The 67488-nt window shown below is 43.6% G+C and overlaps 3 protein-coding genes across 5 annotated transcripts in view; all 3 read right to left on the bottom strand.

Moving 5' to 3' along the window:
• FAXC (failed axon connections homolog) lies at nucleotides 10615–35057 on the bottom strand. 2 transcript variants are annotated; one of them, XR_002436998.1, is made up of 7 exons: nucleotides 34738–35057; nucleotides 33827–33962; nucleotides 30199–30395; nucleotides 23979–24196; nucleotides 20796–20912; nucleotides 18792–19157; nucleotides 10615–12175 (listed from the first exon to the last, which is right to left on the bottom strand). XR_002436998.1 is itself a non-coding variant. In XM_021392134.1 (6 exons), the coding sequence occupies exons 1-6, from the start codon at nucleotides 35010–35012 to the stop codon at nucleotides 18874–18876; spliced, it is 1227 nt and encodes a 408-aa protein (XP_021247809.1). In that variant the 5' UTR covers nucleotides 35013–35057; the 3' UTR covers nucleotides 17069–18873. The 2 variants fall into 2 exon arrangements, 1 of the variants encoding a protein (XP_021247809.1); XM_021392134.1 differs by lacking the exon at nucleotides 10615–12175 and having other exon boundaries at nucleotides 17069–19157.
• On the bottom strand, nucleotides 41942–47248 carry COQ3 (coenzyme Q3, methyltransferase). 2 transcript variants are annotated; one of them, XM_021389664.1, is made up of 7 exons: nucleotides 47100–47248; nucleotides 46673–46760; nucleotides 46306–46458; nucleotides 46060–46159; nucleotides 44711–44953; nucleotides 43516–43675; nucleotides 41942–42243 (listed from the first exon to the last, which is right to left on the bottom strand). In XM_021389664.1, exons 1-7 carry the CDS (start codon nucleotides 47206–47208, stop codon nucleotides 42047–42049), a joined length of 1050 nt encoding a protein of 349 aa, XP_021245339.1. In that variant the 5' UTR covers nucleotides 47209–47248; the 3' UTR covers nucleotides 41942–42046. The 2 variants fall into 2 exon arrangements, with proteins under 2 accessions (XP_021245339.1, XP_021245340.1); XM_021389665.1 differs by lacking the exon at nucleotides 47100–47248 and adding an exon at nucleotides 46913–47077 and having other exon boundaries at nucleotides 46276–46458.
• Nucleotides 50874–67488, bottom strand: part of PNISR (PNN interacting serine and arginine rich protein) — a 24650-nt gene continuing 8035 nt past the window's right edge. Inside the window, exons 2-12 of the mRNA XM_021389663.1 lie at nucleotides 64646–64755; nucleotides 63197–63382; nucleotides 61168–61391; nucleotides 59292–59478; nucleotides 58817–59007; nucleotides 58219–58356; nucleotides 57069–57168; nucleotides 56322–56375; nucleotides 54899–55069; nucleotides 51469–52567; nucleotides 50874–51224 (exon numbers count right to left, since the gene is read on the bottom strand). Of these exons, the coding sequence (XP_021245338.1) occupies nucleotides 51194–51224; nucleotides 51469–52567; nucleotides 54899–55069; nucleotides 56322–56375; nucleotides 57069–57168; nucleotides 58219–58356; nucleotides 58817–59007; nucleotides 59292–59478; nucleotides 61168–61391; nucleotides 63197–63382; nucleotides 64646–64724 (2460 nt within the window). The 5' untranslated portion in view covers nucleotides 64725–64755 and the 3' untranslated portion in view covers nucleotides 50874–51193. The remainder of the gene's footprint in view (nucleotides 51225–51468; nucleotides 52568–54898; nucleotides 55070–56321; nucleotides 56376–57068; nucleotides 57169–58218; nucleotides 58357–58816; nucleotides 59008–59291; nucleotides 59479–61167; nucleotides 61392–63196; nucleotides 63383–64645; nucleotides 64756–67488) is intronic.

Raw genomic sequence — 67488 nt, 5'->3', positions numbered from 1 at the left:
GAAGGAAGGAAGGAAGGAAGGAAGGAAGGAAGGAAGGAAGGAAGGAAGGAAGGAAGGAAGGAAGGAAGGAAAGGAAGAAATGTATTCTTTTTAATAGATAAGTCACAAGGTATCATCTGACAATGTGCAATATTCAGCAGCTGAAACAACTAGAATGGCTACTGACCCCATGCTACATGGGTTTTACAGGTTGGTGGTGGTTCACCATGATGGACAGCTAAGCACCACACCATTCTCTCACACCCCTTCCTCAAAGGAAGAAGAGGAGAAAATACAATGGAAAAGAGCTGAGATAAGGACAGAAAATAGCTTATCAGTTACTGTCACAAGCAAAATAGATTCAACGTAGGGAGATTAATATAATTTATTGGCTATTACTAACAGCCTAGAGCAATGGAGAGCTAAAAGCAAACTAAAACCAACTTCCTATCATCCACCCTCTTCCAACTCCTCCCCCAAGCAGCAGAGAACAGGGAAAGGGGGCTGTGGTCATTCCACAATGCTCTGTCTCTGCAGCTCTTCCACAGTCACTCTCTGCCCCTGCTCCACATGTGTCCCTCCCACAGAATGCCATCCTTCCCAAACTGATTCCACATGGGCTTCCCACAGGTTGCAGCTCTCCAAGCTCTGCTCCAAAAGAGCTCCATACCACGGGGTCCATCTGCTCTCTCAGAGCGTACCCAGTGCCGCTCACGGCTCAGCTCTGGCAGCAGCAGGTCCCTTTGGAGCAGCTGGAGCTGGCTCTGCTCGGACATGGGCAGCGCTGGGCTCTGCTCACAAAGCCCACCCTGCAGCCCGCCACTACCAAAAACTTGCTGCATGAATCCAGTACAAAGTTGCTCAATCAAGTATCTCTGCAGATATGGTGTCTGAAATCCTTCCTGTCATGTTACAAAATTCATTTAGAACCTACTTTATCGGGAGATGTTTCCACCACAACCTTATTGCTCTGAATATTGAGGAAACCAATCCGAAAAAGGAACAGGAATTTAATAAATGTTTTCCCTGCCATCCCCAGAAATCAGTTATTGGTGGCTGTGTGTATGTTTGCTCACGTGCACCAGGTATGAGCCTGGAGGCTCAGTTTGATATTGGTAAATGGTGAAAGAAATGCAAGTATGAAGAAATCCTGCTTCTGTGAGTGTACATGCAATTATGCATGTACTGTAATCCAAGCCTACAGCTAAAAGAAATGTGCAGCAACCCAAGGCCAGCAACAGATCTGGGAGTCTCTTACAAAATAAGCCAGACGTGTAAACCTGTGTAAAATGGCACAGAGATAAATCACATACATACCTACACTGTAAGTCCAACCCATTCACAGTGGGCATGTGGAGCCTGATCTAGCAAGCACCAGGCTGGCAGATAGAGATTTCCATGAGGCCTTCACTGGGTCCTCATCTGCCCTTCACAGCTAAGGGTCAAGTTCCTGTTGCTTTTTCAGTGCCACCTGAGTGTCCCCTCCTGTCAGTCTGGACCCACTGAATCTTATGTCAGGAGCTGGTGACCAGCCAACCTGGCAGCTGAAATCATGGGTCAGTACCCTACTGCTCTGCATCTGGCCACTGTATTGGAATACTACCTGTCTCTGTTACAGAGTCAAAACTACTTCAGCACAAGTCCCAGAGCTCCCCCTTTGCCAGCTACTACAGGGTATTCTATAAGCAGCCCATGGAGTTTGTACTTGGGAGCAATGTGAGTTTTGCCTCTGCTGTGACATTCTCTCTTTTGCAGTGCCTCAGCACAAAGAATGCATCAACACAAAGACTGTCTTCTCTACTGCAGAATCAAAGAACGCCAAAGTGCTTGAGAGATGATACTGCTTAAATGCAAACAGAGACTCTCACCCCAGTATCAAAGTATGACAAATTCAGCTCCTTCACAACTGTTCAGAGGTAGGATAGCTTCGTCCCCACTTTGTGACAGGGAAACCAAGGCATGGCAAGTGTGGATGACTGACACAAGGTCATACAAGTCAGTAGGAGTTCTGGGAATAAAGCCCAGAAGCTTCTGGCATACTAAGACACAGGCATATATTTCATAGCGCCTTGGCACACCGTGGGTGCTCTCCTCTCCTCCCTGTACTCAGCGTGCCACAGAAACAGTCTTTGTTCTCTCTAACTTGCTCCAAATATTTCAAACATCACTTCTGCTGTGAACTGTAAAACCCGTATTTGGTCTCTAAGGACTATTTGTCCGTCCAGTATACGGCTGTTTTTGCTCACTGCTAGACTGGTCTTCCTCTGATCTTGAGTATTTGCCAACTTCTCTGTGTCTGATCAGGATACAGGGTCAGCTGGAGAGCTCGTCCTGATCTTGCAGTTGTTGTCTTTGTCCGTCACAGAGACAGACCCTCTGGGCACAAACAGTGACCATGAAGAGAACTATCTTCATTTCTTTGTACCAGTAATATCTAATTCTGATTGTAATTACAGCTTTAACTCAGCGCTAGCTGAAGCTGGATTTGAACAAATATCACAGTGGCAAAAAGCTACACTGCCCATTAGCAAATCTACAAGCCACAGGAGGGCCTGGAGCTGTGGTTTTATTAAGCTGTTTGTTGACAGAAAGCTGTGCTGAATGCGAGCTCCTTAAATCAAGAAGGAAGAATTCCGAGTGCATCTAGGACAATTGGCAGGCCCCGCAGATAACTATTCAACTGTTTGTGGGCTCTCTATTAGTTTTTAGCTTGGGAAGAAATGCTGACCTTGAAAGTTGTGTAAACACAGAAGTTGTACAAACACAGTTCCCCCCACTCCCCTCTTGCCCTGCGTGCGGTACAAGGGATGGTATCGCAAACTCTCCACACGCTGACGATAAGCTGAACTAACAAGAATATGAAGAAAATGTGCCAAACCCGCAGAGGGAAATGAAAATCAAATCCCCTTTCTCGCATCAGCGTCAAATTTTTATTTCTTGACAAGATAGGAGCTCGGTGGAAGGGAAACGAAACGATTAAAAAAACAGATAAAAGCAGAAACGCATATTCAGGTCATTTACTGCCCTCCAGTGGCTGCGGGAGAAGCACCCGCAAAGCTTTGGCTTCGAGGAAGGGCCCCCTCCACCACACGAGTGGGTTGTCGTTGCGGTGCCTTCCCCCACTTCGTGCTCGGCTGTAGGCTGGAAGATCATTTCTAACTTAAATAATGGCAAGTAATCTAAACGAATAGAATGCATATCGAGCGTATAATTTAAGATCTGTGGGAAAATATGGTGTGTTCCTCCTTCTCTACCATTTTTAGTGCCTACTTGTAGAAAAAAAAATCAATGTAAACCCTTGATATAATGGTATTATTCTCTGAGATTAACCCTCTATACTTCTTGAGTCTCTGAAAAATTACTGGATTATGCACAGCTAGGATTACAAAGTCTGATTCATTTTCCCATGCCATTGCCAAAGGGGTAGGATTGGAACTGCTGAGCGCATTGGAAGCGTCATTTTGCGGGGTTTGATCCAACAGCATTTTTGGCACACAGTGTATTTGTTGTCAACACATATAAGGTTGAGGTATAAGATGTTCATCTCCAGACTGCAAGTGTGTTCAGCAGCTGCATCCAGGCACCGCAAAAGGAAGGCAAGGTGGTCAGGAACCGGAAACCAGAGAAACTAAGAGGCACATTTGTCACCAGGAGGGAATCTGGGAATACCCAAGCTTGCCAGCAATACCGAGCTGCTACTGGATATCCATCAAGTCAGGGGCAGCAGGGGGATGTGGGGTAATGAATTAGGAAACAGGGGGGACTCTCCCTGCAGCTGACAGCAAACAGTCATCAGTGAGGATCCTGCAAAAGGAGAAGAAAAAGGCATGGATAATAGAGTCATGCATGTCTTCCTGACAGCAAGATTGGATGGGACATCTCGTATCTCTCATCTCATATCACAAGGGCTGCACCAAAAGTAATGCCTCCTACTTTATTATGTTGGTCCACATCATCAGAGGCAGGTGTTGGTGGTGGTGTAGCAGTAGAGGCTGAACCTTCCCACCAATATTCCATTACAATCTGTTGCTGTGTGACAGATGGCAGCAGATGAGCAGCCTGACACAATGGCGTGTGACACGGAAGTGCATATGAAGCAAAAGTGTGTCACTGAATTCCTCCACAAATAAAAAGTTGCACCCATTGACATTCATTAATGCTTGCTGAATGTTTCTGGAGACCAAACCGTGGATGTGATCACAGTGAGGTGGTGGGTGGTGCGTTTCAGCAGTGGTGACAGCAACATGAAAGACAGGTCATGTTCTGAATGGCCATGCAGCTATTGTACCAAGAGCTGAAGAGCATCTCAATCAGCTCATCTATGCAGACTGGGAGATTAGGAGCAGGGAGATGTGTACAGAGCTGAACGTGGGCATCAGTGTGATGCAAATGATGGTGGGAATGTTGGAATATTGCAACACTGGAAAGTTTGTACCATATGGGCTCCACGTCTGCTCACACAGGAGCAGAAAGAACACCGTGTACAAGTTTGTCAGGACCTACTGAACCAATACAAGGCTGAAGGTGACTCTTTCCTGAATTGCATCATTACCAGTCACAAGATGTGGTGTCACCACTACAAGCCAGAGTCAACACAGCAGACCATGGAATGGCAACATCTGAATTCCCTATTACTCAGCAGGTAATGTGATGCACGCCATCTTTGGGATAGGAAAGGGCTAATCCTTCTGGATTTCCTGGAACCTGAAGAAACTATCTCTGACTGCTAGCTACTTTGTGATGCTGACTATACTGAAGGCTCAAACTTCCAGAGTCAAAACAGAGAAGACTATCTTTCTCTAGCAACATGATAATGCCAGGCCCCACACCAGTCTGAAGACCATGGAGCACATTGCCAGTCTGAACTAGACTGTCGTACTACACTGTAGTCTGGATTTGGCACCTTCTGTCTTCCATGTGTTTGGACCACTGAATGATGAACTGTGTGGGCAACATTTTCCTAGAAACAATGCATTCATAGCAGCTGTGAAACAGGGGCTCACCCTCACTGATGCAGATTTTTACGAGTGCATAGTTATTGGAGGATGACTATGTTGAAAAACAGTGTTGTGTAGCTGAGAATTTGTTCTGTCAAATAGTGTCTTTGTATCTGTTGTGGTTTCCATGGAAATAAATAGGAGGCATTACTTTCAGAGCAACCTGTATAAAATCAACAGCAGTGCCACACAGGCATCCTCTTAAAGAAAGATGTCAGGATCCTTTTTGCAGCTTCTTCCAACCTCTTCAGAGCCCCTTTCAGCTTTCCCAGGGAGAGAAAGCAGGAACATTTATGGCTGAAATGTTCATTGCTGGAGCCCCCCTACCAAGGTGCAGCCTATAGGACCAGGAAGGGAGCAGCCGCTGCTGCTGGAGGCTGAGCTGCAAAAGCAGAAGGCAGGCAAATGAGGTACAAACCCCACTTCAGTCCTTCAAGAAGAAGTTTTGCTAAATCAATAATCTGTTTCTGCTCCTTTGTATATGGCTGCTAAGAGATGATGTGATTGTACGGCTGAAAGCCAGTGGCAGGACTCACCTGGCTTCCACGTTAACTGGCTGGCTGTACCCTGTTTCAGATGGAGAGGTTAGAGGAGTTGAAGGAACAGCACTTTAAATCATGAGAATCGTTCTCTCATTTAAAGTTTTGCATAAACAAAAAATAATTACATTTTGGTACGTATGGGCAGAATGCTGACTACAGCAGGGCAGGTGGGGGGCATCCAGGTGGCTGACATCTCTGGTGTCAGTCAATCACTCATATCTGTTTCATTTCATTCATGCGTCGAACAGAGAAAATATTTACTTAACTAACAAAGTCTCGTTTGCTTATGTTTGCAGTGGCCTTATGACATGAGCTACCCTCAGTGTCAGTACGGCAGCAAATAGGATTAGATTACAGTTAAAAATGGCACTTCTGTTTGGCGGAGATTACACACAGAGTGAGAATGAAAAACCAGCTAAACCAGGACTTTGGTGCGCCTTCCTTCATTCTAGGCACTGTTATACCAGATCAAAATCAGGGTGATTGATGCCCATGTTGTCATTTTAACCCTGGTGCAGAACTTTGGTGATATGCAATTAATAACTGGCCCTGGCACCTTCCAGCAAGGAATCAGATCAGAGACACGATGCGAGGCTGGCCTTTGAGCCAGAGCAATCCCAATGAAATATTTTCCTGAAAATATTTTCATTGTGAAGCATTCTTCTATTTTGAATCTGTATGGAAATAGGAAAGTTAGTTCAGATGTACAAGCAGAAATGCTGAATTTCAAGATAATCTGTTAGAAACCATCCCAAAGCCTTCAAAGATGCCAACAAACCTAGGAGTCTGCTTTCAGACTGGTAAAAGCTTAACACAAAATCTACATAGCCTGTTGGCTGGCATCAGCCTCTGCAAGAGAATGACCCAACCGTCACCACAACAGTGCAGTCTGTTTCCTACAGACTGAGCAGGAGCCCACACACCTCAACCACCAGATCCCTGTCACTGAATGTCATGGTGTTAAACGTGGAGGAGACAGCCCTCTTTGGACCTCATCTATCTCACTGCCCGAAATAAAACAGAGAAAACGTAAATCTGAGGGGCTGTTTGTAGGACTAGAGAGACTGAGATTTCACTTGTGCCAGAGGCTCCGGCAGTGGCAGGTATCTGAGGTCATTCCCAAAGGACAGTGGGGGACCAGGCCTCATCTCCAACCAAAACTCATCCCTGCCCTGCCTCCATAGAGGCAGGTGGGAGCACTGTTAAGAAACATCATCCATTGCTCCTGGTGAGGAAATTTTTTCCCAGCACCTGTAAGGATGGGACCTGCTGATAGTGGCCAGCCAAATGCAGAGCTGCACGCACTGGGAGCACACTGAGACAATGCGGATGTGCCTGCTCTGCCCATGGAAGAGGAAAAGAAATGCATGAAATACTGCTATCCATTTCCAAAGGTACTTAGGGACAGACCTCCTCTCCTGGAAAGGCTCCAAGTCCTGCATCTCTGAAGGTGAGTTCTGGTAAGCAGCGTTAAATCACCCTCATTACACAGAAAGGAAAGCTCATTACTAGGCGGAATTGTAAAACTTCACCTAACAACCATTAGGTCTGAGTTTGCAAAATGATTGCTTGTCTTCTTCATCCTCCTCCTATCGTTAGTGTCTTTTTTACCCATTTGTTTAAGTGTTTGCTCTTTCCTCCCCACCAGCCATGGCTATTTGCCAACGTGTATCATATATATGGTCCTTTCCGACATTTTCCTAGTGCTGTCAGGCTCAGGTGATGCTTGTTCCCAAAGCTCTCTGAAATCTAAGGATTAGAAAATATACAATAGTAGAGAAGGCAAATCATTACACAGTACTTGATTTTTGTCCAACTTGTTAGCTAGCTCCAAAAACATGGAGAGATTAGTTAGCAGTCATACTACTCACTCTCTTTTGTCATATCTTTAGGCTCATTGTAAAAGTATGAGCATGTTCACAGCTTTCAATGAAAGACTGAAGGCTTCTTTAATGACTTGTCTAAGGGATTTTGTCTTGTGAACCATTTCATGAAGCAGGCTCTAAAAAGAATGCTCTTCTCTCTGATTCCCTGAGTAGGTTCCAGAGTTGTGCAAGAGCTATCTAAATTGTGTCTCAACTGTAGTCGCTTTTTCCCCTTTGGTTAAGATTTGCTTTTGGCCTCATAGAAAACAAATGAATTAACAATAGTTAAAGCAGCAAGAAAGTCCCCATACCATCCTCACACTTTAACAACCCGCGGTAATCTTTGGGTTTTTAGTAGCTCATTAAGGGCTGCAGTGAAATCCAGGCACTTCCCAACTCACTTTTGCTGTTACTTATACATTAAAGTAAATATAATCATCTGAGTTATTGTAATGGGAATAACAAGGACTTCGTTTACAGAGAATGGCATTGACTTTCAGAAGATAGCTTGGAGAATATTCACTGCTCAGATCACACTAAGCCTGCGAACACAGAATAGATGCACTCCCACCTTTAAAATCCGCAACAGCATTTTACAGCTGAAATATTACAGCAGAATTTTCCAGAGTTGTGAGGGGAAACGCAATGGCTGTTCACAACTCGCACAGCAACTCCGTAGATAGGAGGCACAAACTTCACACTCTGATTTTACAGGAACAAAAGATGCACACGTTTGGGAGCCAACTGCTTTCATGGCGATGCTTTCTTCATCAGAAACTCTTTGCATTTTCCCATTCCAAATTGTTGTGTGACAATGAATCACTGATGCTCTATAGCTACAGGACCAAAAATAGACTTGGGAGCCATGAGGTTGCCGTGAGGGAGCCTTTCCTGCTCTCGGCCCCAAGCCCCCACGCACCTTGCTCCTCCTCCAAGAACTTCTGATCCCTTCGGGAGCAGCCTCGTCTCCCTGCCCCGCTGGCTGCTCCTGCAGGAGGGTATTCACACTTTGGGAGGTGTCAGAAGTGGCGGTGACAAGAGCCGTGTTAGCATGCAGTGGAGATTGCCCGCTGAATAATTATAGATTTCTTTGTCACAGTGAATCACGTTATGTGAAATTGTGGCAATTTCTGAATGCAGAGATGTAGCTGGCATGTTGGTCTAGATCCTACCCTTCAACAAAACAAAGCTTCTTGTCAGATAATAACCATGCTTCAGGGAGATCCCAAATGAATGCTGCTGTCAGAACGATGGCAAAGTGCGGCCCAGTCTTCAAGTCTCCATGCCCAGGCAGGGAAGGTTAAGCATCTTTCCCTGTTGTCTCCAAGGGCAGCACACTCAGCTGCAGCAGGCTTTCCACGAAGGACCAAAAAGGGCATCTGTTGGGTGTCAGCCCACAACTCCTCTTTCCAAATCTTATTATTCTGTGTCGCATTTCTCTTTTAAATAATTTTCTTTATGTTTTGACAAACAAAGCTGTAGTACACACCCTCATCTTCCATCCTATAGCAATCAGCACTTCTCCAAGGCCATCTAAACCACATAAAGTTTGTCTGCTAAGAGTGCCTTGGATGCCAGTTACCTGCTTATATCTTCCCTTTCTTTGAGCCCATCCAGTGGCTCTTCCTGGATCATATTGCAGTTTATTGCAGTTAGTTTCAAGGCTTTTAACAACTCTTTCTAGTCTTTTCCATTACAGCATCTGGACAGGGATGTTGTGAAAATAAGCTTGTTAATATTTTTGAAGCATCCAGAAATCACAGTGATGACTGCCACAAAAAAGTTGATGAGGAAATTAATCATTCTATTTCCATTGTCGGGCTTGAATATTGTGCAGTATATAAGGCTTGGGAGTCACACTTCAAATGAAATAACCAACATCTCATCATTAATTCACTAGGCTCTACCTCATGCATCAGATGAGGCAGAGGTCTTAAGGAAAAAATAGTAAGAGATAGAAAGAACTGAAACCTACAACACAGTGCTTATGCAAAGAGGTGACATTAAAACTACACGGCAATTTAACCCTGGTATTTCCTAACTGTCAAATGCTCAACATTGCACCCTAAAGTTTTGTTGAATTTCTCACGTCTACAATGGTACATCACTCAGAAAAAGTATCCAAATAGAGGTGATGGCTAGGGTCTCAGGCTATGACACATGTTTTAGGGTGGGATTGAGGCTGAGGCGTTACTTTCAATGTCTGGCTGTAGGGTACAATCGTGAGCTAAACGTTTGGCTGCTGTTATCAGCCCCAGAGTTTTTGGCTCTGCAGTCCCCAGCAGGAGGGGCTGAGCCCAGCTGAGAGCAGGTGCTCACTCCTGCCCAGTCAAGGAGCTGCGATGACCACTTGCATGGATCTCCGTGAGTGGCAGTAATGCATACACCTAGAGTTGCCTAGCAGTTCCTTAATACAAATGTATATGGCTAAACTGAGAGCCAAATATTGGGAACAGCAGTCACTTGACTGTTCTCTTTTCACACTCGGTGTACCACCTTTTTCTTGGATTGTAAAGCTCACTGCACACAGTCAAAGCCTCTCCCAGAGCTCGTGAGCTTCTGCATGGGCCCACGCCAGTCGGATAATCTGAGTCTTAACATGATATAAACATTGAATTTTATTGACAACACTACCAACACTCACTATTTTCTTCTGAAGTGGTTATCCAGGGTGGGATCCAGTCACCTAAACTCAGGCATTCAGCTACTGTTTGTGATGCACTAAAACAGACATCTGGCCTCCTGGTGCCACTCCTGGTTGCAGGCCGCCCTTGGGCCCTGCACATATACCCCAGCTCTCCCTGGGCATCTCAGGATGTACAGGACACCAACACCTTGGGCAAGTGAACCCAACCTCACAGAGACATCTGGATGAAGACAGCACAGAGACATCTGATCAGCTGGGTTTAATTAACAGCCTCACTGAAAAAGAAGGAATATTCCCACTCAGGATCTGGCTGGCAACAGAACAACTGCTTGAGGAACTTCAGTAGGGAGCTCCCCTTAACAGTGGAGCATTTTCATCCTGGGGCACCCTGAGCTCATCGACCTCCACCTCCTCACATCATGAACTCAAGGGTCTTCACCCATTCAGAAGCGCACTCTGGAGGCAGGATCAGCCTTACCACCACTTACTATGATGTAACGAGTGCAGCTGCAGAAAGCAGCTGAACGTGCAGTCACAGCCCAGAACAAGCAGAGGTAAAACACATTAGCTTAAATCTCTTTTATTTTATTTACGTGAGCATCTTCAGCTGACGATCACAATGGGTCAGTAACTGTTAAATGGTCGGTGCACGGGAACTCTCAAAACTGCTTTACCACAATCCTTTTCCTATTCAACTATTCAAGAGAACAACATCCAAGGAATGAACATCCAAAATATATAATTTAATGTTTTTGGGATTCAGACACAGAGACTGTGAGTTTTTCAACAATACGGGAGCTCACTGGAACTGAGAACTCATCTGGGAAGGGCAGTTTGTATAACCAGCTATTCTGAGCTTGCACTATTGCATGATTCAAATCCTCTATTTCAACCTCTGTTATGTGTTTCTTCACCTTAGTGTTTCTCAAATGCACTGACATTTCTAGTCTTTGTGGAGAAGTCAATGAACACCCACTTTAGAGGCCATCAAACTGTAATGCAACAGGAGCTAAAATACCTATTCAGAACAGTAGGGTTTGGACTGACTTGCAATTTTTTTAAATGTTCAGGTCAGGGAAGTGCATTTGCCTGTCCTCTCCCTCAGTCTCAAAACTGAAAGTCGGGTAAATAGCCCATAAATCCCACCTGAACATACATGTATATGCCTGCAACACTGACGTCATCAGTCAGAAAGCAGGATTTGATGTGAATTTGATGACGTGAGCGCACCTGTAAACACCTTCTGGCACCTTCACCACCACCACTCCATCCCCACACTGTGCTCAGGGCCACAAGCTCAGTCTGGCTAAGGACTTACAAATGCTAAATTTTTTCCAAAATATTATTGTACAATGAAACTAGCCAGCACAGAGCTTTGGGCAGTGATCTTAAAATACACGCACTCCTCTGACATTCTCAGGATTATTCATATTCACGCTGGTAGCATTAGCCCAGAGTAAAGAGAAAGGAGAAGAGACTTCTCCTCACACCCAAGGTTAAGTGCAGTCCTTCCTCCTGAGCTTGACCTGGAAATATTCCCGCATTGCCAAGGGGAGAGAGGAACAGTGACAGTAACAGACCCACATCACAGCAGTGGCTAAGGCATTTGCTTGAGGAGATGTGGGTTTAACTCACCGGTCATTACAGCTTCACACGCTTTCCCACTTAGTCACAGTTAGTGAGCAGGCCTGTGGAAAGCAGAAACATTCATAAAAAGGACGTGAACCAGAAAGGTATTTTAGATCCATTACTTGTAATTTACACACCAATGACATATGGCATAAAGACAAAATATACAGATTTTCATATATACATACAGGAATCAACACAGTACACAATTCGAAGTTATGTTACAATTAAGTGTACAATTTTAAATATGGCTTTGTAAACTAGTAGTAATAACAGTGCTAAAATAACGTATGTCTTGTGAGTTCATCGACAAACAACATAATGCAGCTACAGCATTAAAGTCCTCATTTAGCAGTGTGTTACTTCACTTTGTTAGGAAAACCTTGTACACCGTACAGAGCTGGATACATCTCTCCTCCATACCCACCTCCACATGCTTTATTCTTGGCAGATTTTGCACCCTGACGGTTAAAACTTTGGGGCCTGCATTCTTCAAGTATTCTCAAAAATAAAACCCTGTACAATCAAGAAAAGACCACTCTTAAGAACAAATTAAAAAGTAAGGGAAGAGCATACACAAACATTGTGCCCAGTGACAATATCATCACAACCAGTGAAGCTTATAAAGCTTTTTTTTTTTCTTAAGAGTTAAAAAACAACAAGTGTCACACCTTGTTTGCCTTACTCTAGTGAACAGCCCCAGTAAGGTAAATTTCTACATGAGGATAACCAGACAGGATTGAGAGAAGTGGCAAATTCTGGGTCACTTGGAAGCTCAGTTGGAAACCTCTGGCCCTTCTGAAGCCAATGGCACTTCTGCCAGTGACTTGAAAGGGGAAAGATCTTGCTGTTCTGCAGAAGTTGAATGCCTTTTGGAAGCAGATGCTCTATTTCTGCTTGAGTTTGTTGAGCTGAATGTGGAAATCGGTAAGATGAAATTCTAGGGTCCTTTTAATGTATGAGTCACACTCAATGCCTGTAACAATCTCTGGCCTCAAAATCTGCCAGCTGGGCAAACAGGACGCAGTACTCACAGCTCAGCACCACAGTGACTCACTGAATGTTTTCATGATTAAGATTCCCATACTGCACACAGACATCCCATTTCTTTCCAAACACCTCAGGGACCTGTGAAAATCTCTGCTGAGAAGTTCTTCATGTTAGCACGTACAGGGAAGGCGTGCAAGAGAAGCTCTTCACAATGACCATCAGAGAGCAATGCCCAAAATTGCTGAGACAGAGCTCATCTATGCTGCAACACTTTCCTCTGCTAAGGCGAAGCTGTAAAGATTGGGGTCACTAGCCTGAAAATCCACAGCCCCATCCTACCCTCACACAGGAGGCCCACACAGTACGGGGGGGGTAGAGGTCTCCCCTTAACAGGGCACCAGTGGGTCATGATGGCCCACACACCCCACGGGGTACCATCAGAAGGAAGCTGCAGCCACCGCACTACTGCCCTGTAAAAGAGCCAGACCCAAAGGGATCCTTGTCTTTTTCACGAGGACATGGAACACAGCATGGGTACAGGACGACAACACAGCAGCAGCCTTACTTGAGCAGCAGCTTTAAGGGAGCCCCTCCACTATCTCCTCAGAGGTAATAAGAAGCTGAAGCATAGCGCAGTACACATGGATACGGCCACACTAACATGCTGCCGAGAACCACTGCGGTCACTCAAGGGTACCTCTAGTCCTCCTTGTCCACAGATCAGACAGCGCAGCTTGAATGTTCCTCCAGATCTCAGCCACTGACAGGTATGGGCATGACTCACCCCTACACTACATATATCCATTTCCATATACCAGCTACAGGGCTGTCCAGCATAACTCTGCATTTAAAGAGCACAATTTGCTTTATTTTGATTGATTATAGGCCCGATATATAATTTTGCAGTATGGTGATGATGGGGTTAGACTAAGTAGCTACTTGTCAGGAAACAGATTCAAACATCTAAGGACAAGACCCACTTGAATTCATCCCCTGCCACAGAAATTTCGCTTGGTGAGCTGCCCTGCATAAATCTGCACATAACACACTTTTCCAGAAGGCAATATTTTGTACGGCTCAGTATCTGACAGATACAACCCTTTCAATGAAAACAGTATGAAGCTGTCATGATTACTTGAGCAGACATCACTGACAAAAGGAAATTTGTGCCGGAACTACTGCTGCAGAAATATTTCAGGCGATATTTTTTCAAAGAGAATACAGATCTGGAGGGACATTGCCAAGGTTTTAAAGATCAAAATGTGTGACTTGCAGTGTTGTAATTGGATGGGAACAGTCCTCCAGATCTGAAACATCAGGTTTGGTTTGGTTCTTAAATCAAGCGCCACATTTGTACAATTTCTGTATGACCTATACAGCCCAGCATCTATCTCCCCACTTGGTAACAGTGAGCTCTGCTGACAGAGCCAGCAATGCTGACACTGACACACAAATCCATCCTGACACGACAAAGTGTTACACAATCAAACACTGCAATTCACAGTTAAAAAAAAAAAATAAAAAACAAACCAGTTTTAAATTTAACTACATTGGGAACACAGAGGTTTCTTTAAATTCCCATTCCCCAAATGAGGAAGACAAGACCAATTATCATTCCCTCACAGAAGCATTATGGAAACAAATACAATATTCAGTATTTGGCAGTGTTTAAAAAAAAAAAAAAAAAAAAGAAACGGTGCGACCACACTGTCCCACAGTGAGGACAAAGAGCCACTTCCTACTCATGAGCAAGGCCCCTGGCACACACTGTCTGCTCTCGTGCCTACCTGGCCACCTCCCCGGGTCAGCCCGCAGCCATGGCTGGGACCACCATCAGGTCTGGTGTCCAGCAACCTCCCACACACATGGCTCTCATGACACAGGCTCCTGAACCCTTTCTGATGCTGCCCTGCAAGAAGTCCCCAGCCACTAAGACACCTTGCAGGGTCAGCATCACCTTAGGCACGACATCGTGGTCTCCTTCACTCTCCAGCTTCAAAAGGCCCTCACACCACACACAGCAGGCGGTCGGCACTCCTGGGATGTCCCAGGTCTCAGCACTGTAGTGACACCTGATTTCTTGGCCCCTGCAGCACCACGGTCAGGGCCTTGGGGGGTGCTTGCCACGGACTTCCATTGCAGTTTTGATCAGGAAAGAGTGAGGGAGGAAAAAAAAAAAAAGCAGAGGAAATAAAATGAAGAGCCCAAGGGAAATAAAGAGCCATGGAGCCGCATCAGGGAAGGGTCAGGGTGGGGGTTAGGGAAAGGTTCCTCACCACAGAGCAGTGGGCATGGAACAGGCTCCCCAGGGCAGCGGGCATGGCCCCGAGCTGCTGGAGTTCAGGAAGAGTTTGGACAACACTCTTGGCCACAGGGTTTGAATTTTGGGTGGTGCTGTGTGGAGGCGGGAGTTGGACTCGGTGATCCTCGCGGGCCCCTTCCAACTCAGGATATTCTGTGATTCTAAGACACTCTCAGACAATCTGTAGTCCTGCACAGCCCCTCAGCACGGAGATTAAAAAAACAAAATGAGTAAGGGGAAAAAACCTTTGCAAGACTAAGGAAACATTGCTCTTTTAGCAAAATGTTGAGAACTTCAGTGTGTTCCATTTTTGTTGAAGACAACTCTTGTCCACTCTTTCTCCATGCAAACCAAGACGATCTAGCACTTTTTCACGGATGTTAACAAAGCCATTTCTTTTTTTTAAATATTTTTCCCCCATAAACATTTTGCCAAGGCCAGCTTCCAAAAGAGAAAGGCTTGGATTAAATCCTTAACACAGGTCTATCAGTCAATATTTGTTTCTGGACAGGACAAATGAACTCAAGGATTTGCTACCAAACCTTGACAAAACACTATACGTACAAATTCCTAAATAGAAGCTGTTTTCTAATTTCACCTCTAGTTTGAAACACAGCCAAACACAGAAACACAGTACCTAGAATAGCTGTCATAAGGAGAAAGCTACTTACTGAGTAACTTCTCTAAAATAACCTGAGTAGTTCCTAAGAAATGGAAGGCATGTGACACGCTACAAAATACATTCACCCAACTGATTACATCACTGAAAAAAATATCAGCTGACAACAAGAAGTCCCTTCCCCCCCACAGCCCCTTCAGATCCACTCTGTGTTTCATGTTTCACTTTTCTGCAGCAAAGCCCATCACCACACTTATCAAACTGAAGTCAAGGCTCTGCTGAGGATGAATCCTCAGATTATTTCTTACCCTACCACTCCTTTTGGCACCAAAACATACATACACGTATATTCATTCACATATTTTTATATATGCACACATATTTTTAATAGCATATATATGTGTGTATATATATATATATGCATACACATGCTCTACTATGTACAGTACCAAATGCATCACAGAAGCACCCACCAGGAAAACTTTCAGTTGTAAAAGACTACAACATCACACCAGCTTTGAACCACGGCAGTGATGCCAATTTCCGTGCCCCCTGTCGTGTGCCACCATGTGATATCCAAATGCAGCTCCTTACACATGGGAGGGTAAAACTACATCACTGACTTCTGATTAGTTTGCCTTTTGGGATGCCCCAAGCATCGCTGCCACTGACAGACCTGTCAGCCCAAGAAAATTATGACTCTGTCCAATGAACTCAGGCTGGTCTTTTAATAACTATGACTCATTGCTGAGATTCATTTGGTGCCAGAAGGGGCTCCATACCTGGAAACACACTCTCCTAAAGCTGAAAAGATGGATAAACAAATGAGGATGTCTCTACCAGAATTCCCAAAACATTACTATTTTTGAAGAGGAGCTTCTTGACGTAGATGCTTTTTACCCAGAATATCAGTACGTAAATGTTTGCATCTGCCCTGACTTATCTGCAAAGTTTCACAGGCATGTCAGACCATTGTCCCTTGTGCTTTCAAGCCCAAGACTCATGCCCTTGTGACCTGTTCCTGTGCTTAGCTTCCTGAGAAGGGTCCCAAGTAAGTGGATCATACTTTCCTCCTCCTCAGTTTTGGTTCATTTTGCTTTTGCAAACATGACAACAGAGACTTGCCCATGACTATAGAGACTGGAGCATGGCTCCAAGGAAACATGCGGGGAATTTAGGAGACAGATGCAAGTTTGTGCTCGCCTCAGACCAAACTGCCTGCTCTCACTGCAGTAGAATCATAGAATCATAGAATTAGCTAGGTTGGAAAAGACCTACAAGATCACCTAGTCCAACCATCCACCTACCACCAATAACCCCACTAAACCATGTCTCTCAACGCTATATCTAAAATGTTTCTTGAACACCTCCAGGGACGGTGACTCCACCACTTCCCTGGGCAGCCCATTCCAGTGCCTGACCACTCTTTCAGAAAAGTAGTATTTCCTAATGTCCAGCCTAAATCTCCCCTGGCGCAACTTGAAGCCATTCCCCCTTGTCCTGTCACTAGTTACAAGAGAGAAGAGGCTGACCCCCAGCTCACTACAACCTCCCTTCCGGTAGTTATAGAGAGCGATAAGGTCTCCCCTGAGCCTCCTCTTCTCCAGACTGAAATAGCTCCCAGGCATGGAAGAGACATGGAAATTCAGTGCAGCCTTGTCCCCACTGCCTGCATAGCCATGGCTAGCTGGGTGCTCCCCACAACAAGCACCTTCCTGTCACACTCCACAGTGCAGGAAAGGGACGCGTTCTTTGAAAGCTGGAGTTGGTTCAAGCTCCAGACTACTAAGACTATCAGCAATTAACATACTGAAGTATGTGTGTCCTGTCTATTCTCAGAATCAACATATGATAAAATTTCTGCTGAGAGGTCGTGATTCATGGAACTGTAATTCGGTGAGAAAGGCTTGACTGAACTATTTTCAACAGGCTACCACCAACTTATGCAGGCAAAACTTGATTTTATACACGTTTTCAAAGACCAGGGCAATCTGTAATTTCCATATGCTTTCTCTCCAATTAAAATCAAACACTAACTGCTAAGCAACACAGGTGTAGGTGCTTAACTTCACACAGGTGGGCCAACCCAATGGAACCATTTTTTATCTCTGCACCAGTACCAGAGCACATCAGCACCTGTGCAGCTATTCTTGCTTTGGTTCTCCAGATTCACAAGTATGCCACCAAAGAGGCGTTATGATCAACCCTAGTCATTATTCCAGCTCCTGGAAATCCTCACAGAACACGTGCTGACACTGCTGTCTTCTCACTGCTTGCTCCCACACACTGCCTTTCGGAACTGTGCATTATAAGCTAGCAAATGCCCACCGTCCTAGCCAGCTCTACAGCATTTGATTGCAGGCTAACACCTTATATTTACACAGCACCTCACACCTAAAAACACCACAAGTTCCTTTGCAAACTTTAAAGGTTTGATGTGTCTTGGCGTAAAGAGCACAAAGTACCCACTGCCGAGATGCTCCAGGCTTTCAGTTATGAATCCCATTTCTCTAGCATCAGTAGCAGATAACAGCCGGTGGCAGGAAGTACAAACATAGTAATAATTCAAAAACACAGAGGAAATTTAAAGGCCTGAAGCCAGGCTTTGGCCAACACACTTTCCAGATCAGTGTGTGGGAGATTATACATTAAAACTGACATTCTCCTTCCAAATAAAAATATTCTAGAACAGCAATTTCAACCTTCGGCAAAGAACAAGAAATGCTAAAACGTTCCCTTCTGTAGGAACACATTTTCCTCCTGCCTTCCTCGTCTGTCTCTGAAAGAACCAGGAGCAGTTCATCCCTGCAGACACTCTGTGACCACCCAGACTGCACGCAGCTATCAAAACTTTCCCAAAGCCCCACCGAATCAGCACCAATCATTTTCTTCCACATGAGAAAGGTGTGCCAGTAACGCTTCTTCCACTTTTGTCCTTGACCCATTCCTGTAAAGATATCAACATAAACCAGCTCTTACAAATGCTCCACCTCCTGGAGGTTTCTCCCACTCAACTGCAGGTTCTGTTTTTCAGTGGGAGCAAGAACGTAGATTGAAAGTTACTGCTGTCCTCTGGACCTTCAGTTTGCCCACTGTGTTTTAAATAACTGTTTACCTTGGTTCCATCTGAACAATTACACAAAATGAAATAAGGTTGAGATAGTCCAGGTAGCAAGTGACAGCCAAGTCAAGCACAATGGTCTCTTGGAGGCGGTACAAACCTTCTCCCAACCTGGAGCAGAAAATAAATCCGACTGATCCCAAGAAACAGCTTGTCTGCAAAACAAGAGATGCTTGTACACATCATTTGCATTGTTCGTGATCTCTGTAGTCATCCATGTCCACATCTGAATCAAAAAGGGAGTGTCCAGTGTAATCTGTGTCAGGAGTATGAGAAATACTGTTCCCTTCCTCATCAAATGTTTCTGTCCTTGAATAAAAACTGAAGTCCTGCAAAGGAGAGTGAGTCTTGCTTGCGTCACTGCTTTCCTCAGATTCATACAGAGTGTTATCGTCATCATGGTGCCATTCTGGCCAGAATTTCCTCCTTATTCTTTCACAATACATAGCGAGGTTAATGAGCTCACCTGAAACACAGCACAACACATTCCAGTAAGCACATTCAGTCAACAAAACTTTAACGTATCAGCTGATGAAGAAATTTATCAGCACTGTTTGGAAACAATTTATGCAGGTTCTTCCAAAGAGGCACCAGAACCTTGTTTCAAAACGGCAAGATCCAGTCAACCCTCTTGGTGGCTGTTTATAACTTTCACATAACTTAATACACATACTATTAACCTACATACAATGAGAAAGGCTATGCTGAAAGGAACATACATGCATGTAGCAAAATAACCATCCCAAATTCAACCTCAGCAAAAATAAAGCGAGACAAGATACTAGTAGCATAAGTTGTTCATAGCAAAATTCTTGCTGATTCGGTGTAAACTTAGTATATCCAGACAGGACTGAATTCTATATGCACAGTTCACTCATATTAAAATACAGTGAATTTGGATGTTTTGTATTTGCACCACCAGATGGCAGCATTGCCTGCAAGATAAACTCATGGGTTGGGTTTTTGCTAAGATTCACCTCTAGCATTCCTAGCCCACACAGCTGTGTTATGCCATGCGTGTGTGTGCTTAGAGAGAAGAAATTACAAGAAAACTCCAAAGAACACAGAAATAATAGCATATTAAGTGGAAAATGAACGTGTACATGAAACCTGCACTCACAACACATCACAGCATGAGTAGCTGGACGGGTATGGAGCATGCTGCTCACCTACTTGCATCTATTACCCTCTGTTTGTTTTTGTTAGACACAAAATATTTCAACAATCATATTTTTTTCTTGAAACCAATAATGGGCTCTTCACAATTCTATCTGTGACTCTTCAGACATCAAGAGTTTTACTGTACAGACTATTTATGGCTTCTCAAGTCACAAACCCTAGATCACAAGACTTTTTCCTCAAATAAAAGCTTTAGTAATGAGAAAATCTACCCCTCCAAACTGTTGCCTCAGTAGCTACCTCTTATGCAGAGTGGGCCTACAGATCAGATTCATTCCCTTTACAGCTATTTCACATCCTTTTCCTCCTCAGTCCTTTCCATTTTCCACACTATGTTTATTCTGTAAAGTGATGCTAAGATCTTCCACCAGACTTTCATGTGCCTATACCTCTCCACATGTAAAAATAAAGTCTGGGGAGCAGAGGAAGGAGGCATGGTATATTGGTTTCTAATTCATTTGACTCCAAAGCCAGACTGGATTCTTCTCCTTGCCCAGCGTCCTTAATTACAACAAAAGCTTAAATTTCAGTGGGACAACAGTACTTGCAGTTCTACTATCAATGAAATCATTTAGCTCAGCAGAATTTGGCTCACGGCTTTGTCTTCTAATACGTTACCCAGCATTCATTCCTTACAAGCATTCAGCCTTTGCTATGTCAAACAGGGAAAAGATCGAGTACAGGAATAGAAACAATTACCACGAAAAACATTAAAGTGAAAACAAACAAGAACTTCACAAAAAAAAAAAAAAACAAAAAAAAAAACATGACAGAATAGAAATGCAACATCAAACATGAGAACAGTTTATGATACAGCTGAAGTGCTCCTGCAATCCTACAAAAATCCTACAAAATGCTCCCCACTTAAACACAGCACATTCCACCAAGAGTTTTCTTTTTGTCAGAGATCACTTCAACTTCTTACCTTTGATTAGTCTCTCTGGTCTAGTACCTGGCAGCGTCCACATCGCCTGTGCCAGATGACCAAAAACCGTGGCATCAACAGTGGAGAGGTTTGGTCCCATGATGTACTTTTTGTCACCTGTAAATACAACAGCAAGGGATTTTACTGGGGAGATGTCACTTCTCCGCTGTACAAGATAAAGAAGACGGAGAAGAATATCATCTTTAAAGACATCGTTCACAAGAACGCATCCAGTACTGCCTGCTTCCCCAGCTTAGGCATTAAACCTGGAGCAAAGAAGGAAAGCAGAACACACAAGTGAATCATGTGGCATTTTAGAGGTCAGGTTAGATGGCTGCATTGTCCCTGCCTCTGCCCAAAGTGCTATAAACTCTGTGAAATGTTGTATGTAATTGAATTCTCCAAATCCAGTTATACCCCATCTCCCCAGGACATTCTTCCCTGTAGGCTAGAAGCTGCCTGTAATTCAGCAGGTTATTAAATGTTAGGGTATTAAATGAGTTTAGTAAAACTGTCCAGCAGTAAAATGCAGCAAATTCTAAAATACAGCACAACAAAGGCTCTTATCCCTCTGCACTATGACGTAGCGATGCAATACTCAGAAATAACAAATAATAGCTTCCCACAGCATGTCAAAAGTGATAAAGAAATGGAGTTAACTCTCCCCAGCTCTTTCAGAACTGCATCAACCTATTCTCTGACGACTCTGTACTGGGTAAATGTTGTGTACTTTCTGTATTTATGTGTTGCTCTGTAGTCATCGATCTCAAACACAGCTCAAAAACGGGTCCCCAAACCACAGTAATATGCTGTGTAAAATCCCATTTCACTCGACAACACTAGAAATTTAAGACTGCTCAGCTGGGTCTGAGTCTCAGTCCGTAAGGATGTTATGCAACTCCGCTGCAACAACAGCAGGTAGCAAATCTACCCTGTGAATGAGGAGAGCCTCCAGTCAGGCTGGAAGTCATAGAATGGTTTGAGTTGGAAGGGACCTTTCTAGTTCCAGCCCCCCTGCTACAGCCAGGTCGCTCGCTCACCTCCTGTCCCCAGCCGAGGATATGACCCAAGGCCATGAGGACACAGACGCAGCCACAAACAGCTGGCTGGAAAAAACCTTGACAAGCTGGTGTTAATGGCAAGTCAAGGCAATTATTGAAGAGTCGGGAAGCACACCAATAATCAGAATGGCAAACATAGAAACCATACACTGACTAATAGGACATTCATTTCAGAAGGGAAAATGAAAATGAAATGTACGTGTAATATATAATGTATATAATGTAATGTACAAATGAAATGTAGTAATGTAGCAAAGTAAACATAAGACAGCAGGTGCCCATCAAGACTTTTTAAAACACACGAGGCACAGCCTTCTCATCAATAATCTGAAAGTAAACATAAAACCGCTGCTGGTAACATATGCGCCACACAGTAAAAAAAGCAGATGTGGCCCAGTTTGCCAGCTCTGTGACTGCCCTTCACAGTTTTGGCCACCACAGGTAACAAGTACCGTGAAAACACATATGGGGTGTAGGAGCAGGGAGGAGAAGGTCCACCCAGCGAATGGGAGAATTATTTCCAATCGATGATATACAGATCTTACAGAGAGGCCTGAGAATTTCCAGCCATTTTTCCAGGCAAAACCAAGAGTGAAATAAAGGGTTTGACCACAGCATTTGTCTTCACAGGAGATGGCACAGGCAGCTCAGGGACGGCAGGAAGGACTAGAAAGAACACGTGCCTGAAGGCTGAGATCGTGCATACTCCAATTTGAAACTGGACAAATTTTGAACCGATTTTGGTGGTGATTAACACCTGCCACCCAATTACTAATGAAAGTAGCAGCATGTCCACCTCCTGAAATCTTCTGACCTCCTGGCCTCCAAAAATAGTCCTTCTTCAAAAGAAAATCTATCATTTTTCATATAGACAAAATGCATCAAGAGAAAGAGTAGACAGAAGAAAATGGAGTGCCAACAAATCCCCCCTCACCCTCTGCCCATGACCACAAGTCTTATTTCACTTTGCTCCCAACCCAGCAGCACCCCGCATTTCAGAAAACTTGCACAGCTCCCTCTAGGTCCTTTGCAATTATCATTCTTTCCCAAACACCTTGGAAGAACAAAAGCACCTCACATCCCTCCAACGCTTAGCAAGCACTCAGTTTTTGCCTTCTACTTAGTTCTCTTCACCTTTCCTCCTCCTGTCCACGCCGCACTTGGGCAGTTCAAGCACATGTGCTCTGTCCTCTTTCCAGAGCACAGGATTGGTGCAGGAGCCAAGACTGGGCAGGGAGGTCCTCTCTTGCCCCTGCCCAATCACTACTTAAAGGATCGTAACAGGGAAAAAACAAACCACACCAGCACCACCTCTTGGATTCTGGCCCAAGGGAGGGACAAGCTCAAAGTAAGGGATAATGGGCCCCAAATCAACTCCTCATACGCATTTTTACACAGAAGCATAGTATGGTTAGCTCTCAGCAGACAGCAAGCAAGAATAACAGTGTAGACAGCTTTCGTTCAGACTTCAGCCTGAGCTACACCACAGAAATGAGGCCTGTTCTGGCCGAGTGAGGTCAACCTTAAGACGATCTCTGCAGTGTCCACCCACAACAACCAGCAAGCCTAAAACCATCCATTTTGACAACACAGACCCATTACCTACCAGCAGCTTTAAATGAAGCTTCTAACACCAACCAAACAGCAACTTCCAGCTGAAATTAGCATTTGCTAAGGACTTTCAAATGGCAGTCTCACAATGATCTATCAAACACTCCTGAGCCTCACTAGGAAAAAGAGACCTCCCAAAATATAAATAAGAGGTTTTATTTCAGAAATCCATGCTACATTTTCCTAAATTCAGATAGAAAAACACTCTTAAAAAAATGACAGGCCACGTTCTGCTCCTCTAGATACAGTTACTCAGTGCCCAGAGAAGGAACCCGTTTACCCTCCTAGAGAGGCAGTTTGGTAACAATGAGCGAGGAGAGAAACCCGTCCCCACAGGAGTGAAGGTGGCACCCCCCACAGGAGTGAACGTGGCACCGGGGGACAGCAGCAGTGGACTCCACCCAACAGCAATGAGATTATTTGTGCCTGTGACCAGGCTGACATGCTGCGATTTCACACCGAGGCAGCAGGCTGTGCACAAGGAGCAGGTGTGTGGTTTGTGGTACATTACCCAGGAGGCTTGCTAGAGTCCTCATGTCCTTCTCCATCAGGGTGTACATCTCCTCCTCAGAGAAGCGGCCAATTCCGTGGCCGTACATCTCCCGCTTCACGATCCCTTTGGTCAGATGGCAGAGAATCCACTTCAGCAAGTCACTGAGGGGGCCGTAAACTGAAATCATCTTTTGTGTCTCGTGAAGGTTTTCCACCCACTGGCAATAAGCTAGAGTCCTAGAAGGATGCAAACAACAAGTTATACCAGCACAATGCCCAGAGAGGACAGAGCTAGGGAAAGCAGAAAAATAAAGAAAGCAGCCTTTCCCACCAACCTGTTCTCCTTGCTTTCTATTGCTGCTTGGCTAAGTTTCAGCAGTACTCTGCACCAACATAAATATTGTAGCAGTGATTCTTCTAAAAGATCTCTGCTCTCTTCATAGATTAACCATGACATAATCTTTATTAAAAAAAAAAAAAAGCCACAGAGGTGGTAGTTATCAGATTAGTTCTCGTCTGAATTCTTCTTCCCCTAATGAAGATATTGATCTTACATGAGATATCCTTCTGAAGGGTTTTGCTGTATTTCAGGCTGGATTATGACTTTATTAAATGGCCAAAGTATTATTTCAAAAGATCTTTTCATCAGAATTTGTCTTACCAGCTATACAGTTCTCATTCTTTATTAATACTGTAGGCAAAGAAAAGGTCACTTGTTGCTGCTATGTTAACTTTTCTAATACGTAGCACTTTCTGACAGTAGGTATTCTGAAGAAACAAGAGACCATACAACTTTTCTCACAAGTTCAAGGGATAGTGGAAGAAGAGCTGAAGACATCTCTGAAGTAGATGTGACAAATGTATGAAGCCAAGGGTCTAAGAAACATTGGGATTCATAGCCATATTCCATTATATATACCCAAATTGAAGCAGGCTTACACACTTGAATTGTATGAAAAAAGGCTCATGAAATACAATAAACTCATGAAGCTTGATAGAAAAGTTGGAATATCAAAAGTTGCAAATTCATGTACGTAAAATATTGAATAGTGTTTAATAACTAAACGCTTCCATTTGCACTATGGTTGGAGGCTTTTTTTTTTTTTTTTTTTTTAAGTTTGGAACATGACTTAAGTTCTATCTGTACATTTTTCTAATTGCACACTCTTTATGCCTGTATGGATCAACTAATTCAAAATAAGAGGGAAAAAAGAGAACTCTTGCATATTTTTTCACACGTATGCTTTCTCAAACTCCAGCATACTGTGACCAGAAGCTGAATTTAGTGCTACCATCAGGGAGCAACTACTTTCACACCATGAAAATGCTCTGATCTTTACATTTCCTCAGATTCCTTATTTGAATTACTAATAACACTACTTGGCGTAACAGCTGAAAAAAAAAAAGCCACTTAAAACTCAAATGTGCAATGCCCTCCAAGAGGATAAAAGGCATTTTAATTCCCTTAAAAACTGTCCCCTGCAGGACAACGCCTTCTGCTCAGACTGGTTTCATTAAATTCAGCAACAGTGAGGTCCGTGCAGGTTTCAGAGCAAATGCATGAACAATAAAGAACAGAATTGCACCTGCGTTGTTTCTGACTTCTTTTATTCTCATTATGTTTCTCCATGACCTCTTGTACTGTATTAGCACGACAGCAGCATCCCACTGGTGTTTTGAATGGAGACATTGCGCAATCCTTAGCATTCAAACTGGATGAACCAACTAAGGTTTTTGGGCCAGTTTCCACAAAGCAGAGTTTGAAACAAGACTGTATTTAGAAAGGAGCACCAACAGGAAAGGAGAACACAAAGCCAGCAAGCAGAAGGTACTGAAATACCAAAACAATCAACTTTCGAGGATACAGTCCCTTGGACAAATACAGCTTTGAAGAAGAAATCTGGTCTGGATGCAAACACTAGGAAATAATTACAACTATTATCTGTGCGTGCCAGCTATTATTTATACTATTTACTCGAATCAGCTGCAAAAAACCTGCTCTCTAATAGCACAGCTGTGCACCTCATTATGAAGACCCTCATCCCTCAGCATGGATCTCATCAGCTTTACCCATTCTGCAGCATAATTGTAATTGCTTTAGGACGATGGGGCTCGCCATAGAGGAGTAGCAAGAAAAACAAGGCAAGACAAAGCAAGAAAGCAGAGAGGAGACTCTGCTGTAGCATTTCTGAAAAATCACCCCAATCACACACGACCAGCAGACCCTCCAGACCTGCCATGACTATTATTCACTCTGACTCCACCAGTGAGCTGGCATCGTACCGAGCCATCAACCATGTCTGGGACAACTTTAATTCCATGAGACAGCATGAATAAGGTTTCCCACAAAGCCAATTAGCTGTGTTGTAAAACAAAAGTACATTTCCATAACACTCACTTGCCCGTTCTGGGGGAGAAGGGCTTTGGGTCTGGAAGAGACAGAAACTAGGAAAGAGTTAACAAGCAGGACCAGATTTAGGCAACCCTGCCTCAGCAACACCATCAAGCCCAATCTTGGATGGGTGGCTGTCGCTCTGAGTGAGTAAAGTCGTCACATGTCCCAAATCTCAAATTTACATGAGCAACAAAGACAGCTAAACAGACGACCACTCAGTTCATGCCTACAATGTTAGGCTTCTGAGCATGTAAAAGCAAAGAAAAAAGCAGGGTAGGATTTAAAGGGATAGCTAAAGACCTTTTTAAAACTGGCTTTACAAGCACTTTGTTAAAATAGTTATATTCAAGGATTGACTTAATCTGTGCTTTATACCAAAACATGCTCCTTTGCATTTAATTCCAGCCATCATTCCTCTGCTTAGACTACACTTGCAGAGTATTATAAAAATAACAAAAATTAAGAAAAGTCAGAAATCATGCAGTCTACATAAACTAATTGAGCATAATCATAAATACTAACTATGAAAACTAACTGTGGTTCAGAATGTACGTGACGAGATTATTACTTTATGTCATTTTGGGAAACATTAGCACCTCCATTTATGCCAGAATATCTGTGAATTCTTAAGAGTATAAATAAAACAATAATGCATTAAGGAAATGCTACAGGGGTGAAGCAAATCTGAAGGATAAACGTAACAGCAGCTCTGGCCTCAATACATAAATCAGAAGAGATAGAGAAAGTGACTCATCAGGAACAGCTTGCTTGATTATCCCCCAGGTAACTAAAAAGGCAAAAAAAACCACCACAGAAAAGGGGAGGATGCTCACAAGGATGCGAACTGGCAGTTATTTTGCTCATCTAAATCCGGCGCAGAGTGGAATTTCTTGATACAGAAAAGGATTCTAATAAATTCCTTCTACAATCAGCTGCAAAATCTTACCTTACCTGCTGTGCGACTTCTCAGAGAGAATGGCTTTTAAGCCACCAGTGGTATTCAAGCATCATCATCCTCAATAGCAGGAGAGATGTCACTCTTATCATTGGCTTGATGTTAAACAAGCATTATGTGTGATACATGGCAAGTCTGTATATCTGCCAGTTGTTTGCATTATCATACCATGCTCCTCTTGTCCTTCAAACATCCAACACATCTGTCACGTTTACACGGTCTTCTTAAAGACAAAGTAAGAAATGAATGTATTTATGTGCGTGTATAAATATTGATAAATGACTCACGTTAGACAACAAGGGTAACCAATGTAACACCTTTGCCCTGGTGGTCACTGCAGGAGAGTGGAGGTGACCCAGTGCAAGCCGGGGGGAGATGACAGAGGCCTGCACGCAACCAGGACCTCAGGTCCAGTCCCTCAAGCACAGAACCAGCCTGCTCCCATTTCTTCCCTACCGACTCAATCTCACCCCCACCTAGGCTAAAAGGTTTGTTTTTTTTCCTTTTGCCAATTTAAACATAGCAAAAGCCTGACAATTATAGCTTCCTCCAAGGACAGAAGCTCCAGCAGCAGTCTCATGCATCTCGGAGACATGCTCTAATCCCAGCACTAAAATAGGCATGTTCAATCACTTACTGGCTTTCTGCCGGGCACCACAGTCTACAGAGGTTCACAACAGTCCTATGTTGCTCTCAGCTCCAGCCAGAGCAGCAATTTCCTCCTTTAAGGGGGTACTAAGCAATCATAGCTGCAGCCAAAATAAGCAATCAGTTCAGCAGAGGTTAAACATTTCAGGAGGATGCTGAGCACCCACCCAGATTAGCTCCATCCACAGAGCTAATCCACAGGATGTTCTCTGCTTGTTCATTCAATTGATGTCATACAGCATTACTTATTTATGATGAAATTACTTTGCATGCTGCTGGCAATGAAGCTGTATTAATCACATTTTATATCACTGCTTTGGAGGCTTGATTTTATAAATTTTCTGCAGAAAGGCCATGGCTGTGACAAGTTCCCCCAAAGGGGACTTGAGGATATCACAAACAGACCCTCAGCTCCTGGTGGGAAATGGGAAGGCTCGGCACCAGCGTGAAGCTCTGCACAGCTATGGCCTGATTTTATCATGTTTAACCACAGGATAGTCAGAGCTGTTACTCAGGAGTTACAGCAGTGTGAAGCCTCACAGCTCTGGCTTGGGCCTAGCACAGAGAACCGGCACAGTGTGGTCTCACCAGCACAGCAACCGTCTCATACACCCTCACAGCGAGAACACACAACACTCAAAGTTGGATCTTTCCATGCTCCAGTAAAAAAATATTTGCCCTTGGGAAACTCACCTGCATGACTAAAGAGAGAAGGAAATGGGGATATGCAACAAGGCATGTGCCTACTTTTTCCTACTTCTTGTTTTGTCCATCTACTTCAGTTCCCCAGGTCAGCACCTGAATCTGCAGTACCTGTGTCCCATGCTCTCCTATTTCATGCCCAGCAGTGCTGAGTGAGCTGAGTGGATACATGGATGGACAGCCAATGGCTTCACCAAGGAAAGAGCAATCGATAATTCAGACACACAAGAGCCGTGCAAGTTCGTCATCAGTAATGCTACATTTAAAGCGGTTAAGTCCGTGGACCATAAAACAATCAATACACTTAGGCAAGGAGATGGAGTATTAAGGGATCTAAAGGCCTCATCTTCCCTCTGGCAGCTACAACAACTATGGGGAAAAAAAAAGGAAAAACAAAAAAAAAGAAATCACACTTGCAGACTTCTGGAGTATGAGAGCTGCAGTCAGATTTCTGAGAAGTCGCTGCTGATAGGCATCACTAGTGAAAGTCACACTTCTGGGAAGGAAGGGATTACATTCCTAAATCACATCTTTTAAACTACTGAATGCTACAACTGTTCCCAGGAAATGTTACAAATGATTCAAAATACTATGCATGCACGAGTTGCTGCTGACCTTCAATAAGAAGATAGAGGGAAAGAAAGGTTAAGGCATTCAAGTTAAACCACACAGTTTTTCTAGAGAAAAAAAAGTGATGTTTGAATGCAAGGCTCAGCACAACAGGAATTTTAAATGCATGCAAGAAAGCAAACTGCTGGGGAAAAGCCTTATGCCTGCCAAGGTATCCAATGCCACATCCAAGATGCCACGTCCACCCGCTACTTCTATGGATCCAGTCTGGAAAGGACACTTGAAAAAAAGGACTGAAATGAAAAGTTGGTGTGGCAGAACAGGAAGCATAAAAAAATAAAGATCACAGACACTATATTCAAAGGTGTCAGTAAAATGCATAAAGTATCAGCAAAGCTGTATTTAGTTTTCCATTTGTATCCATAGCTGATCTACCACAACTGTATCTGTATCTGTATCTACTATCTACTGTATCTGATCAGCTGGCACTGATGCCAGCAGTACTTACTAACAGGAGTAATGAGGCAGTAATCCATACTGTAATCACAACACAGATAATTAAAACCAATGACTGTAAGGATATCTGTAATATTTCAGACTTGCTCCAAACGCTAGATTTTGTTTCTTAGTTTCCCCTCTCAAACCTCCAATCTTTTCAGCCATCTTGGGTTTGCTCCTCATTAACGAGGCTGCTCCTGCATGGAGGTCGTATGGAAGAGGACAGCAAGCCAGCCCACTGCTGCTCCCTTCTGCAGCCCGGTCTCCTTACCTTGCCTACACATCACTGCAGCTCTCAGGGGAGTTACTCCTGACTCATACCACCACAAGCAGAAAGGAGCAGCAATTTCCCACAGTGAAAAAAGCTGTGAAATTAATAGTTGGGTATCCAAGACAAAATAAGCATTCACTTCTAGACAAGCAGTACAGGTATGACAGCAGAACAAACCCAGCTTTTCCATGCAAGCTTACCAATAGAAGTGCTCCTCCACCATCTTTGTCACTGCTCTGGAAACAGCTCTTTCTCGCGGACCAAGGTTTTTATTTAAATTCACTCCAAGCTTCTCTTCCAAAAAGTCAATAATGAACTCAGTGCCAGACACTTTTTTGTGATTGTATTCAATCCAAGGCATTTTTCCTTGAGGGGAAAGTTTTCCATCAAAATAGTTCTAAGAAAAAAAGCAAGTAAACAAACAAACAAACATACAGACAAAAAAAGGCCCTTCAGATTCCATTTCAATGAGAATGAAGCTTTTATTTATACCTTTCCTTGTTTTTAAAAGCAACGTTCTTTCTTAATTAACACTCTAGGCTAACAGCAGCTATTCAACTGGAGCAACAGCTTTGCGTAATATGAAAAACCCAAAATAGGGTTAGGTCCTGCACTGCACTGCACACTTTTATATTAGATGCCATGTGATTTAATATTATTTAAGGACATGGATTATTTAAGGGGATAGGGACGCTCAGATCTCCCGGAAGATTGGGTCCATCATTCTAAACAAGTTTTTAATCACAGGAATCAAATCACACCTAAATTTGGCTCTCACACAGAGCAGCACTTTTCATGTTAGAAGCACATTATAAATGCATATTCATAGAATCATAGAATGGCTTAGGTTGGAAGAGATCTTAAAGACCATCAAGATCCAAGTCCCCTCCCCAAGGCAGGGCTGCCACCTACTAGATCAGGCTGCCCAGGGCCTCATCCAGCCTGGCCTTGAGCACCTTCAGGGACAGGGCATCCAAATTCACTACCTGTATCAGACTGCTGTACTGTCTCTTAAGGTAAAACACAATCATGAGCCCACAGTTCAAAGACACATCATTCCCTCATAGGGCTGGAGAGAAATCAGTCTTTACATGCACTTCAGCAATTTTGTAACTTAGAAATCATATACCTTCAGACATGCTTGTTACAATTAGATCTATAGGGGCACAGCCCGGCTGTGGAGCACTGCACTAGCTAGCTGCTGAACACTGGCACATCTCCTCCATGCAGCACTTGTACAGCAGTAATAACATATTTTCTCCATATTTTTTCACTGAAGGTGGAGAAGGTCACCACACACCAGAGGCTCCAGCTCAGCCTGAATACACATCCCCCTGGCTGTTGCTTAAAACACGGGTCTGCAACCATTACCCATGGGTGGCCACTCCCAGCAGCCTTTCAACCCTTTCAGATCAAAACGGAAGGAACGGGTGACGCTGCTGGGAAAACAAAACCTTCTGGTCACAGCCTTCTCTTGGACTTCTGCCCAATCAAATCTTACAGCAGGAATATTGGATTATGTAATGTCTGATCTACTGCATCCAAGCCTGGATGAACAAAGCAGCAGAATCCACTCCACCTGCATGTGCAGGTGACTGCTCTGATCAATGGGAGAAACACCAAAACTGTCCAGCACCTGAAACCAAATGGAGAGCATCAAGTCCATAGCACCTTCCGTACGAGATTTACCTTCCTGTGCACAAATACTGACATTCTGCAGAAGCTGCTGAACTTGAAGATGTGCTTATTACATACAATTACTGCAGTTCATGTCATTTGCAACCCAGACAAAGCAGATTCTTATTATTCATCCACATACACACACATAAATACATAGTGTAAAATGTTAAAATGTTAGTGCTGCATTAATATTACACTCTAAAAAACCACAAACGATGGCTAAAGTTCTTTTCGGAAAGTCGGTTTGGGTAAACCTGAAAAAAAAAAAAAAACAGAAAACTGCTGCACAATTTTCTTGTTTCATTGCATATAGTTTATCAAACAAATCAGGAAATGTCTTTCAATGATCTGAGAAAACCTTCATCTTGGGACAAATCTCAGTTCTACAGTTCCTGTATCTGCTGTTCTCAAGTGGATATTTTTAGGCTTGAAACCTCAGTATTCTTATGGCTGCTCCTAATTGCCATCAAATATTTACCAATTTTCCACTTGAAAACTGGTCCAGCTGCAAAGCAGGAAAGCTATGGTAGCGTCATTAAAAAAAAACCCTCATGCCTCATAGTACTTTAACCTGAACTGCAAGCTACAAAGCTCCTGAGAACCGCATTTATAGAGGAAATTATAAACCACACAGCACAGGGCTCTTCTGGGGTAATTTTGTAGTACTCTCCAGAAGAAATTAGCCTCTACGTTTTCAATTACTGTTGCTTACGCTTTACTTTTCCTCATGTTTCTTCTCACAGAGACTGCCATCTTTGTCATTTTCACAGACCTAGTATGAAAACAGCACATTGCTGCTGTGCAAACACTCGTTAGACTATGGAAATAGCCAAATCTTAATAGTCACAAGGAAATCAAGGAACACCCAAAAGACTTCCACAAACACCCACAACGGGATCCTTTAATATAAGCTTTATGAAGAAAAGCATCAAACATTTTGAAAATACAGTCCAGCTTCAAGCTCCCCTTCTAAGCAGCCCCTGCCCGGGAAGGTGATGACCCACAGCATGTCTCCAGCTGCATCCCTCAGGCTGTTCTCACAGAACCATAGAAGGCTGAGGTTGGAAAGGACCTCCAGAGGCCATCTGGTCCAGCTCCTCACTAAATGCTCTGAAGTACCTTGTTCAAGTGCCATTAAATCTTAACATAATAAACATTAAAATGCATGCTTTTAAATGCTTGAGCGCAATGTACTAATTAGACCTTCTTTCACGTCCAACATAAAGGACCTTAATCACATACGAATGTGGATGAGTATCAATCACAAATACGAAATCAAGTTCTCAAACAGTTTGTTTTCCTCTGCAAAAGACCAGATGCAACCAAAACATTCTTCATAATACCTGGATATGCAGCAGAAAAAAATGACTTGAACCCAACTGAGGTGAGAATGCACTCAGCCACAGCTCAGATCATTTGAGGCAAAGTAAGAGCCCAAACTTACATAACTTAGGGGAAAAGAAAGATTTCTTCCACCTACAATCCTCAGTACAACAGTAACAACAAATATGACAACTGCAGTGCCCTCAGTGCTTTATACAAAAAGCGAAAAGACCTGTCTCATGCCTTAAAAAGTTTGTCTTCAGCACAACCTGCCTGGTGACATCACCACACAGCACGTACCCAACTCGTAGCGTCACAGCTGAACGGGACTGCAGAGCAACCCCATTTTCCCACATGGGAGGGGAGGCCCCAGTGATGCCAGGCAAAGCAGAAGGGAGGCACGTCTTCCCAGGAGGGCACCAGGGTGAAACCCTTTGGAAGACAAGAAGCTGCAGCCACCTCACCTTGCTTTCTTCAGCATGGATGAATTCAAAGACCATGTAACACTGTCCTTCAGTTTTACAGTATTATTCAGTGAACTGCAGGCTATTCTCTCTTACCTCAGCATTTCCAACCAAGTTAACTTCCACAATTTGTTTTGCTTTACCAATTAAACCTAGAGCTGCTCTAGACCAACCACATTCAAGCAGTAACTTTAAAGATTATAGACCAAATTTCACCAGAGACAAAAGAGCTGTCACATAACCAGACAGCTGTATGTGTTGATTGACATCTCTCCGCATGAGACAGGTTGGGGGGATGCCTGTCTGCCGTTTCATGCAACTACAGTGAACTCCAGTGTAAAGGAGAACTGTATGGATGTACCTGGTAGGGTAGGTCAGCCATCCTCAGGTACGTTTCCATTTTCAGACAGAAAGGCGACAGGCTTGGAACACCATTGTTGGGCCTTGAAAACTGATGCAGTATGATTGCATCTTTTGAATCAATCTCCTGCTCTTTCCTGCCAGAAAAGAGAGCAAATTAAAGAGGGGAAAAAAATAAACAAAAAACAGGTGCGTGATAAAACAGCATTTTAAACACACAAAGGAAAAATCCCAGCTGAGGCCAAACATGCGTCCTCCCTTAATGGACGACTGCAACGTTTCATTCGTCAGATCGAGGGCCGCTACAAGGCACTGTCGCTGCTGCGGCAGCCCGGCTGCTTCCACGCTGGGTACAACGGGAACCTGGCACGGATGTCCGTAAGAGGCACAGCGATAAGGGCCCTGGCCCCCCGGCCCCGTCGCGTTGCAGACGGCACAAACGCCGCGCCCAACCGGGCACAACACCGGGCCTCGCCACCTTGCCCTCCAGGTGAGCGCTGCTCCAGCTTCCCCCCTCCCCCCCGCGGCAGCCACCGGCCATTTCCATCGTTATCAGGCCGGGCTTTGTTCCAGCCCGGCACCAGCCGGCTCACCGCCTCTCAGCCCCCACGGCGCTGCTCCGCAGCCCACCCTCCGCGCAGCCCTCGGCCCCCGTTCCCACTCCCCCGTTCCCCCCACCGGGGCAGCCGCCGCCCGCCGTCGCCGCAGAGGGCAGCGGCACCACGCGTGCCGCCAGCGGGCACGGCGCTGCCACCCGACGCCCCCGCTCCCCCGTTCCCCGCGGTGCCCGGCCCCGAGGCAGGACGCCGGGACAACGGGCCCCGGACGCACCGTGCCCCTGCGCCAGACGACGCAAAATGGCTGCGGGGCAGAGCGGGGCGCCGAGGCACCCCCATCCCGCAGCCCGCTCACCGGATGGCCAGCAGTTCGTGGAGCAGGTAGGCGGCGGCGGCCAGCAGCGCGCCGCCCGTCAGGTACAGCGTCTTCTTCCACCACGAGTCAGAGCCCAGCGTCGCCATGGTGCCGCCCGCCCCCGCGCCCGCCAGCGGGAAGGCGACCAGCTCGCCCCCATAGAGCGCGGGCGGCGGCTCCTCGGGCCCCGCGCACCAGCCCAGCGACAGGCTGCGGTTGCGGCTCAGATCCGCCACGCAGGAGCGGGGCGCCGCCAGCCCGACCCCCCACAGCATGCTGCGCCCGGGCCCCGCATCCCCCGCTCCGCTCCGTCCGGCCCGGCCCCGCACAGCCCTGCCCGGCCGGGCGGCTCCGCCGGCTGCCGGCCCCCTCCCGCCCTCGCGGCGCGGCTGCGCGGGGCTGGCGGCGGAGCGCCGAGCGGCCTGAGGGGGGCACCCGCGGCCCTGAGCGCGGGGATGCGTCTGCCCGGCCCTGAGCCGAGCCCTGTCCGAAGGGTGCGGTTTGGGGTGTGCTCCTCACGGCGGTGTGAGAGGTGATGCGCTGTTGTGCTCCTCACCGAGGAGCCGGAGCCTCTTGTGGTAGCCCGTGGTTGAGACGAAGGGCGCCTGCCATAAAATACCGGTGCCCAACCACTGCACAAAACAGCAAGGCCCTCTTCCAAATGCTTGAGACCAAGTGGTTATTTTGTTCTGTTATTCTGACGCTTGACGAGGTGACTGAGCAGAACACCTCTAGGAGTAGAAAGGTGCAGCAGAAGCAAGGCAGCTTTAAACCAGCTTCAAAGCAAGTACCTTGACCCGTGAGGCAGGGGCATGGGGTGGGAGTGCTGCAGGCTGCAGCCTGCCCTTAGCTCCTGGGGCCCAGGGCACAGCGTGCAGAACAGCCTTCCTCCAAGCTCTCAGACACTGACCTGAAAGGTCCCAGCGACCCAGCAAACCTCACTCCCCACATGGGTTGCTCCCTCTGAGCCCAGCCCCGCTGCACTCTCTCTCCCTTAGTGAGCTGCTGGCACAGCTTCTTCATGGAGCTGGGGCCACCCCGTGTTACAGGGAGCACAAAAATAGCAAAGTACAGGCAGGAAGGGAGAACGGCAGCAGTGTCATGATGAGGTTCTGCTAAATGTTATGCTAGGGCAGCAAATAAGACAAAGAAAAGGAGTACTTGTCTCTACACCAACACCTGCAAATCTCAGGCTACGATCTGCTTCAGTGGCAGACAGCCCAATAAATCTGGGCTGCTGCTGCTTGGTCGCCACTCTCAGCATATGCTGCTGCAAGGGTCCTGTGGCACAGATAAGAGTGATCTAATTGCAGATGGGATCTAAGCTTCTGGGAGGGCAAGGAGAGGTCCTGGGCATCTGCACAGCAGCTGCTGCCCTTGCAGAGGCAAATGTGCTCTCTTAAGATCTGTGGTTCGAATCACTTCCAGCACAAGCAGTGATGAGCTGTGTGGGAGAGGAGAGCAGGAAGCAGGCATGAAGTCCTTCACCTTGGCACTGTTCTGCACGACGTGAGCAAAGCTGGTGCTTTGAAGGAAGCAGTTCATGCTTAGAAATTCAGTGTTTTGTGCTGACATTCCAGCTGGTGCCCTTGCTGGCGTTAAGATGGTTCACAGATTGGAAGAAGGCCACAGGCGGTGCATGGACCACAAGATCTGCCTTGCTCTCATTTATGGGAGGAAGAATCAAAGCTTGCCCCTCAGCTGGATGTCAGCCACCTCATCTCCTCACTTCTTGAAGCGAGGAACATCAGAACAAGTAGTGATACATCCGTCTTCCTATATCTTCACTACATTATGTCAGGGCCTGAGACCTCATCAGAATTCTGAGCTGAGTATCATGGCTGCCTCACCTGAGGTTTGCTTTCCTCTACTGTTGCTGGTTGGTTTTGGAGAGCAGAGCTTCAAGAAAAAGGACCGCTGACTTGCTGCTCATCTCACCACCCCACAGCTCCTGCTCTGTCCTTCTTCCAAGCAGCCAGAGCTTGGGCAAAGTGGTGCTTTAACAGCTCCATTAATTGGTACAGATTGTTTCTTGCTCAGTCCCAAGGCGACATGGTGTTAAGCAATCCTCCTCCTCTCTGGGTGCTTAGAAGAAACTCTCCTGCATGCGCTGCCCAGGGATGTTCTGTTCAAAGTGAAACCACCCCACAGTGCCATTGCATGGAGACTGCTGTCCTCAGCCCCAGTGACACTGCCACTCAGGTAGGACCTCATGCTGTGTGCTGGCAGAGTATCCTCTGGGAAGGCTTTGGGAGCACAGAGATGCTTTTCTTCTGCTTGAAACAGCTTGAATTTACCAAGCCTTTGCTTGCAGAAGACATCATCTGATTGAGTTTGAGAGTGTGAAAAAAGGCTCATCATAGCCAGCAGGCTTTGCAAGTTCCTTTTGAAACAGTCACTGGTTGCTGCCAGGGTTTGTTTTGTTGTAATATTAATGATCTCTCTGGGCAGCTTGGGTTTCATATACACAACTCTTTAATTATTCAGATAAAAATAGCCAAGGTATAGCTGTAAAGCATTCATGCTGCACTTCAGTTTGTATGTAGAAAAGGAGTTGGTGAGAACTTTGATTAAATACAAGCCTACAGATACATAGAAAATGTAAAACAGAGAATCTAAAATACTTTTCTTCTGTATGGAAGGACCTCTATGTAAGTCCCAGTTTACGTCGCACCTTCTGATAAACAAGGCCACTTTCGGAGGTGACTCACACCAGGAGACTGTCCCAAATGATGAAAATAGTACAGTGTTCCTTCCTTCTGCACAAAAAAAAATGGTATGCATGAAGCCTCCCGCTTTCTGCAAATGGCAATGCTCTGGCTGGCAGCTCAGTGCTAAGCTGGCCACATTCACAAGTTATTTATACTGGTTGGACTAGATGATCTTAGCGGTCTTTTCCAACCTTAATGAATCTATGAGTCTATTCTATGAACTAGGTAAACAGAAGAAAAATCCTAGTTGTCAGACCAGTCTCATGGTTCCCTCAGTCATTTTTAATTGTATTACGATGTGAGCTTTCTGGACAGCTGGCAAGGTGCACACTTCTGTGGTCAGATCTTTCATCTGAAGCATTCTCAGAGCAGAACAGTTCCAGGAACCCGCTGCAGATGCCGCTCGGGGTGGTGGCTCCCACCTTCCCTCCTTTTCCACCTTCCCCAACAGCATCCTCCCATCAGAGGAATTCAGACTCACGCTTCCATGGCCTCAGTATGTGCATATTCTCATTCAGGAGAATAAATACTTCAATTTTTTTCCTATAACTTCTGTTGTTACGAGTTTATATAATACAGTTGCTTTATTTTAAGGCCATGTTAACATTTTAATCTCAGTTGTTTCAGGTTTGTTTTTTCAGTTGGCCCAACCCGTGAGGACATGAGAGGTTTCAAATTTATAAATGGAACACTAATGATCTTCACTATCCTTTTAAGAAGAAAAAATAATGTGTTTTTTAGAGAAAGTGAATATTGATTACATCACTGGAGTGATTCCATGTGGGAATAAAAGCACGATGAAATGCAAATCAAGTATACATCCTGAGCTCCTAATGCACTGATGTCATCAGGAGAGGTGGCTGTGCAATCGATGTGTGCAAGTCAGGATAGGTTTGATGGTTTTTCATCCCAGACAAAAACCCAGCCCTTCTAGCTAGGGTAAAACATGACATCATTTTGTATTGCTTCAAGAAAATGGTGATGTGTGGTGATACAACAGTCACCGTGATACAAAGGTTAGTGAGAAATTAAATGATCAGAAATCATCACTCCTGAGCTGGAAGTCTGAGGACTTCAAAGAGGCAATGGGGAGGAGGAACTAAGAAGCAGCTTTGTTGATTGCCCATGTCGGCTTCCACATTTTTCCTTTTAACAAGTTAATGTTAGTAATTGTATTAATTGATGCTGACTGAATCATCTCCCTCAGGTTCTAGGGTACAAGTGGTTTCTACCTGTGGGCAGAGAATCATAGGATCACAGAATATCCTGTGCTGGAAAGGACCAACAAGTATCACTGAGTCCAACTGCTGGCTCCATCCAGCACCGCTCAAAATTCAAACCCTGGGGCTGAGAGCATCATCCCGACTGTTCTTGAACTCTGGCAGCTCTGGGCCGTAATCTCTGTCCTAGGGAGCCCGTTCCACGCCCACCGCTCTCTGGTGCAGAACCTGCCCCTCCCCTGCCACAACTCTATGCCGTTCCCTCGGGCCCTGTCGCTGTCACACAGAGCAGAGCTCAGCGCCGCCCCTCCGCTCCCTGTGAGGAGCTGCAGCTGCCATGAGGCCTCCCCTCAGCTCCTCGCTGAACAAACCGAGAGACCTCAGCCGCCCCTCATACATCATCCCCTCTAGAGCCTTCACCATCTTGGAATACATAGCAGAGAAGTATTGTGACAGTGCTTGTTTCCAATAAAAGGGATGTTGGGGCAAAGATGTACCACGGGACTCCATCTGGAAGCAGGAGAGTACAAGACTGTTTAAACATAGGAAACACCATGAGTGAGGATCTGGCAGCTCCTCACGAGTAATAAGTGACCAATGTTCATTTTGAAGGCAGAGGAGCCCAACTTTCCTTCACAGGAACTTGGTGAGGGGGCAAGTATTTCAAACAAGGCAGCACAGTTAATATGAAAAAACCCAGGTGGTACTGGGATCCTCCCAAAGCACTGCAGCCACATTATCAACACTTCAATGGTTCAGCTTCTTTCTGTCTCATGTATTCTCCTCCAGCTTTCTTCATCAGATCGGTTAATTACAGAAGCTGGGCATTTTGGCCTCTGAACATCTCAACTGCCTGCCATTATTCCTTTCAAGCATTTTTTAGAAGCACTTGGAGAAATCTTCTCTTCCTTTCTTTTAATTAAAGCCGAGGTTTCAATGTAATGGAGGAACTTCAGAATTGAGACCATCTTGCGTAAAGTTTTTTTCTGAAAACAGCTTCTTATTTCCATTCACGGCCACTACATTTTTCTGTTCCCACTACTTACTCCCTTTCTTTTCCATTCCCCAGGGAATTAATGCAGGGTATTTGCAAACATATGCACAGACATTTGTAGGTTCTGTTAAAGTGGTCTAAATAAGACTTAATCACAAGGGAACAATGGACAACGAGATAGCATAATGAAACATCATGGAAACTTCAAGTTCTGTTTTTACTTAAAAAGAAAATTAAATGTGAATCTCTTCTGAGGATCTCATACTTCTCAGATTAGGCTGGGGTGCAATTAACATTTGAATTATCTGAAAGGGCAGTTCTACAAGAGAGGTTGAGCTTGCTGGAAGCATCCTGCCCCTCGAGGGGCCATGCTGCCCCAGCCCTGTCTCTCCACGTGGCTGCTGCAAGTCCTCAGCAGTGGAAAATTCAGCTCCTAGAACGACACAGCCACCACTACCCCCAAAAAAGAACTGAGAAAATAATTATTTACTGGGCAAGTGAGCTGAATCAGAGTGCAGACAACTCAGACAAGCTTCAGATTCAGTAATGCAGTGGGACTGCACAGACTAGGCTGGGAGAGCTCAGACACCAGGAGCCAAATCAGAGCTAGCAGCTGACACTGGCCAGAATGACAGTGTGCTCTGTTGCACCTTTTAGACAGATCAGATCCTTGCTCTGATTGGCTGTGTTGCAGAAACAGATGGCTGGGAGCAGGAGGTTCAAGGGTTAACAAACAAATCAATGTAGGAGCTGGAAAAAAAAAGTCATTTTTTCCTCAGTCTCAAGGCAGGAATCACTCTTGCCTCACCCCTCGTCCCAGGTGCTTACCTGTTGCTATAACTTTTCTTTTTTTCAGCTTCCTCCTACCACTACTCTTGTAAGCCTCAAAGCTATGGCTTCATACTTAGAAACAACACACAACAGGAAAGCCAAAGACTTGCAAATTTATTTGACTTAATTTCTGTCCACTTCAATAGCACCTACTGCATTTTCACAGCAACAGGCTACAGGGACTGTGCCACCCATGTAAGCTCTCCCATTTGACAGGGTTTCTATACACTCGTATCAACAGTAGATCAGGTGCCCATACCGAGGTAAGAGCCCTACATAGTGCCTTCTTCATCACTGAACTCTTCACATGAAGTTAGTTTTCCTTCCCAAAAGCCAAGCTATAGCATAGATATCACAAAGCAGAACTTACTGTCACATAAACGTTCACAGCAGAGAATCCTTTCAGATTTAATACCTATGAATTACTATTATTTCCCTTATTAATTAACTATATTCTTATATACCTCATCAGATCCAACACAAAACTTCGATACTGAGGTGTCATGGAGTAAAGCAGCAAGAATACAAACATGTAACACAGTAATAAAGCCCACCAAACCTCTGCAACAGGTGAAATACCAAAGTAACAAAAAAAGTTTCAGTTTGCAGGAATGAAAATTAAGGAACAGCCAGGACACCTCTTTGCCTACATATAAGCTAAGGGAAAGCAAAGGAGAGAAGGAAAGAGATACAACCATAAGCAGACATTTTATTTAGAAAGTCCTGTTTCAATAAACAATTTTCCTTATGCTGGTACTAGAACTTCACAAGCGACTAGGTATGGCATTCCGATTCTAGGATAGACTGCTAATGTAACACGTATCTAGCAAAAAGCTCCAGTTGCTTAGTAAAGTTCTACTTGCAGCTTTATTTTCCTTTATTCGAGTACAGGGAGAAGGTTGAAACAGGCACAGATAAAGTCACCTTATGGTGATGAGACTTCTGGCAGCAGAGGCACTCAGGGCTAGAAGACTCTCCTCCCACCGCAATGATCAGCTGTAGAAATAGCACAACCCAACAGCAAAACGTTGCTACTATTCCTTCTGCATCCCTCTTCCCCATTCAGGGAGAAGGCATACTATGGAAATAAGTGGTGATTGTGGTTGTTAAAGGTACGTGTATTTTAACAAGACTCAGCTGAGTAACTGAAATGTCTAAAGCATCTTATTTCTCATACATTCTGTTTTCCAACTCATCCTGCATTTAAGCTATCATTCTATGGAGAGCTGAGTTTTCCTCAGATCCCACAAACATCTTCATCCATAAGAAAGAGCCTTCTCAAAGTTATCAAGGGAACAATTTGAAACTACTACTTTTTTTTTTTTCATAAAAATACTTACTTTTCCAGAGCTTTGCTCACTTCAATCTTAAATGATTCCTGAGATAACAGGCACTTGTTTTTCCTGAGACTGCCCTAAAATATTTGGCCAAAAATGACATCAGCATCATTAATGCAAACAGCAAGCTTGTTGTTACAAAAGGCTTTATTGTGCTTGTCTGTGTAAAACCTTTTCTGTTCCTGGTGGCAGTCCATCAGCACACATCTCAGCTGGTCACACGCTGGTGCCAGCTGTGGCCGAGCACTGTTCACTTTCCTTCTCTGAGAGAGGCTCTGTTTGGTTTGTCTGTGCCTGACTCCCAGATTTCACAGCGTGCAGGGCATAGTTAATGCTTGTGCTTTCCATCCAGCTCCAGGACCCAGTGAGGGGGTTGTACAGCATCCCATTCACAGTCTTGACAGAGAAGCCATCTAGAAAAGTAAGAAGGCATAAAAAACCACGTTTTCATTCTGAGTCACTGCCACATCAAACACTTTGGAACAGCAAGCCTGAAATACACTTCTTCCACTTGTGGAATTGCACTTCACAAAGCAGTACTCTACAAACAACCACATCTGGGTGAATGGTAGTTTTTTTTTTTTTTTTTTTATAGGCAGACACGTTCTTCAGACTGACACCACATGCTTCAAAATCAAAATGTGACCATGTCTTTGGAAGGACTGTGCAGATCCCCCTATGAACATGAAATATTAGAAAGGCAGAATAGTGCAATCAGGAACTTGGGGCAAGCAAGGAGCGATTTAGCACTCCCTGTTGAGCAGCTCTCAGTTCGGTGGGTGCCTCTGCCATGTCCCAGTAGGATGCAGCAGACAAGGCAGGAAACAAACACTCAGTCAAAACAAGTCACTCCACTGCACCTGCTTCTCCTTTTCAGAAGAGAACAGGAACAAGCACCAGCACGTGAACCAGGTCGTGATCCTCATGGCATCACTGGAAGGTGCTGTGCCGAGGCCTTACCAAGAGAATACTCATCTTATAGTTCAAATTCCCTACAGTGAACTAAAGGAGAGTGATATATTTGGTGAGAGGATTTTAAAGCATCTGTTGAGAAGGAGGGCAATGAAGCAGAACTCTTTCAAGCTAGAATTCTGCCTCCTTGAAAAGCAATCAAAACACAGCTGATTTGTTCAAATCAGCATGGTACAGCTTCTCAAGAACTGATTACCGCATTTGTGGTAGGTTTCACCTTCACACTCTTAAAGAAATCTTTTAGTAACATAATATTCACAAAGAGCATGAAGCCACAACCAAAAATAAAACACCTTCTCCCAGCAGGAAGACGACAGACAAAGCAGTGCAGCAGGGCAGCTCTGGAGCGCCAATTTAGTCATTTTCTGAAACCTGACCTAGAAGATATGAACCACTTCAGAGTGTACATCCTGCCATCAGAATAGAATGGAAAGCCTTGGCCTTCTTGCTTCAGCTGTCCAACAGTGGGGCAGCTGTAATGGTGATTTTGTTCGAGTATTCTCCGTGTTTGTACAACCCCATTCAGTTTATGCAATAGCCAGCGAGCAGCAGTGTCTTTAACCCAGAAAAGCTACTTAACATCTGACTGGTAACTCACACAGGAAAAGCTGTGTACTGCCCACAGCAATCGCCCCAGCTCTCTTATCCCCTCACCACTCCCACAGCGAGCACTGAGTCTCCTGCATACTCCCATCACCCAGCCCGGTACTCACTTGCTTCCAAGAGGCGCTCCAGATCCTCTGGGGGAACAAACTTCTCCCACTCATGTGTTCCTTCTGGTACAATGCCTGCTATTTTTTCTGCAACCACAATTCCCAGGATATAGGACAACTGTGTTTTATTGATTGTAGTAACGAACAAAGAACCTCCGGGCTAGTTAAAATATTAAAATGTTAAATTAGAAAAACATCTACTTGAAAATGCATTTTACATTTACTCTCATTAAAACTCAAGCTGTCTGTCTACAAGCCTATATGCTACAAGGTAACATAACATAAAAATCTGAAGGGTCTGAAAACCATTTCCTTGCACAAAAGCCATCTAACGAAGTCACTTATAATACTGCCCAGGCAATGGATAAAAGAAAGGCATAAAGTCAATACAATACCTGTTGTAAAAACAAAGATGTTTTGGTTTTTTTGTTTGTTTGTTTGTTTTTTAATTAAAACTGAAGTACAACGTGCAATACTGCTTAATTTATCACACTGCTGAATATAGTGCTCACTTTGATGATTACGGGGACAAAATCCAAAGCCAGGAATGAATTCTAAGTATTTAAGAAACTTTTTGGTAGAAATAAGGGATAATTTCTATGTCCCCAAATGGCTGAAAATTAGTTAAGGATTCAATTCAAATAATCTATTCCTTCTGATGACCAGAAAGACACATCAAGAGATCAGAGAGATGCTGCTTGCATACCAGGCCTACCACCCTTCTTTGCAAATGAAAAGATATCAAAAGGGATAAAACAACACCTGATTATCTCTGAGGATCACTATGACCCTTTATAAGCAACTCAGGAGCCTCTTCTGAACCAGAAACATTATTGCAGTCAGTTTAAAGGCAGTTCAAGCCATAGCACTCAATCACCAACAGCACTGACTTGTTTTACTTCGATGAAAGAGGATGCAACCAGATTTTATTAAGGCCTGGATGCAAAGCAACATCTTAACAGTAGGTAATGCCACTAACACTTTCCTAAGGCAGGGCTGGGGAAATAAATATCCTGCAACTTCAGGTTCCTGAAGCGGGGAAGATGTATTTTCACCTCTGGAGCATGGCTCAGCCCTCATGCACCCGGGTGGAGAAAGGGATGTAGACAGAGGCGTTCTCAAATGCCTTCAAATGAAAGCCTCCATAATAAAAGAGAATAAATATTTCCAATAACGAAAGCAAGAACTCTCTTACCTTTAACACCCGAGAGCAACACTTGATAAACATTTCAAGGTCAGCCACATGCTCCACCACTTCAGAAGCTACAATTACATCAAACGTTTCCACAGACTCTTCCACAATCTCCTCCAGTGAGCTGGCCTTGTACTGTATTCTCTTGGCCAGAACTGGATCAAATGACTTGTGCTGATCCGCTGTTCTGATGTTTTCTTCCAGAGGATCAATTCCAGTAACTGAAGCTCCCAGTCTACCTAGGGGCTAAGAATACAGTGTAATTCATTCTCTGTGTGAAAACAATTTATTTAAAGGTGCCTTCAATTTCGCAGTATCCATAAATGGCACAGGCAACATCTACCAGGGAACAGGGCAAACACCAGTAAATGATGAGCTCCGGTCCAGCAGTTTCATATTAAATGTTAATTAAAGGGAAAATGAAAACATTTAGATTTGGTGCATTGGAGCAATAATTTTCTCTGACAGAAAACTATACACCGGAATATATACATTTAGAGTGTTTTTCAGAATAACTTCTGAATCCTCTTTGTTGTCCCAAATAAAGATTTCCTACCTGAGGGTATTGCCCTCAGGTAGAGGAAAAACAAAGGAGGAAAATCAACACAGTATGTAAAGGGGGAAAACAATGCCTTATTTAATTACTGTCATTACTTTCTTCAACATCCATTCTGTAACGGCAAATCCTCATATCTTTTTAATGGTTACTTAATATGTGATTATATCTGGAGCTTTCTCACTGCTGAGAACTAAACACTGATGTTTGCTAGGATAGCATCGGGCTTGGCTGTCACTCAAGCTCCTCCAGTGTCTTCTTACTCATAGGTCAACACCTCAGTCATCACCTCTTCTGAAACTGAAACAGGCTGCTGAACATGACCACATGTATGTTATTCCAACCCGAAATCCACCAGTTATTAGCCTGAGAGAGCCATGCAGCACACCAGTGCTGCACATCCTGTCAGAGAGCAGGCTCTTATTAGACCACAGGATTTTGCTCAGAACAAATTAGGAAAAAAAAAAAAAATGGGGAGAGATTTGGGTTCCTTTGCAACACTTCATTTCAGATGCTGATGCAGTTCCCAGGATCTCTTGGCCAGATCTGTGACAGTGAAGTTACAAACCACACATGGTCTACTGATGAGATGCAGTGCTGCTCAGAGCCTGTGCAACCATTTGGTTCCACCTCTCAGCCCCCAGGTTCTGCAGACCACTCAGAAGCCAGCACTGTCTGTATTGCTAACTAATGTACCACCAGAAGAGAAGAGCTCCTCCTCTGAGGATTAGAAATGAAACAGCATCATAGTTAACTTGCTTTTTAATGAGAAAAATGGAAGCACACGGTTTCTTGCCTCACTCAGCAGTCCACCACCGCAGCCAACATCCAGAATCTTGATCCCAGAAAGTGGGCTTCCCCGCTGGTAGGCGCTGCCCATGTTCAGCAGAGTGTCTCTGGAAGAAAAGGGCAAACATACAAGGTGGTTCAGTAAATGCAATATGCAGTTATCTTACATGCCGGTAATGGTTATACTTTCTCAGTGTTTTCTGAGGTTGCAGAGAAATAGTACCCATAAAAACACCCGTCTTCAAACCCACACCTAATAAACGGCACTCTGATGTCATTCATGGAATGCAGGGCTGAGTACTCTCCTTGCTCGTCCCACCACCTGTGTGCGAGGAGCTGGAATTTCCTCATTTCCTTTGGATCCACCGATGACTGCGAGGTGCTGAGCAGTCTCCTCATGGCGACCCTGAGCAACGAGAGCCGTGTTGTGAAACTAATACATGAAACACAGCGGGAAAACATTCTTCATAATCAGAGAATGAAAAAAAAGAGCCTTCATCAAACTCAGTATTTGTAGTATTTAGAAATGAATGTCAGGTGATGCCGTCACAACGTAAAATTAAATTGTTACAGAAAACGATAGCCCCTGTCACACGGCGTTAGTTCAGCCCCGTCCTTACGTGCTGCTGTTTAGGTCAGTCGGAGCGCCGCTGCGTTTCAGCCACGCTTTGCCATTACAGTTCAGGCCGGACAGGTCCCCGCGCCCACCTGCAGACACAGAGGGCGGCACTGAGTGGCACACAGCGGCTCCCGCAGCTCGCACGCTGGAAGCAACCCGGCCTAACACTGGCGCTCTGGGGCTCCTACACGCAGCCCTCGTCAACGCGCAGTTTAAATACCAACCGGTTATTGTTATTTACCTGAAGTAGCGATCGCTGCTTTATGGGTTTGATGATGGTTTTAATCTAAACTAACACCTAAATCCCATAGTCCTGATGCACTTGCCCGCCGCAATACCCGCGCAGTGCACGGGGATCGCAGGGGGCGGCACATGCGATTTGCAACCCCGGTACTTCCCAGAATATGCACGAGGACATTACTCAGAACCTTCCGTGCAGCTGGAACGCGCAACTTGGGAGAACTTCACACCAAAGCGTTTATTCTGACCACGCCTGCACAAAGACGCTCCCGGATAAAGCAAACCCAGGGCTCCCATCCCTAATTCACGGCGTATCAGAGCGAGGAACGCCCGGCTGCAGACTCCTTTGCAGGCCACGCACCGGCCGGAAAACGTCTGCGCCAAAGCCGTACGGGCGGGTCACAGCCTGCCCAAGGGCGCCGCGCCCCCCGGCCCGCTCCGCCTGCTCCTCCCGCAGCGCACCGCCTCCCGCGGCGGCCCTGAAGGAAACCGTGCTGCGCGGCACCGAAGCACCGCACCCGGCGGGGGGCCCTGCAGCGGGACCGCTTTCAGGCAGCGTCAGGGCCGTGGGTCCCGCAGCCGGGCTGGGTCCCGCCCGCTCGCCCCCTCCCTCAGCCCCTCTCCTCTCACCGCCCGCCGCCGCCGCCGCCCGCCGGCCGCTCGGGGCGCGGACAAAGGCGCGGAGCGAGGCCCCGCCGCCCAACATCGCCGCGCTCCGGCCCTCCCGCTCCGCGCGTCCGGCGGCAACGGAGGCGGCGTCGCGCCGTTCCGCCGCCTTCCGTTCCGTTCCATTCCGTTCTACCGAACCGTCCTCACCCCGCCCCCCTTCGCTGTCCACATCGGCTTAAAAACGCCGCGCCGCAGTCCGGGCGTGCCGTGCTGCCCGTGCGGGTTCCTTGTGAAGCGGTGGGGGTTTTCCAGCCTTTCCGCAGAGGGGAAGGCCGCCGTGCCCGCTCACGGGGCCGGCTGCTCCACGGCGTGCTGGCGAACTGCCGCGGCACAAAGGGACGGGGCCCGCACCGCAGGCGGCAGCGCTCCGAGCCCCTGCAGCCCGGCTAGCGCACCGGCCGGTGTGGCTGACGCAGGCCCAGCTAGCCCGGAGCTGCTGTGAGCGGTAACAGGTCACCCTCGTGCCCGGGCGGCAGCAGGACGCTGCTCGGCTCTAGCGTGCGTGGGTTTGAACTCAGCGGCTGCCATGAGCAGCGCCAGCAGCTGGGCGCTGAGAAAGCAAGGCGGCTCCCCTTCGCCTTCTCCATGTTTGTCTCTGCCGTGGCTAAATGCATGGTGAACTTGCAGAGTGTGTGTGTACAGCTGCGCTGCACTGGCAGGGGCTGCCCAGGGAGGTGGGGGAGTCATTGTCCCTGGAGGTGTTCGAGAACCGTGTGGATGTGGCACCGAGGGATGTGCTCAGTGGGCATGGCAGGGTGGGCTGACTACGTGGTCTTAGTGGTGTTTTCCAACCTTAATGATTCTGTGATTCATTTAGCGGAGCAAAGGCACAATGTGGAACAAGGCAGCCAGTATACATCCTGCCATTCCTTTTATATTTTCAATATAAAAAATAATAAGCAATTAAATACATGCACACTGGCATGTATTTCACTTAACACGATAACCTGGCTGTAAAATGGAGGCAACTATTCCATTATTGCATTCCATCGTTAACAGCAAATTTTAAGACAACAGCATTTAAGAGCAGCAGTGCAGTCTCCGCCTCTCCCTTAAGATAAGCACTCAAAGACACGACAGATTTTTCTCCCAAACGACAAATTACGCCGTAATTCAAAAAGCTTGTAACTGCTGAACCTTTAGACTCTCTTACTTTAATGCTGTTTGGCCTGTCCATGGTGGCAGCCTGTTCCTGGATTGCAAAACAGGTGCCTTTGCGTGTATATTCACGTTACTTTTGTTGCATTTGCCTTCAAAGCAGCATCTGCATGGAAACCAGCTGTCACGTGACTCCACACTGTCCTTGATTCAAAAATATTTGAAGGGAGCTCCCCTAGAGTTGCTGCATGGCATTCAGAATTGCACGCCTCCATCTCCTAGACTGCACGAGTACTGAAGCGTTTTAAAAGGTTGCTTTAAAAAGGTAAAACAAAGTAATGATCCCATCTGGACTTTTCCAGAATGACACATCCCCATTTTTGCAGTATGTATTTACATGTTTTAGGAACACTTCAAACGAATGGAATTAGGACTGGATGCTATTTTGCCTCAGTGCTTCACAAAACACGGGTAAGGGAGTCACTGAACAAGAAGGAGCCTGATGGCTGTGGAGTTGCCATAGTACCAACGTGTGCTTCATTACAGGCGTGCCGGGTATGCTGCTCAGTAGGGCTCCCCCAACAGTTCCATACAGAGAGCGTATGCTCTTTTATTGCCGTAAAAGTGCATTTGTGTCCAAAAAAATAGTTTCCATATTTACAGGAAGTGACAGAATTCCAGTTGCTGGCAGAGTATATAAAGCTTTTCATACAGTCTTTTTTTTTTATTGTTAGATAATATAAAATCTGAACTGAAAATCAAATTCAATGCACTATGGAAACTATATTCCTCAGTAGCTTTTCTTCAATTTCCTTTTAGTTTTCTTCTCTCTCTCCAAGTCCTTCTAAGGTCTCGGAACTGCCATGCTACCTACTCTTCACAAACTCTCGCTTCTACCAAAAGCCAACAGCGTAATGAACTTGGATCAATGTATCATTCTTTGTACCAATAAAAGCAGTGCTTTGCAACTTTAGGCCTTATTTTGCTACTCAGTATGACTGCTTCCTCTACGCTATATAAATTTTGAGTGTATGTTATTTATAAGTGAATTAACTAATTATTTATCTGTAACAGGGTTCTGATAAACACACGTGTATGCGACAGCCATTACATTGCTTAGTAAATGTATAGGTAAAATGCAAGTTTTTGCACTGAAGCAGCTTCCTTCTGCATCTAATTATGAAAAACACACACTGGCAAAAACATTACATGCTGCATTCTGCTTGTAGTTGCATGGATTAATCTGCTCACGGAGATGAGCTTTGCGAGTTGCTGCACTAGCGCCATTTTCTCCCTTTAAGACACAGCCATCAAAGAGCTCTCACTCTGATGTTGAGCCTTTCCTCTTTTCCACTGTGGGTATCAGAGCAGACCTTCTAGGCACACACCTCCAACCTTTTCCTGACATGATGTTCCTCCTGCTGCAACAGGCAGAGGTCTGGGGCTGAGGGGGATTTTGTTTGTTTGTTTTTAAAGTAGTAACAAGGCTGTGAAATCATACTAACAGCTGTTGTTCGTTTCCCAAAGGAGGTCAGCAGTGATCTCTTTCACTTTATGGTGATATAAAATATATCTCTGTACTTACATTTAGTTGCTGTCTAGCCCGTGTCTTAGCTTTATAGGAATCACAATTCTCATACCAATAGCATAAATAACCAGTTTTAATGTTTACTATACATTTAGAGCATGTGCCAAAATGTAATGTTTACCTACTGTCAGTTTCCTAATGCGCACTGAGTGCCATTTATAAATATATTCCATAAAACATCTAACAGTATACTGAGTCTCGTTCCCGCAATGTCCCTGAATAGCCACAGAGTTCTCTCTGGAAATTGGGTGAGGAATAGAGTTCCAGAGCACTGTCACACAAGATCAGTTCGTTGCACGTATTCCTAATGGGGCTCAGTCTAAGTAGTGCTTGTATTACAGTGACCCATATTTTACACACACAGCATATGTCACTTGAGAGTCCAAATAAAAAGGATATTAAAAATCTATTACACGTCTAAAGTAAGATGTCTACTCTCTGCTCTTCCACATTGCCCACCCAACAAATGAATCTCATCAAATCCATGGGTAACATACTTTGACAAGTTAAAATCTTTTTTCAAGTACTTTAAAAATTTGTTATACCAAAAAAGCTGCCTTTTTCTGAAGTATTTTCTACAATTTAACACAAAATCCAGGTGCAAGAATTTTAAACAAAAAAAAAGAACTAAAGAGCTTTATTGACATCACAGTACATTCAATAGTAATTTTAAGAACATTACAGCTGAAAGAGAATGGTATGTTTTATATTCTTCTTAAGCACTACCGTTCTTGAAAAAAAATGTAATACAAAGAAATCCTATTAGGTATTTAATTCAGAGCAGCATTTGGAAAAAAATACACCTATTTACAGATTTAAAAAAGGATTCTGGTTTCACCTACATAGCCACAATGTGCCTCTATAATGAGACAAGCCTTTATAACTCATGGAATTTTTAAACATCATAGCACTGGTGCCATAAATTCCTCAGTGTTTACGACGAGGAGGAGTTGTTGATCTGAAAAATAGAGGAAAAAAGGGGGAAAAAGTTAACTGGAAAAAATAAAAGTCCCCCAAACCCACACACACTTTAGGCTTAATAATTAACAGCTTTAAAAGATTTTTCCAAAGTTACTTTTGCCTACAGAAATTTAATAAATACCATACTTTATTTTAAAAGTTCATATGCCGTACACATGAAGACGAATAGCAAAAAAAATAAAAATAAAAAAATCAGACAAAATACTTAAAAAGTATACTACCTTGATCGTGACTTAGACTTGTGTTTGCGGCTTGCCTTCTTACCAGACCTTTGAGATTTCTCCACAGAGCATGACCGAATATGCTTCGATTTCTTAGCCTTCTTTTCCTTACTGCTTCCTGGCGATTCAGAACTACTCCTTGCACTAGATTCAGAGCCTGACTGTTTCCTGCTATCTTTGGTAGAAACTTTTTTGCTGTCTGGTCTGGAATCCTGCCTTATTATTTTCACAGATATTGTCTCACTGCGAGGGAAAGTTCTTTCGCTGTCTCTTTTTCTCTTTAACCTATTGTCATCGTGATTGCCAGCCTTGCTTTCTTTTTCCTCTTTTTTAGGCTTATCTTTTCTTTTTTCCTGATCTCTCTCCCTTTCTCTGTTCTTTTTCCTGTCTTTGTCTACAGTTCCACCATGCTCTTTCTTCCTCTCTTGATCTTTACCATCGCTTTTGTGTTTGTGCCTATTTCCAGGAGGACTTCTGTGCTGGTCTTCGGGTTTGCGCCTATCCCTGCTCCTGCTGCGACTAGCACGGCCAACTCTCCTGTCTCTCGAACTACTACTTCTACGTCTATCCCAGCTCCTCTCTTGAGAAGGGCTCTGAATTCTCCGCCTCTCCCCTCTCTCAGCACTCTGATTTCTACTGGATCTTCTCCTTTCCCTTATTTTTTCCCTGCTTCTACTCCTCTCCCTTCTATTTCTGTGAGAGTAGCTCCTGCTTCTACTGCGCCTAACTTTGTGTGAAGGTGTTCTACTGCGACTGTGCCTCTTCTTCCTTTTAGGAGAGGAAGAACGCGAAGAACTGCGACTACTACCTGAGCTGGTGCTATATGATGAACTAGATACAGAGCTGCTACTGCTACTGCTTCTGCTATTGCTGCTAGTGCTACCGCTACTAGAGGTTCTTGACCTACTCCTTCCTGTCCTCTCTTTTTCTTTACCCTCTTTTTTGGGTTCTATATCAGGTGCAGTTGGAGATCTTTTCTTGTCGTGAACCACATCTGCTTCTATTTCTTTTGCCTCCTGTGATGCTGAAATGCTGTTTTGTTCTTTGTTGATATATTCATTCATCTCCTTTGAAACTTTATCAATTTGTAGCCTTTCTTCTAAAAAAAAAAAATAGACAAAAGAAAAAAATGAACTTTCAGAAGTACCTGATGTCATTTCAACATTTCACTGGCTTAAGACAAAGTTCTCAAACAACTACCGTGAGCCATGAGAACTCCCAAACTCATTTATACACACATACTTTTTCCCCTGAAGCTGTTCTGCGTATCAGAATCTCCTTTTCTCCTTCACATAGTACTCCCCTAGCTATACCTGTGCCTCCTGCCTCCCTTTCAGTTCTTTTCACGTGGGGCTGAGTGATCACTGGCTAGTGTAAAGAAGGTGTATTTCCCGAACAGTGCACGCACTGCCCCTGAACCTCAGAACAATGTTGGCTGGGCCTGTCTGTATGTTTTGTAGGCCTCGTTAACCAAGAAGATCTTAGAGAAACTACTTTCTGCTATAGTAATGTGAGCTTGTTTTTCTGAAAGAAAACATTCAGGTTATGGCTTTATCAGGGGAAACTGAGATCAGTCCTAAATGTTGACTAGTACAAGCAATTTACATTTTTCCCTGTTTTTACATCTTTCCAGCTAAGGAATTGGAAGAAGGGAAGCCACAACACAAAAAGGGGACTTGTAGACAATTAAGTGCTAAGACTCAGCTAAGAATTAAAGACCAGAATATTTAGAACAGACAGATGACAACGTTCTTATAATGAAGGAGTTAACATCAGATGTGATTATATGTAAGCCTGATAGTCAGGAAATACACTAAGGAGATAACTGTAGAAGTAAAAACACATTTCTTAAAAGTAACATAGTGAATACACAGGCCAAGATTTTCATGGAGCAAATAAAGAAGTTCAGACTCTCAGAGCACTTTCCATGAATTTTACTTATTTCTGTTCCACACAGGATATTTGCACCAGCATCCACGTTCACCATCCCTCCTTATTTTTAATAGAGTTCACAAAAAAATAACTGACATATTACATATCTTAGCCAAAAAATGGCTTTTGATGTGTGCCATAAGTTCCAGAATTATTTCAGGGAATAAAACTGCATCCAGAAATGCAGAGTACTACAAATAGCAACTCATGGTCAAACATAACCCAGAAAACAATTCCATCTGGTCCCTGAAGATAGTAGGCAACATAGGCAGCAAAAACCAGTGTAGCATTTTCTAAGGTACAACATACACTAAAAATTTTTCTTTTCTAAAGGCCTCTACAAATGGGACCCTGACTTCACTATTCTGGACTTAACAGAATCAGCTTTTTAATTTTAGATTTATATTTCTGTAAGCAGTCCAGCGCAGGCATCTCTGACCTGGGATCTTGACTAGGTAGATAGAGGTCATACACCACAACTCAGTCACACTCCATACTCCTCTCCTTTTATGCATAAATCTTAAGACAAGCAGAGAGAGATGGGAACATTACGGAAACCAAACGTTTAGCTAACCCAGAGATCCATGTCTCTTTCTAGGCCTTTAAAATAAGTAGCAAAAGGATGAAGTCATCCATCTCAAAATAAGAAAAAAAAACAGCCAAATTATCACACTAGCACATTCTTCTTCCTCTAACTTAACTTAGATCCCAAAGAACTATGTGGATTTCTTACCACTGTATTCATCTGTCTCTCTACATTGCTCGTTCAGCAGTGCAAGGTGGCTGTGATACCCTTTTAAGGTACAAAAGGGTAAACCTTACCTTACAGGGAGGAGCAGAAGCAAATCACAGATTTGTTTATTAAAATCAACCCTGCCACCTTCTCAGAGGCTAAATCTGAACTGACTGGGTTCACTGATCTGTTCCTAGTACTGGGTCCAAAAACTCTGTTATGAAGACGCAGCATATAGACACAAATCTTAACTAAACTGAGAACACTGTTCAAAGACCTTTAGCCTCCAACTGTTGATTCCTAGAGGCACACTGCACAAGCTTATATAATACAAAAGCAAGTTTCTGAGATGAAGTTAAATGCGCTTCATATACGACTTTAAGAAATTAAGTTTTATATAAACACAGTCTGGTGCAGAGGGGTGGAATTTATCCCCCACTCACAACTGAGATTCTAGCAGGTTTAAGTGTGTGTCTGTGTAAATAAATACCCACACATGCATTTTATAAAGGGATACTATTATTTATGTAGTATAATATCCACAGCATGCATATATAATCTTTTTATCACTGAGGTCAAAGAGTTTATATGGAAAGCATTAGAAGGGGCTTTTTTGGTAAGAAAGAAGCAAGCCTAATTTTGATCAAATTACTCAAAAAAGTCTCTTTTGTTAACACGTTTAGAAATAACGTTTTTTTTTTTTTACTTAAAATGCATATTCTCTCCCATACATCAAGTATGATAGGAAGACACAATGTTATTTACCTTCCAGCTGTTTTTCTAGTAATAGTTGCTGTTCTCTCTCTTTTCTCCAAAATGCTTCCTGTTTTTGCCTGATTCTGTGTCGCAGTTCCTCATCATCAGTATCAGATGATTCAGAGCCTCTGTCACTCCTCTCATCTTCACTGTCTCCTGATCCATAACCACCCAGTCCACCTGCGTGCATAAAGTCCAGTCTATCACAAGGAAAGATTAAGCTTCATTCTCAATATTTCTTTGGGCAAAGAGGAGAGTAACATTGCCCTTCCTTCATTTCCTCTTCTCTGCAGAAGTTACTTTATTCTGTTAAGCGCCAATGGTGTTTGACTGGTGTGATCAAGGCCCCCATATCTGCATTGATGCTTACTGTCCGGTTCTACTCCTTCTGGAACATCTCAGTCTATTTTCATCAGTGAACCACTGTGACCACAATGCTTTTTCCATTGTATGGAAGGGCAAAAAACCTCTCTCTGAAGATCGTAACACTGCCTTCCTTTGTATCAGCAACCGGACAGCAGAAAGTGAAATGCCTGGGATCTTTCCCAGAAGAGATCCCTGAAATGACTTCAGCCTCCTCCGTAGTCTGAGGCTACAGAAACTCTAAACGTCATATGAATTTTTCTACACATTTACAGAACACTGCACTTTGACAGGTACAGAGATAGAACAGAAATGGACTTTCTTCTCCCTCTGAGGTATTAATAACTACTGGGCTGATAAGAAATATAAAGTCAATTTAAACACGTGACATGGAGATATTTTACCTTCTTTCAGCTTGAGGTTATTAAGTTTGAACATTTGTGATCATAACAATCAAATTCATCAGAAATCCATGTAACAAGCACAAAACCGATCACTGACACCAGCATAATATGTTTTAGATGATAAAAGGCATGTTGGGAAAGATCTTTTGCTCTTGCGTCTCAAGCTGGAATTTCATTTTCTTGTGTTGATTCTGGTAATACATGATATGGGAGCCTCTGTGCTTACATAGCTTTCCAATTAAATAGAAATTCTAACATCGGTAACACTTTTAGTTATGAGCATTTGTACTACTGTTCTCCCAGTTTTCCCTTGTTGTTTGGATGGATCAAAACAAGAAAAAAATTAAAACAGTATTCCCCTCTCTGAAGACTTCAGCGCGCTCTTGAAACAATCATACTTTGAAAGTGAGTTTATGTAATGTTTTTACATATTTTTCAAAATCAGAGCAAAATTCCCATACGCTAACTCACACTGACTAGGCCTTTACTCCAAAACCTATCCTAGGATCACCTGTGGAACAAACAGAGGTGCTGATAAAGTTACTGGAAAGTGACCCATACTCCCAGGCAATTAAAATCTAGTTTCAAAACGCAGTTTCTAGAAATGCAAGGCAAGAGTGAAACTCAACCCCTTAAGCCCTCTCAAAAATAAGGAACACACTTACCGAGTCCAGTGAGAGAAGCCAGTGCACTGGACTGTGCCAGCTGTTTTGCAGGAGCTTTGTATCACATCAACAACAGGAACAACATGTTAACACAAATAGCCACGATTTCATAGTCATGAGTCTATGGTATTGTTAAATCTACTACTATTGCTGTTCTTTGGAGGGAGAGAAGAAACATTAAAAACGTATCATCCATTTAAAATCAATTCTAGATTTTCTGACCACGAAGATTTAGAATTTAACTGCAAATTATTAGTGAAGAGAAAAAGAACAAATATATACTCATAAATCACTTTCCAAGTTACAGCATCTGCACATCATTTTCAAGCTTCAGTAGTTACATATTTAGTTACATTAAAAAATACATTACGCAAGTACAGCGACATGTTAATAACAGAAGCAAATCAATTACTAATTGAGGACTCAAAGTTTGTTTCTTTTCACTTCTGAACAGCTAAGAACTCGAGATAAAACTGACAGCATTAAGAAACAGCTACAACTGAAGAGCCATTGACACTCAGGTACCATTTTAACTAGATAAATGAATCGTATGAAAGAAATGGAATAACTGAAGTAACTCACAATACACTGCACAGGACAACAGTACATGACTACTGATTTGAACTCTATCAAGTCGGATGCATTATACTGGAATTGCTCTCGGGGAACAGCTATGGAGGTTAAATGTTCTAGAGACATGCAAATATAAAATATTCTCAGAAGAAACTGAAGAAAGAACCAGCATACCTTTAGTTGCTTTACGGTGTACATCTTTGGCCACGTAATAAATTTCTTCATTTGTGACATCTAAAAGAATCTCTGTCAGCATCATTTTTGTCAGCATCATCTGAAAAAAATTGTTAAAAAAAAATAAGGGCCAAAAACCTCACAGAACTTCACCACTTTTGATGGCTATGAAAATACTTTCCTTCACATTTTTTATTATTCATGACTTAAGTTTAAAATTGTTTAAGTCTGACCCAATCTCTAGTACTTTCAAGAACAGTCTATATTTTGACCATAAACCCTAACCATACATATTAAATACACTTAGGCAGGGCACCAATTCCTAATGTGAAAGATGATGCGAAAAAAAAATCAGTATATAAATCAGAACTGTACCTAGTCTGATCCCATATATCCTTTCTGAAAAGAAAGGACGTATTTCTGCATGGTATGCTGCCTCACTGAGCTCCACTCCTGCAAAAACCATCAGAAGTCACTTGCAAAGGACTTCATTAGCCTTTATTTGCTATAAAAAGATGAAATGTCGGTACCTAGCTCTCCAAGGTCTCTAGTCTGGCCATGTGCTTTACAAAACAAATCACAAAGCAACAAAAAGCACAAAAATTTAAATGCATTGATAAAATGTTCTTGTTGGTGGTATTTTTTTGTTTGTTTGTTTTAGAATCCACAGCCTTAATTAACAAGGTTTCAGTTGTAAAATCAGAGTACAATCATGATTTCAAGGTACAATGGTTTTGCAGACACAGAGAAATGGTCACTGGTACAAGACTTAAGTTTTTAGCACTTTCTTGCAAGGATGCATTTCTTAAGTTCCCTTTCTCGGGAACTGTGACTGAAGCATAGACCTAAGATAGATATGTTTAATGGCTTAAAGTTTTCAAAGCTGTGTCCAATTAAGGAAAATCACAGAACTAACAGCAGTCAAAGTAAAGACTACATTCACCATATTCTGTCATTACTGTGCTAAAAGTAAGTTTTTATAACCTATGTACTATCTAGCTGAGAAAGATGGCATTAAAAAGACACGCAGATTTAACCCTGCTTCACCATATGACACAAGGGTATCAGGTAGAGAAAAAGTGTTTCACTTCGTTATGCCCAAATAATATCAGCAAACAAGCAACGTTGGTGGGAAATCCACCATTAGTACCATTTGATACTCCTTTTCTTCTTCTGTCATTTCTGGTTCACTTTGCTCCTCTGGAGGAACCGGGGATGGACTCCTGCTGATTTTCCCAACACTCACAGCTTCTGTGTTTTCAGCATCTTCGTCTTCCTCATCACTGTCCTGCAAGGAAAGCATCATGTATTTCAGTAAGAAAAAAAAAAACAACCAGATTTAACGCTCGTCAGCTTCTACTTATGATAATTAATTTGATTTCCTTTGCACTGAACTCTGTATTACAGTTATTGTAAAACCCTGTTACTTTTCTCCTCTAGTAATAAACACATCTGTCTCCCATCCCAAAAGAAGTAAATACATGCTTGTCAGTTCACTACCAGACAGTTACTCAGAACTGCAAACAAACGAGATAAATGCTGGGCTAAATGCAACACAAGGCTTTTTAAATTGGCCCAGTTTAGCAGATACAGATACCTGAATTTGTTCAACTACTTATTTAGAATTCCAGTGTCCTTCAAAGACCATGTTCAGTTCCCAAAAATGCAAAGTCTCGCTTTTTGATCTCCTCAAAAGAGAACACTTTCAGGAAATACAAACCTGACAAAAACCAAACCTTTCTACTTACAAATTTGCTTTTCTGAGGCAACCGTGGGCCATCCCCTTCTTCAGCCTCATCATTTTCCTTTTTTTCCTTTTTAGACATTTGTGAACGTTGCTGCTCCATCCTTTCTTTTTCCAGTTTTTTCTGTTTCTCTCGTTCCATCTTTTCCAGACCCTCACGAATCCAGGCAGGCAGAGTTCTACGCTTCACAGCATCTACATAAGTGAGGTTTACAGTTCTGTAAGCTGAAAAAAACCTTCCCACACCACAAAAGAAGAAAAAAAAAATACACCAAAAAACCCACAACCCCACAAACAAGCAAATCCTCCACCCCAAGCCAAACAACTCACACAAGTGGTTGTGGGGAAAAACCATTCAGAATAGCTTTCTTTCTTTCCCTTTTTTCCTTATTAAGTATAAAACAAGTCCTCAAATTCTGAAAAAAATCTTTTTCTAAGACAGTTGTTATGTTTTTCATTAAGGAGTGGTTAACATGTACCAATCTGTGGAGGCTCCTGCTTCACAGGCATCGCAATAGGTGAACGCTGTCGGTCTCTGAACGAGGGCCTTTCCCTTCGATTCTGAGGAGGAGCAGAAGGTGCTGGCGGACCTGGTGGTCCTGGCGGTCCTGGCTGCCAATAAGGTGGATGAAATCCACCTTGGGGTGGACCAAAAGCAGCCCCATGCTGAAAGAGTAATGCAGTTTATTTTTCTTCACATTGAACACAGTATACGTGCGTAAGTCGGTCTACAGAAATCCATGCAAGTGGGATTGCAAGCACCACTGCTAGGCTACAAGATCTTTCCATTTCTTTTTCTGTGGTCCCCAACAAACAGGTTTTCTTTAAATATTTAATGAGTAAACTTAGGTTTAGAAAGGATACTAGTGAAGCTGAAAAGACTTCAATCACCTTTCATACTGCATTAAACATTAAGCCCTATCATAACCATTTTTCTCCAGTAGTTCCTTGCAAACTTATCATCAGAGCATGCAGTTAAATGAAGAGCATACAAAGAAAAAATTAAAACTCTAGCTGTGCTAGGAGTGTATCTCTGTACTTAAAACCCGAGGACAAAAATGAAAAGCTCAAGTTTTTATTACAAAATAATTTTGCACTGTGCGTTTTCCAGTAGTCATTCACAGATGTTATTAGTATGGTAGATTAAAATATCAAATGCACAAATATAAAAGTTTAGTACAGACCCTGGATTCTGAGCAAGCTGTATACAATCCAAAAGTAACAAGTTCTGAGGCATACACGAATGGAATTCTTTGTCACTTTTTGTTTCGTTTTGGAGGTATTTGGTACTCACAAAAGCCTAATGAAACTACTTCAGAGCGCTGAGTTTAGGAAGAAAGCTACAGTATAATTTTATTTTTAATTATTATTATATTATGTTGACTATTTAAGTCCATAGCAGTAGAAGCATTCCTCTACTGCAATTTCAGGTTGAGCAGTCCTGTGTTGTTCTCGACAAAACAAGTTTTCTGTGGTATTCAGAGAATATGAAAAACTCATTTTAAGATTTGGTCTCACAGTAGTTAACACATGGAATTATTATAACCTAGTGTATTTGAAAATGAATGGTTCGCTTCCTATCGATACTGCTGAACACAAAAAACGAATAATAGAAAAAAACAGACCAAAGGACAGAAATGTTTCTGCCAGTCTTCCCTTGGGTTTGTCCATGAACAAGGGGTAAACTATGCGTTTTGAAACATCTGTCCTTTGTACCAGAAGTTCTGAGAAAAATACTGACATGTGGGGAAATATTCAAAGGCTCTGTTTAAAGATTTGTCTAGTGCCCCCTTCTATTATTAGTGCTAAAACCACCTGCAATTTTATTATGCTACACACCTTATATGCCAGAACAATGAAAAAATTGGATGTGGATTTTTTAAGAAATACCATTGTTTATTCAAAGAATCACAGTAGATATGGAAAAGATCAATGGATCATCCAGTCTATCTCCCTGCAAACACACGACTGTTCCCCACGGTACATTATCTAGTATATCTAATTAAATACTTTGGCTTTTTTTTTTTCCTTTTTAGGAAAACAAACAAAACACCACCTCAATGTCAGTCCATATGCTGGAAAACAGTGATCCATTTTAATACTGCAGACAACAGCCACTTCTCATTACTAGTCTAGAAAAAACATCTTGGGCCTCAACAGAACAGAAAACTCTAAGTCTTTTTCTGTAAAGTATTTGGTAAAAAAAAAATAAAAAAATCTATCTTAGCAGATAACAGACTCTGTAGTAGTTTGTAGAACTGAAGAATGAAAGTCGCCGCTAGATGACATTAGAGGAACACATCCATGGAAGGGACTCTGCACGTCTACAATATAAAAGCAACAAATATGTTTCACCTGATAGTCAAACTGGTTCACTGGCCCCATTGCAAAGTTATCGGGAGGTGCCCCAAAGTTGTGATTGTTCTGGTTAAATATATGCCTGTTGTCAGAAGCAAACTCCCCACTGTCCTGACTGTTGCTGTCTTCAGATGGAGGAACAATTTCCATTTGACCTGTGGTTGGAGCCATCCACTGCTGATCTGGAGGAGGGTGAGGGGGCTGGTGAGGCATTCCCCATTCTGTTTAGGATTTAGAATACAATTTGATAACAAGTTAATAAAGTTTTCCATGAGTCACAAATCTCTCAGTGTTCTTTTATTTATCAGAAGTTTCCTCCAAGCAACACAGAGGATAAAGTTGTAATGAAAATCATCGCTCTATAGGCTGTATTATACTGTCTCAATAATTTCTTTAACTAAGTGAAGGAAATACAAACAGCAGATGAACCAGAACACATATCTGTGGAGGTGGGAGGGAAGAAACTGTGAATTTTTGTAGATTTCCAGTAATATCAAGTACACCCTAGCACTCATAAATTGTGTCAGCTATTAAAAGAACTGCTCTTCTCAACTTCTGCGTCATTTCAGCTTTCAAAGAAATGAGCTATTTGATTCCATTGCATAATAGGCCTAGAAAAACCTACTGAGAAAGTATACTGTTCTGTGAGCAGCAGAACCACTGAATCCAGCTTTCTAAGGTGCCTTGCTAAGGAATGGTTCCCTGGATTCTCCAACATCTAGCAGATAAAACCCGCAACACTAAGCCCTCTAACTGCAGTTACAATTGACTGATTTCAGTTTGAAGGCTTATGGCCATAGGATATGCTGGGACCTCTGCAAGATTCAGAAGTTTTGAGGCCTGTGTGGCTTGTGTGGCTAAAAGCTTTATTTTCCTTAGGAAATCAGTTTAAAAATTATATTCACTATAAAGACACTTACAGCCTGTGTTTTTTGCTACCTTCTGGAGCATGACACCCTTCATAATGCTAGTTATGCAGCTGGCTTTCAGATTGCCATTTTGTCCCTTTCTAAGTAGCATGCAAAAAAAATACTTTTGGATCCAAAACTGACAGAGAAACTCAGAAGGACATGGAAACAGATGAAACTTCACAGAAATAGAGTAAATACACGAAGAAGGACTTCAGCTAGCCATGTAAACTGTGATTTAGTTTGTTCTACTACACACTAAGAATGACGCTGCTTAAATTAGGGGAAGCTGGGTCCTGCCAGCACCAGCACAGACTTGTTCAATAATGACACTACTTCTGCAAAAACATCAACTTATAACACAGAAATATAGTTAGTACACACTCTACAGTCACATAGTGAAGTTAAAATTACAGTAACATGTAGCCCAGAGTAGGGAGGTTAAATCCTGATGTCTGCCTCCCTTTTGTTCTGGGCACATAAGAACTGCCAATGACATTTTTAGTCCACTTCTACTAAACCCTGCACTTAGTAATACCTCCAGTTTTGGCTGCGACTGTTCAGATTTGCCTGTTTCAATTATTAACTCAATCGAGCACAAAGGCAGTTTTCACTGAGAAAGCACACGTGCAGGCTTCCAAATTGCACTGTTCAGAAATTTCAAATTATATTATACTGCAGAGACGTAACAAAACTTTCAGAAAATTTTCAGAACACAACTTCAGGAAAAAGTCTTAGCCAAAAATACCCAAACATCAGTATTATTTTACAGAGTTCTTTTTTTTTTTTCCTTTCATTTTTTTTTTTTTTAAAACTGAGTTTTTGGCCAAAACTAACGTTTTGAAGAAGTGCTATGGAACTCAATATAACCAACATAATTGAAGAAATATGTATATGGCAATCTGATATATAAGACAAAATAAAAACATTTTACACACAAAATTATGTCCATCTCTCTTTTGAAGACTGAGAAGCAGCAGCTATGACACTCATCTAATTAGCTGATGCTACTGGTGGCGTTGACATGTGAGAGACAGGGCATATTCACACCCAAAAATGCCTGACAAAGATAAAATTTCATTACATGAAGAAAGAAGCAAATGGGAAGTATAGCAAACCTGGCTGCCACATTCTGTTGAAGTTGGGATCCCCCTGAAAATTATTATGATTGTTTGAACCAGACTCTATTCCTGAAATATCCTGTCCATTTGGCATCATTCCTTGTTGTTCCACTACACTTTGTTGCCCTGAGGCTTCCCGCTGAGCAATCCATGCCTGAGCTAAGGCAGCCCAGTCGATCTGGCCTAAAATAAACAGAGGAAGTTTAGAAGGTTAGCATTCACATCTCTCAAATGCAATGCTGTTCCTCAATTACACCTGTCATTGTTCCAGAGAAGCTGGTAATGTTTACCTTCAGCAAGTACCCTGAGCACCATTAAAACTTAATTTACAGGGTACAGTAAAACAAAGTGTCAAAACGCACATACTTGCTGAAGCAGAGTTTCCCTGCACGCATTCAAAATGCAACAAGGCCAATTATTTTAGGTTCTCATTAACACTGAGTAGGTGGTAGTAATAAGCTTTTTTCACAAGTGAACTAATACTGAAGTCAAAAAGAAATGTATATAGCCTTAAATTCTAAATTCATAAAGATTCAAGTATTCTAAGCTTCAAACATCATCAGTAGTCTACATTCTGCAACATATACTTCTTATGTAACACGTTTTTGTAATGCTATTTTATGTTACAGTTCTCTCCCCCTTCTCTCTTTGCTATCTTTCCTACCAGAAGCGAAACAAATTGCACTCTTGTCTGAAGACAGCATTCTGTCTTCTTCTCATCAAGTCAAGAAATCTCTCTCCTGAAGTTGCAGAAATTTGTGACAAAAAACAATGTTAAACCAGTCAATCTGCATGAGCTTCAAGTATTTTCAAATCAATTTCTGCATTTCTCTGAATAGATTTAATTGCTGTCACCTCACATTCAATTTAAACTAATTAACGTTCCATTACTTAAAATGCATTTTTGTTTCGTTTTTTTTTTCTTTTTTTTTTTTTAATGGGATGGAGTGGGAGGAATCCAAACAAGTCATGATCATCACTGCCGTAACCTAAAACAAGTATCATACTAGTTCTGCAGTGACACTTTTTTCTGTGAATACATCTGCAGGAATACTTCAGCCACAGAGGCAACAGACAAAAACGCAGATTTCCTCAAATTAAAAGATTTGTCATGATTTAGCTTGACTAAAGAACTGAAAGGGATAGAGAGTCTGTAAAAGTACGCAAGGCCCAGATGTAGATCTGTATGACTGGTATTATGTTGATAATTTGTCCAGGATTACTCAGTTTGCTTGCCTGTATTTTGCATATTAAATACTAAAGACGTCAAAACACTTGGAATGTTCGAATGCTATTTTTTTGTGGTTCAGAAAAGCCATGTAAATATCTTATCTTGAAAGCAGATTAAAAAAAAAGCATCTCTCAGACATGCTCTGTGACAAAGATTCAAAAATATAAATTGCAACATCAAAATAATTTATTCCCCAAAGCTTTCTCTATACTTACTTGGATCTTGCTGGTGCTGAAATGACTGCATCCACTGCTGTTGGTTCAAAGGCCATTGCTGCCAAGGTTGATCCCACATCTTTTAAGTCTTTATATAGTCTATATTTCAACTAAAAATAACAGTTGTATGTTTAAATAGATGCCCATGAAATATCACACAACTGAAACTTACATAATTGCAGATATATTTAAGCCTTGCAAAGCAAGCTGAAGCAATGCTGGCTTAATATTTTAAGCCGGAGGAAACGGTTCATCCTTCAGAGTAACATTGGAAAATATCAGGGTAAGATTTCAGAGGACCAGTATGCTTTCTGTGTATTTTCACAAAGAAATTAACTACGAAATGAAGTTTAAGGAAAAGACATGACAGAGAAGCTCTATGTCATTAAATGTAAAGAAATTGAAACTACATAAGACATTATTTAAAGGATATCCTTGCCTGAATCTTATGGGAAAAGAAAGTGCATGAATTAAACTTGTATCCAAAAACAGAAGGCTGTTAAGTGAGGTCAGAGAAAGTCACTGAATGGTAAAAAGATCATTAATTAAGCTGGAGAACTGAACAGGTTCAAGACAGTGTCCATAAACTCTTTATGCATTGTAAAATATTGCAGTCTGCCAGGGAGGGATGCCTACAATGGCAAACCTGTTTCCCTCATATGAGCCTCCTGCATATATCTAATCTGTTCTATGTGAAGGACCAGAGCATGGCCACCTGCACTGCCCCAAACAGCTTTCTCCACCACAATGCTTGAGCATAGTTTTGGGAATCCTTCAGTCCATGATCTGTTCCCAAATCCCAGCACAGTAAGAGTGCACCCAGTACTACGCCTCCACCTCCACCCTATGCATGCTGTTAACAGCTTCTCAACAGGCTTTCTACTTGATCAATATATCCTCATGCCATTCCACAAGGCACTAAACACACAATCACAGAATATTCCAAGTTGGAAGAGACCCACAAAGACCATTTAGTCCAACCCCTGGCTCCACACAGGGCCACCCAAAATCAGAACCTCTGTCTGAGAGCACTGTCCAATCTCTTCTTGAACTCCAGTAGCTCTGGGCCGTGCCTACCACCCTGGGCAGCCCGTTCCACACCCACCGCCCTCTGGTGCAGAGCCTTTCCCTAACCACAGCTGCCCCTCCCCTGACACAGCTCCATGCTGTTCCCTCTGGCCCTGTCACTGTCACAGAGAGCAGAGCTCAGCACTGCCCCTCCGCTCCCTGTGAGGAGCTGCAGCCGCCATGAGGCATCCTCCCCCCCCTCAGCCTTCTCTGCTCTGGGCTGAACAGAGCAAGGGACCTCAGCTGCTCCTCACACATCGTGCCTTCTAGATCCCTCGCCCCGCCCCCCCCCATCTTTGTAGCCCTCCTTTGGAGGCTCTTTGGTCCTTCTTATTTGATGGCACCCAGAACTACACCCAGTGCTGGAGGTGCGGCCGCACAGCACGGAGCAGGACAATCCCTCCCCTTGCTCAGTGGCAGTGCTGGGCCTGATGCACGTCAGGGTATGGCTGGCCCTGTGGGCTGCCAGGGAGTACTGCTGACTAAGATTCAACTTGCTGTTAGCTGGAACCCTCACATCTGTTTCTACACGGCTGCCCTCCTGCCTCTCAGCCCACAGCCTATACAGGAGTTGGACATCCCAGTTCTACCAGAGAGAAAGCCCAGCTGAGCAGGAGGGCAGAGCTGGAGGATGGGAAGATTCAACCAGGCACAGACATGAGCTACAGTGTGCATCCAAAGCCTCTCCAGCCCTGAAGCACACCCACATGGTCTTGTTTCAAACACTCCAAACTTAAAAAAAAAAAAAAATAAAAAAAATTCCCTGAGATCAGAGGAGCAGCACATATGGCCTGGACACAGCTCAGAGCCAAGTGCGATGAAGAACACATGGACACAGAGATAATGAGCTCAAAGCGGCCGATGCCATGGGACAGGCAGCCAGGAATACAGCCCTGACCACGTAAACACATATCCCCACACAGAGCCAGCTTTCAGCAGGCACAAAGAGAGCAATTACAGAGGATCCTATTGCAAAGGGAGCCCATGCTTAGCGGTTGTGCACTCACAGAAATAACTGCGTGACTGCACAGCGGCATGCTTCCAAAATACACAACAAGAAAAAGCTGCAGGCAAAACTGTGGGATGATGGGTCGTGCTGAGATGAATGCAGCAGGTGAGTATTTTACATACTTCTGTCAAGTGTTATCACTGAATCTGAAAAACTGTAAGTCACCTTTGTTTTGAACCAGCATAAAAATTACATGTCCATGGATTAGAAAAATAACCAGTCGCAAACGCCTTCTGAGGGGCTTTAAACAAGACCAGATCAAGCTTGGAAACGGAGGAGATCACCAGGCATAATGCACCCTATCACCTTCCCCATATTTCATGCTAAATCATATATATACATATATATATATTTTTTTTCCTTCTCAGTGACATCTTCGCCACATTCGAACTTGGAGTAGGTGAAAACTGTCTGGATTTTGGTTTTTGTTACATTTTGATCTGTACCTAGGAAGTCTACTTTCTTACACCAGTTGGATGCAAAAAAGTGGCAAACAAGGGAACCACTCTGCTACTTAATGCAACATTTAAGCTGCCCCTCCAACACCTATCACTTGGAGCACGCACGGATAGACACTTTATACAGGGAGTACCAGGAGGAAATTCACATACCCGAAGTAAGGTAACTCACCCTAGAGTAAGTAAAAAGTAAAAAAAAAAAAAGTTTCTTCTTCCTCTCAATTGATTTTCCCACCCATAATCCAGATTGCTTCCATCCTCAAAACAAACTTGTTTACATACTAAAACTAAGTAGTAACAATTGTGGC

Source organism: Numida meleagris, chromosome 3 (assembly GCF_002078875.1).
Source record: "Numida meleagris isolate 19003 breed g44 Domestic line chromosome 3, NumMel1.0, whole genome shotgun sequence".
NCBI lineage: Eukaryota > Metazoa > Chordata > Aves > Galliformes > Numididae > Numida > Numida meleagris.
The sequence above is the reverse complement of the archived record's forward strand: the minus strand, read 5'-3'. Positions and strand labels throughout refer to the sequence as shown.

Coding starts and splice junctions, on each gene's coding strand:
- FAXC (XM_021392134.1), bottom strand. CDS start 35,012: ATGCTGTGGGGGGTCGGGCTGGCGGCGCCCCGCTCCTGCGTGGCGGAT. Junction 24,197..30,198: donor GTGGAGGAGCACTTCTATTG/GTAAGCTTGCAT, acceptor GCATCCTTCTAG/GACTCTAGCTTATTGCCAGT. Junction 19,158..20,795: donor ACCAGAGAGACTAATCAAAG/GTAAGAAGTTGA, acceptor GCTGTGTTTCAG/GTGAGCTCATTAACCTCGCT.
- COQ3 (XM_021389664.1), bottom strand. CDS start 47,208: ATGGGAGCCCTGGGTTTGCTTTATCCGGGAGCGTCTTTGTGCAGGCGT. Junction 46,459..46,672: donor ACTGACCTAAACAGCAGCAC/GTAAGGACGGGG, acceptor CTCGTTGCTCAG/GGTCGCCATGAGGAGACTGC. Junction 43,676..44,710: donor GTTGCTCTCGGGTGTTAAAG/GTAAGAGAGTTC, acceptor TATTTTAACTAG/CCCGGAGGTTCTTTGTTCGT.